Source organism: Aegilops tauschii, chromosome 6, assembly GCF_002575655.3.
Source record: "Aegilops tauschii subsp. strangulata cultivar AL8/78 chromosome 6, Aet v6.0, whole genome shotgun sequence".
Lineage (NCBI taxonomy): Eukaryota > Viridiplantae > Streptophyta > Magnoliopsida > Poales > Poaceae > Aegilops > Aegilops tauschii.
In genome coordinates, this window is record NC_053040.3 from 372,051,085 (window position 1) to 372,123,173 (window position 72,089).

The 72,089-nt window shown below is 44.6% G+C and overlaps 1 protein-coding gene, 1 long non-coding RNA gene and 1 other non-coding gene across 4 annotated transcripts; 2 read left to right on the forward strand and 1 right to left on the reverse strand.

The window, feature by feature from the left end:
- Positions 1-17,223: 17,223 nt before the first annotated feature.
- LOC120967639 (small nucleolar RNA Z247) lies at positions 17,224-17,362 on the forward strand. The gene has a single exon (XR_005761364.1). It is a non-coding gene; the product is annotated as a small nucleolar RNA Z247 (small nucleolar RNA).
- Positions 17,363-18,825: 1,463 nt separating this feature from the next.
- On the reverse strand, positions 18,826-21,452 carry LOC141025866 (uncharacterized). Its single transcript, XR_012187930.1, has 2 exons — positions 19,950-21,452; positions 18,826-19,579 (listed from the first exon to the last, which is right to left on the reverse strand). It is a non-coding gene; the product is annotated as an uncharacterized lncRNA (long non-coding RNA).
- Positions 21,453-28,384: 6,932 nt separating this feature from the next.
- Positions 28,385-31,935, forward strand: LOC109755361 (protein NRT1/ PTR FAMILY 7.2). 2 transcript variants are annotated; one of them, XM_020314273.4, is made up of 4 exons: positions 28,385-28,614; positions 28,778-28,958; positions 29,771-29,988; positions 30,136-31,935. In XM_020314273.4, exons 1-4 carry the CDS (start codon positions 28,612-28,614, stop codon positions 31,582-31,584), a joined length of 1,851 nt encoding a protein of 616 aa, XP_020169862.1. In that variant the 5' UTR covers positions 28,385-28,611; the 3' UTR covers positions 31,585-31,935. The 2 variants fall into 2 exon arrangements, with proteins under 2 accessions (XP_020169862.1, XP_040248595.1); XM_040392661.2 differs by having other exon boundaries at positions 29,771-31,935.
- Positions 31,936-72,089: the final 40,154 nt, after the last annotated feature.

Genomic DNA, 72,089 nt, shown 5'->3' on the forward strand with positions numbered 1-72,089 from the left:
GGAGATTATTTTTGGAAATAATAAAAAATACTGGCGAAAGAATCAAGGCCAGGGGGCCCACACCCTTTCCACGAGAGTGGGGGCGCGCCCCCTGCCTCGTGGGCCCCCTGGAGCTCCACCGACCTCAACTCCAACTCCATATATTCGTGTTCGGGGAGAAAAAAATCAGAGAGAAAGATTCATCGCGTTTTACGATACGGAGCCGCCGCCAAGCCCTAAACTCTCTCGGGAGGGCTGATCTGGAGTCCGTTTGGGGCTCCGAAGAGGGGAATCCGTCGCCATCGTCATCATCAACCATCCTCCATCACCAATTTCATGATGCTCATCGTCGTGCGTGAGTAATTCCATCGTAGGCTTGCTGGACGGTGATGGGTTGGATGAGATTTATCATGTAATCGAGTTAGTTTTGTTAGGGTTTGATCCCTAGTATCCACTATGTTCTGAGATTGATGTTGCTATGACTTTGCTATGCTTAATGCTTGTCGCTAGGGCCCGAGTGCCATGATTTCAGATCTGAACCTATTATGTTTTCATGAATATATGTAAGTTCTTGATCCTATCTTGCAAGTCTATAGTCACCTACTATGTGTTATGATCCGGCAACCCCGAAGTGACAATAATCGGGACCACTCCCGGTGATGACCGTAGTTTGAGGAGTCCATGTATTCACTATGTGTTAATGCTTTGGTCCGGTACTCTATTAAAAGGAGGCCTTAATATCCCTTAGTTTCTGCTAGGACCCCGCTGCCACGGGAGGGTAGGACAAAAGATGTCATGCAAGTTCTTTTCCATAAGCACGTATGACTATATTCGGAATACATGCCTACATTACATTGATGAATTGGAGCTAGTTCTGTGTCACCCTATGTTATGACTGTTACATGATGAACCGCATCCGGCATAATTCTCCATCACCGATCCAATGCCTACGGGCTTTTCACATATTGTTCTTCGCTTATTTACTTTTCCGTTGCTACTGTTACAATCACTACAAAACCCAAAAATATTACTTTTGCTACTGTTACCGTTACTTCCATATTACTTTGCTACTAAATACTCTGCTGCAGATACTAAGTTATCCAGGTGTGGTTGAATTGACAACTCAACTGCTAATACTTGAGAATATTCTTTGGCTCCCCTTGTGTCGAATCAATAAATTTGGGTTGAATACTCTACCCTCGAAAACTGTTGCGATCCCCTATACTTGTGGGTTATCAAAGGTGTACCCAACAGTCTCCTTTGGGTATCCTATGAAGACACATTTCTCTGATTTGGGTTCGAGCTTATCAGGTTGAAGCTTTTTCACATAAGCATCACATCCCCAAACTTTCAGAAACGACAACTTGGGTTTCTTGCCAAACCACAGTTCATAAGGTGTCTTCTCAACGGATTTAGATGGTGCCCTATTTAACGTGAATGCAGCTGTCTAAAGCATAACCCCAAAACGATAGCGGTAAATCAGTAAGAGACATCATAGATCGCACCATATCTAATAAAGTGCGGTTACGACGTTCGGACACACCATTACGCTGTGGTGTTCCAGGTGGCGTGAGTTGTGAAACTATTCCACATTGTTTCAAATGAAGACTAAACTCTTAACTCAAATATTCTCCTCCACGATCAGATCGTAGAAACTTTATTTTCTTGTTACGATGATTTTCCACTTCACTCTGAAATTCTTTGAACTTTTTAAATGTTTCAGACTTATGTTTCATCAAGTAGATATACCCATATCTGCTCAAATCATCTGTGAAGGCCAGAAAATAACGACACCCGCTGCGAGCATCAACACTCATCGGACCGCATACATCGGTATGTATTATTTCCAACAAGTCTGTAGTTCGCTCCATAGTTCTGGAGAACAGAGTCTTAGTCATCTTGCCCATGAGGCATGGTTCGCAAGTATCAAGTGATTCCAAAAGTCCATCAGCATGGAGTTTCTTCATGCGCTTTACACCAATATGACCTAAATGACAGTGCCACAAATAAGTTGCACTGTCGTTATTAAACTTATATCTTTTGGCTTCAATACTATGAATATGTGTATCACTACCATCAAGATTCAACAAAAATAGACCACTCATCAGGGGTGCATGACCATAAAAGATATTACTCATATAAGTAGAACAACCATTATTCTCTTCTTTAAATGAATAACCGTCTCGCATCAAAAAAGATCCAGATGTAATGTTCATGCTCAACGCTGGTACCAAATAACAATTATTCAGGTCTAAAACTAATCCCGAAGGTAGATGTAGAGGTAGCGTGCCGACCGCGATCACATCGACTTTGGAACCATTTCCCACGCGCATCGTCACCTCGTCCTTAGCCAATCTTCGCTTAATTTGTAGCCCCTGTTTCGAGTTGCAAATATGAGCAACAGAACCAGTATCAAATACCCAGGCGCTACTGCAAGCATTAGTTAAGTACACATCAATAACATGTATATCAAATATATCTTTCACTTTGCCTTCCTTCTTATCCGCCAAATACTTGGGGCAGTTCCGCTTCCAGTGACCAGTCCCTTTGCAGTAGAAGCACTCAGTCTCAGGCTTAGGTCCAGACTTGGGCTTCTTCACTTGAGCAGCAACTTGCTTGTCGTTCTTCTTGAATTTCCCCTTCTTCCCTTTGCCCTTCTTCTTGAAACTGGTGGTCTTGTTGACCATCAACACTTGATGCTCCTTCTTGATTTCTACCTCCGCAGCTTTTAGCATCGCGAAGAGCTCGGGAATTGTCTTATCCATCCCTTGCATATTATAGTTCATCACAAAGCTTTTGTAGCTTGGTGGCAGTGATTGAAGAACTCTGTCAATGACACTATCATCAGGAAGATTAACTCCCAGTTGAGTCAAGTGGTTGTGGTACCTAGACATTCTGAGTATATGTACACTCACAGAACTATTCTCCTCCATCTTGCAGCTATAGAACTTATTGGAGACTTCATATCTCTCAATACGGGCATTTGCTTGAAATATTAACTTCAACTCCTGGAACATCTCATATGCTCCATGACGTACAAAACGTCGTTGAAGTCCCGGTTCTAAGCCATAAAGCATGGCACACTGAACTATCGAGTAGTCATCAGCTTTGCTCTGCCAGACGTTCTTAACGTCATCAGTAGCATCTGCAGCAGGCCTAGCACCTAGCGGTGCTTCCAATACGTAATTCTTCTGTGCAGCAATGAGGATAATCCTCAAGTTATGTACCCAGTCCGTGTAGCTGCTACCATCATCTTTCAACTTAGCTTTCTCTAGGAACGCGTTAAAATTCAACAGAACAGTAGCACGAGCCATTTATCTACAACAACATAGACATGCAAAATACTATCAGGTACTAAGTTCATGATAAATTAAAGTTCAATTAATCATATTACTTAAGAACTCCCACTTAGATAGACATCCCTCTAATCATCTAAGTGATCACGTGATCCATATCAACTAAACCATGTCCGATCATCACGTGAGATGGAGTAGTTTTCAATGGTGAACATCAGTATGTTGATCATATCTACTCTATGATTCACGCTCGACCTTTCAGTCTCAGTGTTCCGAGGCCATATCTGCATATGCTAGGCTCGTCAAGTTTAACCCGAGTATTCTGCGTGTGCAAAACTGGCTTGCACCCATTGTATGTGAACGTATTGCTTATCACACCCGATCATCACGTGGTGTCTCGGCACGACGAACTGTTGCAACGGTGCATACTCAGGGAGAACACTTATACCTTGAAATTTAGTGAGAGATCATCTTATAATGCTACCGCCAAACTAAGCAAAATAAGATGCATAAAGGATAAACATCACATGCAATCAATATAAGTGATATGATATGGCCATCATCATCTTGTGCCTTTGATCTCCATCTCCAAAGCACCGTCATGATCACCATCGTCACCGGCGCGACACCTTGATTTCCATCGCAGCATCGTTGCCGTCTCGCCAACTATTGCTTCTACGACTATCGCTACCGCTTAGTGATAAAGTAAAGACAATTACATGGCGATTGCATTGCATACAATAAAGCGACAACCATATGGCTCCTGCCAATTGCCGATAACTCTGTTACAAAACATGATCATCTCATACAATAAAATATAGCATCATGTCTTGACCATATCACATCACAACATGCCCTGCAAAAACAAATTAGATGTCCTCTACTTTGTTGTTGCAAGTTTTACGTGGCTGCTACGGGCTTAGCAAGAACCATTCTTACCTACGCATCAAAACCACAACGATTTTTCGTCAAGTGTGTTGTTTTAACCTTCAACAAGGACCGGGCGTAGTCACACTCGATTCAACTAAAGTTGGAGAAACAGACACCCACTAGCCACCTGTGTGCAAAGCACGTCGGTAGAACCAGTCTCGCGTAAGCGTACGCGTAATGTCGGTCTGAGCCGCTTCATCCAACAATACCGCTGAATCAAAGTATGACATGCTGGTAAGCAGTATGACTATTATCGCCCACAACTCTTTGTGTTCTACTCGTGCATATAACATCTATGCATAGACCTGGCTCGGATGCCACTGTTGGGGAATGCAGTATTTCACAAATTTTACCTACGATCACGCAAGATCTATCTATGTGATGCATAGCAACAAGCGGGAGAGTGTGTCCATGTACCCTCGTAGACCGAAAGCGGAAGCGTTTTATCAACATGGTTGATGTAGTCGTACGTCTTCACGATCCTACCGATCCTAGCACCGAACGTACGGCACCTCCATGTTCAGCACACGTTCAGCTCGATGATGTCCCTCGTACTCTTGATCAGTTGAGGCCGAGGGAGAGTTCCTCAGCACGACGGCGTGGCGATGGTGATGATGAAGTTACCGGCGCAGGGCTTCGCCTAAGCACTACAACGATATGACCGAGGTGTGTAACTGTGGAGGCGGGCACCGCACACGGCTAAAACAACTATTGACTTGTGTGTTCTAGGGTGCCCCCTGCCCCCGTATATAAAGGAGCAAGGGGGAGGCCGGCCGGCCCTCATGGGGCGCGCCCCAAGTAGGATTCCTACTAGGAATCCTATTCCTAGTAGGTTTCCAACAAGGGAAGAGAGGGGGAAGGAAGGAGAGGGAGAGAGGGAGAAGGAAAGGGGGGCGCCGCCCCGCCTTCAAGGGGGGGGGCCTGCCCTGGTTGCCCTCCTCTCTCTCCACTAAGGCCCGTGATGGCCCATTAGTTCCCTCTGGGGTTCCGATAACCTCCCGGCACTCCGATATTTATCCGGTGACCCCCGGAACTCATCCGGTGACCCCCGGAACTCATCCGGTGTCCGAATAACATCGTCCAATATATCAATCTTTATGTCTCGACCATTTTGGGACTCCTCGTCATGTCCGTGATCACATCCGGGACTCCGAATCACCTTCGGTACATCAAAACACATAAACTCATAATACCGATCGTTATCGAACGTTAAGCGTCCGGACCCTACGGGTTCGAGAACTATGTAGACATGATCGAGACTCATCTCCGGTCAATAACCAATAGCGGAACCTGGATGCTCATATTGGTTCCTACATATTCTACGAAGATCTTTATCGGTCAAACCGCATAACAACATATGTTGTTCCCTTTGTCATCAGTATGTTACTGGCCCGAGATTCGATCGTCGGTATCTCAATACCTAGTTCAATCTCATTACCGGCAAGTCTCTTTACTCGTTCCGTAATGCATCATCCCGCAACTAACTCATTAGTCACATTGCTTGCAAGTCTTATAGTGATGTGCATTACCGAGAGGGCCCAGAGATACCTCTCCGAAACACGGAGTGACAAATCCTATTCTTGATCTATGCCAACCCAACAAACACCATCGGAGACACCTGTAGAGCATCTTTATAATCACCCAGTTACGTTGTGTCATTTGATAGCACACTAAGTGTTCCTCCGGTATTCTGGAGTTGCATAATCTCATAGTCATAGGAACATGTATAAGTCATGAAGAAAGCAATAGCAATAAACTAAACGATCATAGTGCTATGCTAACGGATAGGTCAAGTCAATCACATCATTCTCTAATGATGTAATCCCGTTCATCAAATGGCAACATATGTCTATGGCTAGGAAACTTAACCATCTTTGATTCACGAGCTAGTCAAAGTAGAGGCATACTAGTGACACTCTGTTTGTCTATGTATTCACACATGTATTAAGTTTCCAGTTAATACAATTCTAACATGAATAATAAACATTTATCATGATATAAGGAAATATAAATAACAACTTTATTATTGCCTCTAGGCATATTTCCTTCCGTTTGAGCATTTTAAAATACCCAACAAACATTTTTAAGACACTGTAAACATGCTTTAATAATCATGTACATTTATTAATGCATGAGGAAGATTTTATTGATTATAAACATTTTTAAAAAAATCAATGAATATTTTTGTACATCATAAAATTTAATACATGATGAACATTTTCCAATACACTATCAAAGTTTACAATTCATGGCAAACCATTTAAATACACAAAAGAAATTTAGATATGCACGAAGAAAAAACAAATTAGGAGGAAAGAAAAGAAAAAGGAAACACAAAAATAGAACCAAAAAAGAAAATGAAAAATAAAAAAAGGGAGAAGAAAACCTAAAAGGAAATGGAAAGAAGTAGAAATTATAAAAATGAAAAAAGAAATGGAAAAAGAAGCAAAACAAGAAATGGCGAAAACAGAGACAAAAACCAAACCACAAACCCTAAAAAACTGGCCAAAACAATCAACCGGTGCTAGGCATAGCCCAGGAAGAGCCACACTGCAGGCGATCGCATACTGCATCTCTGAACATGAAAAATTTAGTCGTTGCAACAAAGAGCTATCGCACGGTTGGGTCAGCTCACTGCACTCCTTGTTGCATGTCATTCCCACGCTCTGTTATGCTCGCCATTTTTCATCTGTATGTAGTCTGTGGAGAGCGCTCCGTGTACTTGTGCTCACACGTTATCAATTCACCAAAAGTAGGAGTAGAGTATTACACCTCAAAGCTGGCCCAAACCTGGGTAAAATCCTTGTGTCTTCTGTTGTACCCGCTCTTTGCGTTTTGTGCAGTCCCTTCGCCGAACCACAAAGGGGCCAAACCACCCCATAGATATTCGATCCACACTGACAACTACCCTAGTGGTGGATTTGGGGGTGTGCTGGTGTACGGAACACCTGCTTCTGGTTCCTTAAGAGTCGAATAGGGTTTTCCTAAGGTTGTGTGTTTTCTAGGAAATTTAGGCCATGTAGTGATATACAAATTGTTGATGCATTGGCCTTGTTTGGCACATATCTATTGGTGACGATGGTCCATTGAAACTACCCAAATCCCATCTACAGGGCCGACCCGCTAAGGCGAAGCTTCCTTCCTCTCGCGGTAAGTAAGATGTAGCATCAGCACACCTCCTATGTGTAGCTTATTGTACACATTTTGGAGTTGTGGCACATGCGCCCTCACTATACCGACCCACTTCGGGCTATAGCAAGAGTACGAGTGATTTTTTTTTCCCGTTTCATTGGTTTTCTAGTGTTTTCTCCCGTTTCGCAAGTTTTCAATTGAGTTTTATTTTAGCTTTAAAAAAGAATACTTACCTATTAAAAAATGAATATTTTTAAAGAAAAATGAACAATATTTTTCAATGTGTAAAATTTTCAATTATTTCAGAACATTTTAAACAAATACGTAGAAAAAATTATGAATTTTAATTTTTAAATGGATTCTGTACATTTTTTTATAAAAAATTATAGACATAGTTTAGAACTTCTTAATGCTTTTTCGAAATACCGTCAGCATTTTCTAAAATTTGAGAACATTAATTGAAAGAAAAAGTTGGAAAGAAACATAAAAGGAAAATGGAAAATTCACACGATTGTGCACTTTGCTCTACAATACGTGATAAAAATAGAAATGAAAAACGGTTTAAAGAAATTCCTCACTATTTTTATATATCCATTTTAAATTACATGAAAAAAATGTCCATGAATTTTGCCATAGTGTTCACTTCTTTGTAAATGTTCCATATAACTATAAAGTGTTTCTCAAACTTTTTCAATTGTTCATGTAGTTTTTGAAATTGTTCATGCATTTACAAAATATGTATGCATAGTTTTTGAAATATGATAAACATTATATAAATACACGCTCTAACATTTTTAATATGCGATGGACATTCTCTTATACATGATGACCATTTTTTACATGATGGAAATTTTCTAATACGGTTTGACCATTTTAAAATACCCAATAAACATTTTTAAGACACCATAAACATGCTTTAATAATCATGTACATTTTTTTTAAATCAATGAATATTTTTGTACATCATAAAATTTAATACATGATGAACATTTTCCAATACACTATCAAAGTTTATAAGTCATGGCAACCCATTTAAATACACAAAAGAAATTTAGATATGCACGAAGAAAAAACGAATTAGGAGGAAAGAAAAGAAAAAGGAAACACAAAAGTAGAACCAAAAAAGAAAATGAAAAAGAAAAAAAGAGAGAAGAAAACCTAAAAAGGAAATGGAAAGAAGTAGAAATTATAAAAATGTAAAATGAAATGAACAAAGAAGCAAAACTAGAAATGGCGAAAAAAGAGACAAAAACCAAACCACAAACCCTAAAAAACTGGCCAAAACAATCAACCGGTGCTAGGCATAGCCCAGGAAGAGCCACACTGCAGGCGATCGCATACTGCATCTCTTAACAAGAAAAATTTAGTCGTTGCAACAAAGAGCTATCGCACGGTTGGGTCAGCTCACTGCACTCCTTGTTGCATGTCATTCCCACGCTCCGTTATGCTCGCCATTGTTCATCCGTATGTAGTCTGTATTCAAAACTTTGAAATGTCTTATACTTTGAAACGGAGGGAGTAGTATATAAATTCTATATTCCAAATAATACAGTAAAAAGGAATATAAATGCATGTCAAAATGGCAGAAAATATGAATAGGTCAAAATAAAAAAGTAAAGTGAATATGGGAAAGAAGGATATTTTTTAGGCCAAAAATAAGAATATAACATATAAAAAAGAAATCTTATTTGGGCCAGCCCAACTGCCCCAATTCTCTGTGACATTAATGCACGCACACCATTCAAAATCGGGACACCCTATTTTGTATCATATAGACGCGCGACGCATGCAACGAGCGGACAACTGGGCCGGTCTAGAAACGCACATGCCTAGCCACAAGTTCCAACGAACCTTGGTGACCGATAAGCAACGCAGAATATTCAGAACTATGAACAACGACATATTTGAATGTTATTTGAAATTTCAACGCATTTTTCTAAAACTAAATATTTTTTGAAACTCAAACATTTTTTTGAAAACATAAACAATCTTTAAAAAACCAGAACACATTTTGACATTTTATGTTTAAATTGAGAAACAAAATTGACATTCTGGATAGTTTTTGAACATTTGAGCAAAATTTGAAAACACAAACATATTTCAAAACTCCAAACTTTGGAAACTTGAACAAATTTTGAAATTGCAGACATTTTTAACTTGCGCACAATCTTTAAAAAGATGAAGAAAATTTTGAAACTCGGAACTTTTTTCAGAACATGAAGAAATTTCAAAATTCAGATCAGTTTCAAACACAAATATTTTTTTAAATCATATATTTCTGTAAATTCAACAATTTTTTCATATATATTGAATATTTTTGGAAATTTCGGATTTAATGACAAGAAAATAAAAAGAGAGAGGAAAGAAACGGTAAACAAAAAAAGAAACAGTAAAATGAATCATGAACCTCCTAGAAGGTTCCCAAACTGTTTAAAACCAGTCTGGAACCTTCTAGAAGGTTCCCAAAACAAGGATCTGTAGAGTCAACTAACAGATTTAAATGGGCTGGCCGTATTCATTCTTGTCGTTCGGGTCTGTGCGATTCATTGACAGTTTGATGCAGCAAGCGTCAAATAGAGTTTTCCTTTAAAAGCTGGGCCCAGTCTGGATACATGCAGTTATTGTGGAGCGGTAAAATTGTCCACGACTAGTTCCGATAAGCTCCTGAAGCCCTCCTTGGTATGCTTATATAGTTTATCTAAAACTCAACATAATCTTGAACGGAGAGAGTATGTTATCCTAACAAAAAATTGGCTGGCTTGAACAACGAAAATAAAATTATTTGGTTCTCAAAAAAAAATTTAGGCAGAACATATCACTAGAAATATTAGTCACAGAAAACCATCATAGTTTTCTCAGATGGACATTGATTTTGGACCTTGATAAGTGCTACACGTGTGGCACGAATACATGGCAACTCTAATTTTTTAGGACAACTTTACTGACGCGAGGATGACAACTTTAAATGTCAGACAAGTATGACAACTTTCTTTTCGGATGGTAAGTTTAGATTTTTGGATTTGTTTTTCTTTTGGATGGCAACTTTAGTTTAAAAAACGCCTGGGTCGGAGTGCTTCGTTCTATACGTGTGACATTTGTCATTTAGGTTGAATTTCAACATTTTAGCAACTTTTCTTAAGTACTACCACCTTCGTTTCATAATTTTTATCGTAGTTTTAGTTTTTTTTTAGAAAAGGAGAAGGACCCCCGGCCTCTGTATCTGGACAATGCATGCAGCCACTTTATTAATTATTCTCACAAGACCTTACAAAGTCATACAATAGTAAGACTAAAGCCACCGTCTAGGCAACATCTGTTGCTACTCCTATCCAGTTGATGAAGGGATGCTGATAGTCTGGGGCTAATACCAAACAGACCTCGCAGCCAAACCTAACATCTAAGACCTGAGGTCCCAACCAGGACGCTTGCCGGGTATGGGACAACCACCAGTCCGGCGCACTCCTCAACCAGGACGCCTGCCGGGTATGAGGCCGCCGCAGCCACCTGCCACCAATCCATCTTCAGTGTTGTACTGATGCATCTACCTTGCCCGGTCTAGCTGCCGTCGACGCCACCACGACGCCAGACAACGCCACCATTCTCCGCTCGTCCATCATCACACGCCCACCAGCAAGACCCCGCTGCTCCATGGCGCTGAGACCTGCCGTTGTCGACGTGCCAGATGCCACGCCGCTCCTCCGTTGCGAGCACCACCTGCTGCCACTGGTCCCATCCCCTCCGCCCGCAGTTCCCCTAACCGAGCACCAAAACGGCCCAGGCGGCGCCTCCAAGAAGGGTACGACACACGCAGTGCCGCCGCCGCCCAATCTAAGGAGATTTTGGGTTTTCACCTGGGCATGGGGTCGGGGTGGAGGACAGGGACCTCGACGGCGCCTGCAAGTAGAAGAACGGCGACCCTGGTCGTCGCCATCGTCGGGATGAACGAGTCATCCAGAGTTTCCTCCGGTCCGATGTCACCTCTACCAGCCCCCGCGAACGCACCGGGGGCGACGACCGCGATTGTAAGCCACCAAGTGCAGCGTGAGAGAGCCTGCAGCGCGGAGGAGATCCACCAGCAACTCACCGCCCACGCGGTCAAGATGCCGTCCATCCACCCCCCGCGAATGTCGCCAGTCGAGAGCGCCGTCGCCATGCCTAACGGGGCCGCCGCCCCAGGTCCAGGTTCCTCCACAAAGGTCGGAGTGACGAGATCCGGCACCGCGCGGCCGACGCCATCGCCCAAGCCCGCCGCCGGGAGCCCGCACGCTGCCGGGAGTCCCACACCCATGGATCTGGGCGCCCGTGCACCGCCGCGAGCCCACACCCATGGATCGTAGTTTTAGTTAGACGAGATTTATGAAATGAAGAGAGTACATTTGACCGTTTCACTGTGTCTACAGAGTAACACGGTACACATCTCACTGGATGATATTATCCCAGCGGTTAGTGTGCTCCACTGTATTTTACCACCTTCATGCTTCTTTTTTCCGACAGCGATTCTAGTGCTTGCGTGTCTTACATGGATCCACCAGCGTGTGACATGAAAAGACGTACACGGCATCTGATGGCCCAGGGACAATCAGCACAGTTGGCACCGAAAAAGCATTACAGGCTTGAAGGATCACGTTTTGTGCAGGACAAAAACAGCATTCCAGGTCACACGCTCTCCAAAAGGGTAGTAGAGCTTATGCTCCTAGAGGATACTGGAAATCATGAAATGTACTGTTTCTCTACCCCACAAAGCTCAACGCTAAAACATGTTTTATATTCGTGGCATGTTTTGTCAAGCTCAATCATGATGTTAATCATTATATATTGGATAAATATCAGTAGTATATACTTTCTCTGTTCCGAATTACTTGTCGCAGGTATGGATGTATCTAGATACATCCATTTCTACGACGAGTAATTTGGAACGGAGGGAGTAGTACGTACTCCCTCTTTCCGAAAAAACTTGTCATCAAAATGGATAAAAAGTCATGTATCTAGAACTAATATACATTTAGATACATCTCCTTTTATTCATTTTAATGACAAGTATTTCCGGAGGGAGTATAAGCTAAACTGTGTATATGTGCTGTTACTGTCATGATGTGATAAATAGGTAAAAGGCTATCTACGATAAAGAAAAGCAGGGAACAGACCTAACCTTCACATCGCTGATATCCTGGGCTCCATTTCTCAAAGAGATTTCAGGCCAAGGAACCAACCTGGTGCCAGGAGGTCAACTTTTTTGACTTATCCTCTTTTGGTTTACAAGGTGGCGAGCACAGTGAAACCCGGAATATGTGGCGGGCAAAAATCGGGAGATATATACGCTGCTCAAGTTGTAGGTGCACTTTGGAGCATGCATTGGATAAATTTGACAAATTTAACCTATAGACGAAATCAAATCACAGAATGAACTTCCCGTGAAACTATTTCACGTGGCTGACCTTTTTGTGTGACGCCCGACACGAAGGCGCCACACTACACTGTGTAACGCCTCACAGATAGGCGCTACACGGCCAGCGTCGCTAGTGCAGCGCCTAGCTCCCAGGCGTTGCACTAGTGGAGCGCCTAGCTCCCAGGCGTTGCACTGGTGCAGCGCCTGAGAGCTAGGCGCAACGGGTCAGCCGCGTGAAATAGTTTCACGGATAGTTCATTCTGTGATTTGATTTCGTCTATAGGTCAAATTTGTCAAATTTACCCATGCATTGACGTGTTATTTTAACCGTCAGAATCCTTGGGATGTTCAGTCACGACTAACAATCACGTCATATTCCGAGCACAGGGGGAAGCTATCACCCATCAGTCAATCGCCGGAAAGAAAAGCAAAGAATCAAGCAGACCTACCATGGCACACATACATGGATCACTCGCCACTTATCCGGAGCAAGCCTACCTGATCTCTCCACCTGAAACGCATGGCAGCCACTGAAGCCCTAAAGCAAAGATCAAGGCCGGCCATAGGAGGACTAGCTCGAGCCATCAGTTAGTAGTTGCCTGTAGCAATCCATCGGAGTTGAGAGGGATGCATGTCTGCCGCTTTTCAGCGAGCTATGCCGAAACCACGACGGCTCAGCTCATCGTACTCGTCCCACTACAGTGCCGCCGTAGACGAAACTAGCCACTCCTCTCCCGATCGTCCGCCGTCCGGCCGGCCGCCGGCTGCATCTCCTGAAGTGACAACTCGCGCACTCAGCTGACACGCAGCTCCGGTGGTCATCGTCGTCGTCGCCCGCTCGCGAGCTCATGGTGGGGGATCGAGAAAGCGCGGGGACGCAGCCAGGCCAGGGTGGTGGTGCTGGTGCGTGGTGGTAGCTAGTGGTGCGTGGTCGGAGAGCGACGGGCCCAAACGCCGTGAATGCAAATGATAGGAACGTCGCGGTCACGCTGGTCTCAGGTGAGAGCACCTCACCTCACTTCACTAGCTAACCTAAGCTGAGAGGTAAGTCATGTCATATTGTCATCTACCCAGACACGTAAAAGTGCCCCGTGACGAGAAATTAGGTAGTATCATCCGGTTAAGTGTACGTTCCCATCAAGAAACCGGTATGCCTAGCCCGCCACCAGCTGCCCGCATGCGTAGCTCCGGTGGCGAATCGGCGGCAGCTGATCTCTCGGCGAGCCGAAGTGACACAATGGGGCCGATCGAGAAGACGTATAAGTGCTGTGCATTTCATTCGTCATTAGGGCAAGATAAAGCGAAAGGGTTGGCCAAGATCATTTCGTTCGCGGGGATCAGAAAAGCATAGAGGCAGCCACTGTCAGACAAATCTAGACTGCACTTAGCTAGCCCACCCTTGGTTTCCCGGAGACGAATGAAGCGGCGTGTCATGCATGTCTTCATGCTATAATAAGGGGTGCGCATGAGTGCAATTCACCAAAAGCGGAGGAACCGGGCGAAAGCAACGACCGAAAAGAGCGGGCCTGCAATTGTTAAGACGATCCGTAATCACTATCGACCATTTTAATTCACTCGTCCGCGCGCACTGAAACAGACAAAACATGGGTTTACCTGAAAAACGTTGCGTGCTATCTGGAAAATGAAGGTATGTTTGGTAATACCTCTCCCTTTGTGCCAAATCATGCATGGCATTACCTGTGAGAAAGTGGATTTTTTGTGCGCGAAAGAAAAAGGATAAGAGGATTTGCGATGATTTGAATGGCCTAATTTTTATGCAGTACTTTAGGATGATCTTTTCTGCACTGGAAAGCACGATGCGGTTACACAGTCCTTGCTTTGGCAAATATCTTAGGCCCTCTTTGATTTGCTGGACCTTAGAGAATGTTGGAATGGAAAGCATAGGCATTCGGCAAAAATGCATGTGTAGTTTTGATGATTGAAAAATATAGGGATTTACAGACTTGAGTATATGAAATTTCGTGACAAGAAATGCTGAAAAGGTTAGGTGCCGACCTTAGGTGAAAACCCTAAAATGAGTATTTGTCGATACACCTATGGGTGTCACTCACTTTTCTTTTTTATAAAGGTGGATACAAACATAATGAGCGCACATCCACCTCTCCATTACTAGGATGCGCATAGTCAACACCAGCGCATGCACGTAAGGGATCATGCCTGCAAAAAAGCAAAGTCATACAAGACCGAAACTATGCCTAGGCGGAAGAAGAGGAAAAACCGAGGCAATCAAAACAAAGATCGACGAACTACATCAACCACATCGGCACCAACCATCTGTTGACAACACAAGGGCAATAAGAAAGCTTCTCTAGCAGCAACCCCTCCAAGAATGGAATGATACTCAAATGTCATTGTCACCATATTCAACCACTCAAGGTCATATCCTGGGTTTTCACCCTAAAGATCAAGTCTGAGCAACTATGAGCAATGCCTTAAACAAGTAACAGTGCAAAGACACCACCATTGTTAGGTATAACCAACTAGAGTCTGACCTAGGGCTTTCACCCATGAGATTGTGACTGGGTACTCAAAAAGCACCACCAAATTGAAGTAATCCTAACAACTAGCCACATTCATGGTTTTAACGTAAGAGCCACGCAAGTGATGCCCATGCCCGCACAAGCACGCAATCGAACCCTAATAAGAATCAGTCGTCACCAAAGGACCCGAACAGTGAAGGTTGTTCTCACATAAGCAACATCGATTGATGAAGGAGTAATGTCTGTAAGGTCACCGAACCGCCATATCCCAATTTCGAACATTTAGGCAGTCCCCCACTATCCTCACGAGTGACAGTCGGTGCCAGATCTGCATCTGACACCACATTGTGCCATCACTTGCTCTGCCATCTTCGCTTGTGGCGGAAGAATTGTACAACTAACATACCAATGAGAATAGTCGTTGCCGCCACATCTGAAGGTTCAAGGCCCTCCATCCTGTCGGCGATCGCCGTCCTGCCGTTGTCATGCCAAAAGCTGGTTGTTCCGGCTAGCCAAAGCGGCTGTCACTGGCGCCATCGACATGTCCAAGCGTAGGACCACCTCGTAGGGATGCAGATGGCCGCCAAAGATGGCCAACCTCTAGACGGGATCATGTCCAACAATGCACAATCGGTCTCCTATAATGGCGTAGACCACGCCACCAGTGGTCACTGGCCAAGCTCGGGACAACATTGTCATCGCTACATAGCCATGCACACTTCCTATTGCAACCGCCCATAGACCACGTCGCAGCACGAAAAACTAACGGGACGGCCACCTCCCCACCGTTGCCTTCACCGGCCAGTTCGGGCTTTTCCCGACCCCAGTCTATAGTTGCGACGAGGGTATGGGAGGAGGGTGACAGAGGATTTTGGGTTAGGGAGGCGGCGGTAAGGGAGGAAGGGGACGAATGGAGCAACCCTTATTTTCCAGCCCAATCATTCACACCCGTCACTAACCATCTTGGAGTTGCCGTACTATAGTTCTGGTATCGTCTCCGTATCTAGCAACTTTTCATGGTGAAAACGTGTGAACCGCCTTTACTGGTTCATGCAATGACCTTAGAGGCACCGCTTCAGAGTTTTTGACCTACGCCTCTTTGTTGGCGGCGAGTGATGGTTCGGGGTGTGGGCTGTTAGAATACAAGTTGTATAGGGATAGGAAAGTGGTTTAACTTGTATCCCTATCTATCTCTTCTTCTCTCCCGTATCTCCTGTAACCTCTCGAGAGGATCACGATCGATCCCGATCGATCCCTCAAACATGTACATCAAGGCATTGGCCATATATATACATTGCGGCCTGAGACAAAGGGTTCTACGCTTCCTCATATGGTCATCAGAGCCCTTCCTCTCATACGTCTAGCCCTCGAGAAGGAATCAATCTAGTTGATCGAGAAAAAGAGAGGAACCGAGATCGAGAGAGAGGTAATCATGTCAGGCACCGCGCCGTCCACCGCTGCATCCACCACGCCCGCATCCACCATGAGCGCTCTGTCCACCTTGTCCGCATCTTCCACCTTTGCATCATCCTCTACCCATAGCAGCTCGCCCTCTCTCGGTCCGCCTCCATCAGAGAAGCTCACGAGGACGAATTTCCTCCTCTGGAAGGCTGTCGTGCTACCCCAGATCAAGGGGGCACAGATGGAGCACTTCCTCGATGCCGCAAGTCCGGCGCCCCCTGCCACCATCACCGTCACCAACGATGGGAAGGAAGAGCAGGTCTTCAACTACGCCAGGTCGATCTGGTTTGCGCAGCAGCAACAAGTCCAAGGGTACCTTATGGGGTCTCTGTCTCGAGAGGTCCTCGCTCAAGTTGCAATGCTCCAGACGCCGGCCGAGGTATGGAATTCCATCCATGCAATGTTCGCTGCGCAAACACAGGCCCAGAAGATCAACACAAGGATGGCGCTCACCAATCTGCAGAAAGGTAATCTAACCATGGCAGAATATCTTGGGAAAATTAAAACCCTTACAGATGAAGTTGCCTGCGCCGGTGCACCGCTCGGAGACGCCGAGATCATCTCCCACGTCATAGCCGGCCTCGACATCGACTACAACCCCGTGATCTCGGCTCTGGCTGCGCGCGTCGAACCTGTTACGGTTCAGGAGCTGTATAGTCAGCTCCTGAGCTTTGACACCCGCCTCAGCATGCTTCAAGGAGTAAACTTGCGCCAGTCTTCTGTCAACGCTGTCTCCCGCGGACGTGGCCGTGGGCGTGGACAGCAAGGGCGTGGACGCGGGAACAGCAACGGCGGCGGGCGCGGTGGTAACCAGGGCCAGGCCCGCTCTGGTGGTGGTGACCGCGGCGGCGGCTACAATGGTGGTGACCGCGGCGGCGGCTACCACATCGGCTACAACGGTGGCTACAACAACAACAACAACAGTCGCCGCCCTAGATGTCAGCTGTGCAAGAAACCGGGCCATGAAGTCATGGACTGCTGGCACCGGTATGATGAGGACTTCGTGCCTGATATACGACAAGCTGCTGCAGCCATACGGGAGCACGGCGGAGCTGATGGTGACACGGTATGGTACGTTGATTCTAGAGCTACTGATCATGTCACAAACGAGCTAGAGAAGCTTGCTTTCCGAGAGAGGTATCATGGCAATGATCAGATTCACACCGCAAGCGGTGGAGGTATGGGCATTCTTCACATTGGTCAATCTTCTATTAATTCCCCTAGTCTCAAACGTGATCTTGTCCTCAGAGATGTCCTTCATGTTCCACAAGCCGATAAAAATCTAGCTTCCATGTCTCGCTTAACCTCCGACAATAATGTTTTCTTTGAAACTCATCCTAACTATTTTTTCATAAAGGATCGGGCAACGAGGGAGCTCATCCATCACGGTAAATGCATTGGAGGATTATACCCCATCACATCAAGAGTCTTTGATCGAAAGCGTCATCGTCAAGTTCATTCTGCTATCAAGCCCTCCTTAGCCAAGTGGCACCAAAGATTAGGGCATCCTTCTCTAAATATAGTCAAGCAAGTAGTCAATAAAGGCAATCTTTCATTGTCACATAGTTCGGAAAGTGAGTCAGTTTGGGAAGCTTGTCAATGTGCAAAGAGTCACCAACTTCCTTATCCTTTGTCAAATAGTGTGTCTCATGCTCCTTTAGAGCTTATTTTCAGTGATGTATGGGGTCATGCAAGAGATTCTTTTGGTAGAAAGAAATACTATGTCAGTTTTATTGATGATTATAGCAAATTCACATGGATATACTTGCTTAAATTCAAATCTGAAGTCTTTTCTGTTTTTCAAGAGTTCCAAAAACTTGTTGAAAGACAATTTGATAGAAAAATTCTTGCAGTCCAAAGTGACTGGGGAGGAGAGTATGAGAAACTCAACTCTTTCTTTCGTAGCATTGGCATTATTCATCATGTTTCTTGCCCCCATGCCCATCAACAGAACGGTTCTGCCGAACGAAAACATCGTCATATTGTGGAAGTTGGTTTGTCTCTTTTAGCTCATGCATCAATGCCACTCAAATATTGGGATGAGGCTTTTATCACGGCTACTTATCTTATCAATCGTCTGCCTAGTCGAGTCATTGGCAACACCACTCCTTTGGAACGTTTGTTTCATCAAAAACCAGACTATAGTTCTCTCAAAAATTTTGGGTGTGCTTGCTACCCAAATTTGCGTCCCTACAATCGTCATAAGCTTGAGTTCAGGTCCACACAATGTGTGTTTCTTGGCTATAGTAATCTTCATAAAGGATACAAATGTCTAGAAATCTCATCAGGCCGTATCTATATTTCTCGTGATGTTATTTTTGATGAAACATTGTTTCCATTTGCTAAACTTCATCCTAATGCCGGAGCTCTTTTGCGTGCTGAAATCTCCCTTCTTTCCGATCCTCTGTCTTCTTCTGATCATGGGGGTGAATTAATTAGAACTGATCATGTGAAAAATTCCATGGACAATTTTGAATCTGGTGTTGATTGTGCAGCAACTGGGCGTGATTTTATGTGTCCAGGTACAGCCAAGACAGGATCCGGCGCGGGATCCCAGGCCGATTCGCCTGCAGCCGTGCGATCCGAGGCGGATTTGCGCCGCAGACTAACAGACGCGGGATCCCAGGCGGATCACCTCGCATCTCCCGCGGCAACCGATCGGGTGGCCGACCACTCCCCAGGCGCGGAGCCCGCGGCAACCGACCGGGTGGCCGACAGCTCCCCAGGCGCGGACCCCGCCAATTTGCATGGGAGCGATTCGCCCCGTGCCACGAATCCCGATGCTGCTGGCGAGGGGGAGAGCGCGCCTGCCTCTGATGAGGATCCGGCCGGATTTTCTGTGGACGACACTTCTGCTGCAGAACCAGAATTTTCGGGATCTTCTGCGGCTAGACCTGCAGCAACACCAGTTCCCCTCCGTCATACACGGTCTCGGTCAGGTATTGTCAAGGAAAAGAAATATTCAGATGGTACAATCAGGTATGATAAACTTAAGCGTGTTTTTTTCACAAGTATTGGTGAACCAACAAATTTGCATGATGCTCTTGCACACAAGGATTGGAAGAAGGCTATGGATGTTGAATATGATGCACTCATTCAAAATAAAACCTGGCGGTTAGTTCCACCAAAGAGAGATGCCAATGTGATTGATTGCAAATGGATATATAGAATTAAGAAAAAAGCTGATGGAAGCATAGACAGATACAAAGCTAGACTAGTTGCAAAAGGGTTTAAACAAAGGTATGGTATAGATTATGAGGATACCTTTAGCCCTGTTATTAAGTCAGCTACTATTCGACTTGTGTTGTCTATTGCTATTTCCAGAGGTTGGAGCCTACGACAGCTAGACGTTCAGAACGCGTTTCTTCATGGTGTTCTTGAGGAAGAAGTGTTCATGCGGCAACCACCAGGATATGAAAACAAAAATACACCACATTATGTCTGTAAGTTGGACAAAGCATTGTATGGGTTAAAACAGGCCCCAAGAGCCTGGTACTCAAGGCTAAGTACACAGTTACAAAAGCTTGGGTTTACGCCATCGAAGGCAGATACCTCATTATTCTTTTTATCATAAGAACAATATTACTATATTTGTTCTTGTCTATGTTGATGATATAATTGTTGCCAGTTCAAGCCCAGATGCCACAACTTGTCTGCTTAAGGATTTAAAGCTGGAGTTTGCTCTTAAAGACTTAGGAGATCTACATTACTTTCTTGGAATTGAGGTCAAGAAAATAAAGGATGGCATACTTCTTACACAACAAAAATATACCACTGATATTCTCAGAAGGGTAGGTATGGAAAAGTGTAAGCCAGTCAGTACACCTATCTCTACTTCAGAAAAGCTTACTGTTGAAAGTGGAGAAGCACTTGGGTCAGATGATGCAACAAATTATAGAAGCATTGTAGGTGCATTACAGTACTTGACTCTTACACGTCCTGATATTTCATATTCTGTTAACAAAGTATGTCAATATTTGCATGCTCCTACTACTTCTCATTGGACAGCAGTCAAAAGGATTTTGAGGTATCTCAAGTTTACAGAGGGACTTGGTCTTCAGATTGTCAAGTCTTCATCTATGCTTGTGTCAGCTTACTCTGATGCAGATTGGGCAGGGTGTGCTGATGATAGAAGGTCAACATGTGGTTTTGCTGTATTTCTGGGAACAAACCTTGTGTCATGGAGTGCAAGAAAACAGGCAACAGTCTCAAGGTCAAGCACTGAGGCTGAGTATAAAGCTTTGGCTAATGCAACAACTGAAGTAATGTGGATTCAGACATTGTTACATGAACTTGGAATTAAAGTTCCACAGGCTGCAAGATTATGGTGTGATAACATTGGTGCAACCTATCTTTCAGCTAATCCTGTTTTTCATGCACGAACAAAACATATTGAAGTTGATTTTCACTTTGTCAGAGAAAGAGTAACACGCAAACTGCTTGATATAAGGTTCATTCCAACAGGTGATCAAATTGCTGATGGATTCACAAAGCCTCTGACGATGAGAAGGTTAGATGATTTCAAGTACAATCTCAACCTTGGCAAATAGGGTTTAGATTGAGGGGGGGTGTTAGAATACAAGTTGTATAGGGATAGGAAAGTGGTTTAACTTGTATCCCTATCTATCTCTTCTTCTCTCCCGTATCTCCTGTAACCTCTCGAGAGGATCACGATCGATCCCGATCGATCCCTCAAACGTGTACATCAAGGCATTGGCCATATATATACATTGCGGCCCGAGACAAAGGGTTCTACGCTTCCTCATATGGGCATCTTTGTTCCCCTAGACCGGATGACTGATATTCATTCTTCCTTCAGAGGGAACGCCTGTGTGGTCGTTGTGACCTTCCAAAGGGCATGTGTGGTCGTTGTTCTTGTCTTTTTTTTCTTGAAGGTTTTCGTCGAGTAATGGCTGCATGCATCCTCAATGTTTTATCATCGTGCTGTTATAGGTTTGCCACCGTATTTAGACAATCACTTCTCCTGCAGCATTGCCGCCATTTACTTTTGTAGCGTGCATGTATCATGTAGCACATTAACAAATAAAAAATCCAATATATAGGACACTTTTGCGTGAACTAGCCTTATCTATATTTTTTGCGTGGTAGTCCTGAGTATATGTCGGCAGTTCTCCATCTCTCCCTGGTTAAGAAGATTCTTTCAAGTTAGTAGCCATGATCAGCTAGAAGAATCATTCGTGGTACCTATCCAGAGATATAAATGAACGGTATATATGTGCCGGAAGGAGCGACTCCATCATGCTACAGAAGATTCCTAGTGAAGGAAATCACGTCGTCGTAACTCCACCGCTGCAATAAAGGTAGTTCTCGTCGTCCACTTCCCATATAAATCAAAGAAACCCGTGTCTCTTTCTCTGTCCCGATCGATCCATCGACGCTCGCATATACCCCCTATGTCTCAGACGTTTAACAACTTGCAAAAACGTTTTATATTGTGAGATAAAGGGAGTACATACGAGTCTTCTGTGCTCACTGAGCACAAACCAATCCGAGTCGCTCGTTGGTTCTTCCATATGTTATATATACGTAGCTCATGCATGTAGTAGCACAGTAGTAATATTAGACATATATGTCCTCCTGCTGATAAAGCGGGCAACTAACTACTGATGCCCGTACGCGCGCACACACATCTGACATCCTTGTCGTGTGGCATATATTCCCCCATCATCATATCCGGCCCGGCCTGCCGACAAGAGCGTTTGGGTACATTCATTCAACGGAACCCTCGCAAAAAGCTCGGACGAATGACGAGGAACACACTGTCTTCGTCTGTCACACACTAAATTACTAAAGCGACTCGTGCGAGGAACGGTAGGTCAGAATTCCTCCAACTATGCGAGCGTCTTCCAGAGCAGGACCAGCAGGACAAAAGCCCGGATGAAATGCAGCCGGTCGTTTCTCCGAAAGAAAGAGGAGCCGATGATCCACTGCGCACCGCGATTTACCACGGACCTGACGAGACGCACACCTGCTCCCATCCCATGCACATCGTCCGTTCGGCGAGCAAGTTGCTCGGGCAGCACACCGATCGACACAGATTTAGCACCTAGCTAGCTACTCGCTGGTGCCCACTAGCCACTATACTACCCAAAGCGTCGAGACACTGGCTATAGCTAGCCGTGTGCGTGCGTGTTTGTGGTGTGTAGCTGTGCGCGCGGGGCACGGTTTCATGGTGTTGTCATGAGATGACCAGAACCTGAAATAGTTCGCCCAACGTCTTCGTGTCGGGCCACGGCTCCCGGCCCGCGCTGTCGCGGTCGATCGCGCGCGGGGAGAGGTGCGTGGGAGCACGGCTCGATCTGTGCACTGCTGGCTCGCCACTACGTGCTGCCATGGCTGGAGTCGTAGGGGTGGACGCATGACCGGTCGTGGGGATTGGATGGTCGACGGCGGGCGGTGTCCTCGTCGGAACGGAGCGGTCACGCTCGACGGGGCCGCACGAGCGAGTGGACCGTGACAGCGCGCCGGACGGCGGCCACGCGTGCCAGCGATAAGCCAAACAGGGAGGGAGGACGGGGCGCGCCGGGGAGAGAGACAGAGAAGGAGACCCACCAGCTGACCTACGTACGCGCGCGCGCGCTGATATTCCGCCCCACTTATACGATCCACCCGGCGGAGAAAAGCGGGAGAAAACCCCCCAAAAATCGCCCCGGCAGCGAGATCGCGCGGGATTCTCGTTCTCGGTGGCCGATCGACGTGGGCCGCGGCAGTACTTGCCATACTACACCACTTCTCAGTTGCTCTACCAGTTTTGGTTGTCTCTTACTGTGGATCAGTCGAGTGAGCTAGCTATAGGTGGTGCGTCTTTCTGCCTAACCCCATCAGCATGCATGTCGCAAAAGGCAACCCCCTCAGTTGATGTTCGATCATCTCGGCAGCGTTTCGGCATGATTTGCCGGTCGACTACGGTTTGCATTGGGCGATCCTCCTCAGAACAGCTACGTATTTGGTTTTAAAATGCCCCTAAAGCTTCGATCAGGGTGCTCGATCGCTTTGTGGTCTTTGCTCCATGTAGTATACCCCCTGCCGTCGATCTATAAGCGCCCTTTAGGGATCCAAATGGCCGCCGACTACGAGCTTTTGTCACTGCCAATGTTCTGCGACCGGATGGTAGGATCCAAACGTGCCATTCGCCGGAGGCGCCCGGCAATTAACAGCATATGTTATTCGATGCTGCTAGTGGCTAAATGCCTAATCACTATAGCTTTTCAGGAGGGGCAAAACGGGAATCACACAAGACGGACCTTTTATTGGAAGCTTGCACAAGGGTAACTTTTTTTTTGAAAGATCCAGCAAAGTGCTGACATTTTCATTATGGGTATGAGTAGGTCTCGGTCGACTGAGATTTAACCAAGTATCAGTCAAGTGACATTACATGCAAGAGAGAAAAAGAAAAACTGAAAAGAAATTTTGCATGAATCTTATTGTAAGATCTCACAGATATAGCGCCGACTGAGACTTAACGAAGTTTTAATTGAGACTTAGCAAAACTGTTTCATTATAGGTAGGGAGCAATATGTACACATGCGTGGACAGAGCCACTAAGAAGGGAAAAAGAGAGTAAACTAGAAAGAAAGCGGGGAAAAACTCCCCCAAGCTATGAACTATCTCTCATGACGGATCCCGAAGGGCTACAACAAGCCTTTGGTGCCGGGGGTTCTCCAGGCTTCCATGGATGATCTGATGGATCCAATGAACATGGGACAACCAATGATCTGTTCTTGAATATTCTGTTGTTTCTCTCCGTCCAAAGCTCCCAAACAGTCAGCAACAACATGAATTTGATGCCCTTCTCTTGTTAACATCAGCAAGGCTGATGATTTTGCTCCCGGCTACCATCGCGGCCGTCTCACCCCCTCCCCCCAGCCCCAAGTGCCAGAGCCTGGTAGCCTCTACAGGACGCAATTGTGTCCCACACTTGGCGAGCCACGGGGCACTCCCAAAGAAGGTGAAAGGATGTTTTCAGATTGCCGATGCAGAGGAGGCAGAAGTAGCAGTTACCCTAGCCACGTCGTTGAAGGCGATCAACGCACCAAATTTTGTTTTGCAACATCAACCAGGCAAAGGATTTGCAGCGCGGCGGCGCCCATACCTTCTAGATCATGTCCGGGAGAGAGGAGTCAGTTTGCCGTAGGAACTGCAGACGGCAGGCTGACATCGTGCTGTAATTTCCAGAAGCAGACACTTTCCATATTATCTCATCACTTGCAGCAGGCTGCAGGGTTATATCCGAGGCTCTGATCATGTTCCATATGGCCAAGAATTCCTCAATCACTTGGTGGGGAAGATCGCGATGACCAATGTCCCTAATCCAAGCATCATTTGCCAGTGCATCCTTGACCGTTCTGCCCTTTCGCATTGATCTGTTAAAACAGATTGGGGCGATCAATCGGAGTGGCCAAGTAAAATTTGCAATTTTGTCATTGCTAATGGTGACAGATGTCGCTACCGCAAAGAGGTCCCAGTCATGCTTGTCGCATAGTAGCTCCGTCCCACCCATGGGCGATCAATCGGAGTGGCCAAGTAAAATTTGCAATTTTGTCATTGCTAATGGTGACAGATGTCGCTACCGCAAAGAGGTCCCAGTCATGCTTGTCGCATAGTAGCTCCGTCCCACCCATGGGCGATCCGGCAACTTCCAAGCTTGCCATAGCCAATGCAGCCGTAAAGCTCTTGAGAATTTGGCCAAGTCGAGAATTCTCAGACCCCCCCCCCCCCCCCTGTCATTTGGCTTGCATACCGTGCTCCACTTCACTTTGCATTTACCCGCGGTGAGCTGCTCGTCTTGGCACCATAGGAAGCGCCTGCATGTAAATGTCGGCAAGAAAGCCCTTTGGCACTTGAATGGTGGTCATGGCAAACACCGGTATCACCACTAGAACGGATCTCACCAGAGCCCTCCTACCCACCTGATTCATCAACTTGGCGAGCCACGGGGCACTCCCAAAGAAGGTGAAATTATGTTTCCAGGTTGCGGATGCAGAGGGGGCGGAAGTAGCAGTTATCCAGCCACGCCATTTAAGGCAATCAGCGCACCAAATTATCTCATCACTTTGCAACATCAACCAGGCAAAGGATTTGCAGCGCGGCAGCGCCCACACCTTCCAAATCATGTCCGAGAGAGAGGAGTCAGTTTGCCCTAGGAACTGCAGACTACCGGTTGAAGCTATGCTTTAATTTTCAGAAGCAGACACTTTCCAGATTATCTCATCACTTGCAGCAGCTAGCAGGGTTATATTCGAGGCTTTGATCATGTTCCAGATGGCCAAGAATTCCTCAATCACTTGGTGGGGAAGATTGCGGTGACCAATGCCCCTAATCCAAGCATCATTTGCCAATGCATCCTTGACCTTTCCGCCCTTCTGCCTTGATCTGTTAAAACAGTTTGGGGTGATCAATCGGAGCAGCGACGTGCATAGCCAAGTAGATTCCTAGAATTTTCCGGTTTCACTGTTGCCAATGGTGACAGATGTTGTTGCCGCAAAGAGGTAAACTCAGAAATAGCCAAGTGGGAAAACCCAAGTAAGTCTAATCCTAGATCGGGTGAATTCCGCCACTAAGATGAATTAATGAAGATCTTTACCTTCTTCATAGTTGATGGGTACTCCCTGTTTCCTCCAAACTTCGGCCGTAAAGTCTTGGCCGTTGTCGAAATTGAGATCTGCGAGCGCCATGGTCGGACCTAAATAGGTGTCCGCCGTGTCCGGAGCGGAACACGACGCAGATTTGCGGTGGATTGCCACGGTCGGGTGGCCGGCGCGGGGGGGGGGGGGGGGGGGGGGGGAGGGGGGGCTAGGCGGAAATCCGGTTAAAAAAGGGTAATATGTATATCATTATAGAGGAATGCCAAACTCTCAACTAAAAAAAATGCTAAACTCAGGAATACCCATGTGAGGTCCAAAATCCTGCACCTACGGACCCTTACGCATGTTTTATGTAACCTTCCAACTAATCTAAACGTCCCCCCGAATTTCGTCGGGGCCCCCCTCCCTCCCCTCAACTCCAGTCCCAACCTCCCACATTAATAAACACGTAAATTTCATAATAAAATTTACGTAGGTGCAGCAAAGCTCCGTGTAGGGTCGACAGGTGGCCATCATCCCATGAAGTACCACCTCTTCCCACCCACCTGATCGACCAGTCAACTTAGCGTTGACTAGGCTCCCCTCCCCGGCTGGTTCTTTTACTAGTACAGTTTTTGTACGTCCCCTGTCGTGTACGCATCATATCATGAACAGTGAGTACTCAAGTTCGAAATGCGGTAATGACGAGACTAGTATCGGTCTTTAGCCGCAGCTTTGCTATCAAGCAGATGGCTGGAGCGGAGCAGCGGCCACCACGAGTCCACGAGAAGAGACGGGACATAGATTTTTGACGACACATGCATCCATCCATGACGCCTACGGATCAGAGCAGGGAGGACACCGAACACCGATCAAACTGGCGCGCGCCTGTTCTCGGATGGCGGCCTCAGCCCGCCCGCGATGAGCTGTAACACACGCCAACACTGTGGTTGACTGTTCTTCTCCGTTTAGAATCGTAGGGAGAAGTACTGTGCGCCGAGCACTGTTCTCTGACGGCGAGGCAGCCGGCCGGCATCCGATGCACCGCGGATAACGAACGGTAAAGAGCCGCCGGTCCACGGCTGTCGATGCAACCTCCGACACGGAGCGGCCGAGCAGGGGACGCTCGCGCTCCCGTCCACACAGACACAGGCACTCAGCTGAGCTCGCCCTAGTAGATCTCATGCCAGTATATCTCAAGCACGCTAAACGCTTCATCTGCATTTGGGAGGCCTCGGCACGGACGACGTCCGGTCTGACCTTATTCTCTGCTTCTGCTTCCAGAGCCTCTGGTATATGCGCTGACGCACCATCCATGTTTGATAAGGATATCCGATGCATAAGGACAAGCACCTCCCAAATCGGCACCCGAAACTTACATAGCATATGGTTGTTACCATCTACTCCAACCAGAAAGGTGTACGCACTTAATTATTGCAGGAATATTGACTGCGGTGAGCCGTTCCGATCTCTCCATGAAACACGACGGATAACACCAAGAATCGGGTGACCTCATTCTTATTCACCTCGGAAGCTTTTATTTGAAATATAGGAAGTGCATTGTTGTTTCGTATGGAAATCACGGCGGCGACGCACACGATTCAGGAGCAAGCAACCAGCGGTCTCAGGCTTGGCGTCCATTTACTCAAGAAGCAGACGCTGATGTGATTACATGCTGGAATGCTGGTTTGATCACGGCTAAGCATTCCTAAGCATACACGGTACCTACTACGTGTACCTACTAATGTGGAATGCCAATCATATTATGAGGAGATTTGCAGAGAAAGGGAAAGATTGGGGGCACGCCTCCCACGCGCACTTCTTGCCCCGTTTCGCGGACCAAATGGACCGGGAGTAATCGCTCACTTTTACTGGTACCACCAACTACTGAAGCCACCGCTTGCAGGAGTTACTGAAGCAGAGCGTGCTGAATTTCTTCCGTGCGATGATGGGCTCTGGCCTGTGGCCTGGAGACGGGTCAGGTCAGAAGAACAAAAAGAGGAGCTAGGGGGTAAAAAACCCAAAGAAATAGGGCGAGCGTCGCCGTCGGCCGTGACGTCCATCTACCTAAGATACATGAACCAGTGACCTCATGCGAGCGGAGCAGGCCACGCACACTGCCTTCCTCGCTAGCTTTTCCATTCTGCACACCCTACCAAAGCCCGGCCGCGGGCTCTATAAAGCGCACCGCAGAAGCCAAGCAGCTACCTCATCGCCTCGCCTCGTCTCTTGTTCTCTCTCTTTGCCTTCTTGCTCGGCCTCCTCCTCGCAGCAGCAGCAGCCTCTCGTTGCATTACTCGACGGAGGCCGGCTGCTGAGGAGATCCAGCGAGGAAGTGAGAAATGGTTAGAACCCATGCTCCACCTCCACCTCGTTCCTAGTTATTTTCTCTACGTGGCTGTAGCTAGCCAGCAGGGTTCAGTTTCGTCCTGCCTTGTACTCTCTGTTAGATAAGAAATCTGCTGCCAAGTCTAACAGTATGTGTCTCGATGTGATGTATGGCTGCAGTCTGCGAACGAGGGAGAGCTGAAGATGAGGGTGATCGCCATGGGCGGCGACGCCGCCGCGGAGAGGAGGGCCGCCGAGGAGAAGCTCTGCGAGTACACCCTCGACGGGTCCGTGGACATCAAGGGGCGGCCGGCGGTGAAGGGCAAGTCGGGAGGATGGCTCGCCGGAGGCCTTATTCTCGGTAATTAATTTCATCATCTTTTCTCTAGGCGAAAAACAGCAAGGATTTCTCCCTACCAGCTGCATATATATTATCTGCTGATCACCATCTCCTTCCTTCCGTCCTTCCACTAGAAAAGCACTAGCAGATTGATAACCAGGCTTTTTCCCGGTGAACTTTACGCTGCCATTTCTCGCCCAAAAAAAAAAACTTTACGCTGCCATGATACGTAGGAGTAGTGCAGTGTAGTGGCACACATGTAGCGCAAGTCGATCGATCTGAGGTGACGTTTTGCCTCAAAGCAGCCGGTAGACACCAGGCCCTTTTGCGGCATTCTGCATGCTGAGGTGACATCGGCCATGCAGCGCCCGGAACTGGGGATTCCCCGCCACGGGGGAGGCGCCTCGGGCGCACTACGAATGCTAATTCAGGGCAGCAGCACCATTACGAGACAGCAGACGTATCATCCATACGATCCAACACTAGCCATCGGCCGATCCATCTGTAGCGCTGGCTGGCTGGCGGGCTATGTGGTTGGTCGGACGACAGTGTTATCGCTAGCTGCCACAACTGTAAGTTATTATTGGCACTGAAGTGACGCGCTTCGGTTGATCAGTCGGCGCTCCACGTTGCCGTCAGGGGGAAGCGTCGAAAGGCGACTTCGTTTTCGTTGCACAGTTTACGCTTTTGTTGGCACTGTGCCGGTTTGCGTGCGTGTCGTCGCGTGGTTAGCCGGCCAGCATCCGTCAGCTTTTGTATGTATGAACTGGACGTGCTCTTGGCGGTTGGCGGTGGTGATTTGATTCGATCTGATAGGTATTTTGATTTTGCAGTGAACCAGGGCCTGGCGACGATGGCCTTCTTCGGCGTGAACGTGAACCTGGTGCTGTTCCTGACGAGGGTGGTGCAGCAGAGCAACGGCGACGCGGCCAACAACGTGAGCAAGTGGACCGGCACCGTCTACATGTTCTCCCTCATCGGCGCCTTCCTCAGCGACTCCTACTGGGGCCGCTACAAGACCTGCGCCATCTTCCAGGCCATCTTCGTCCTCGTAAGCACTCTAGTTTTTGTAGCTTTGTACACGCGAGCGATCGATCGATGGGCGATCACTGTCGCGGTGCACATCAGGGACGTACGTACGAACGTAGGTGGTACCGCGCGGCCGTGGGCTGATGATGGGCTGTGCGCCTTTCTGCAGGGGCTCGGGCTGCTGTCGCTCTCCTCGCGGCTATACCTCATCAGGCCGGTCGGGTGCGGCACGGAGCACACGCCCTGCGCCTCGCACTCCGGCACGGAGATGGGGATCTTCTACATCGCGCTCTACATGATCGCCTTCGGCAACGGCGGCTACCAGCCCAACATCGCCACCTTCGGGGCCGACCAGTTCGACGAGGAGGACCCCGCCGAGGCGCACTCCAAGGTCTCCTTCTTCAGCTACTTCTACCTGGCGCTCAACCTCGGCTCGCTCTTCTCCAACACCTTCCTCAGCTACCTCCAGGACCACGGCAAGTGGGTGCTCGGCTTCTGGGCCTCCACCGCCGCCGCCGCCACCGCCCTGCTGCTCTTCCTCAGCGGGACGCCACAGTACCGCCACGCGCAGCCCTGCGGCAACCCCATGGCCAGCATCTGCCAGGTCGCCTCCGCCGCCTGCAGGAACTGGAAGGCCGGCGGCGTGTCCTGCTCCTCCGACGTGGAGATCCTGTACGAGGGCGACGACAAGACGGACGCCGGCTCAAGGAAGCTTCTGCACACCAAAGGCTTCAGGTTCTTGGACCGCGCGGCGCTCACGACCGAAGACACCAGCTCCAAGCTCGCCACCTGCAGCAAAACGCGCGATCAGTGGAAGCTGTGCACGGTGACGCAGGTGGAGCAAGTGAAGAGCATCCTCCGGATCCTCCCTATCTGGGTCTGCACCATCCTCTACTCCGTCGTCTTCACCCAGATGGCGTCGCTCTTCGTCGTGCAGGGTGCCGCGATGCGCCGGACCACACCTTTGGGCGCCTTCTCGATCCCGGCCTCCAGCATGTCGGCCTTCGACATCCTCACCGTCGCGACCACCATCTTCCTGTACCGGCGGGCCATCTGCCCGTTCCTCGCACGGTTCACTGGACGCTCGACCGGACCCACGGAGCTGCAGAGGATGGGACTTGGCCTGGTCCTCGGCGCAATGGCCATGGCCACCGCCGGAACGGTGGAGCACTTCAGGAAGGCCAGCGCGACCACGGCGAACAGCAGCGAGCTGCACATCCTATGGCAGGTGCCGCAGTACGCGCTGATCGGAGTGTCGGAAGTGATGATGTACGTGGGCCAGCTCGAGTTCTTCAACGGCGAGATGCCCGACGGGTTCAAGAGCTTCGGCAGCGCGCTGTGCATGATGTCCATGTCCCTCGGCAACTACTTCAGCGACATCATCGTCAGCGCGGTGACCAAGGCCACCGCCGTGGACGGGCGGCCGGGCTGGATCCCGGCGGACCTGAACGAGGGCCACCTCAACAAGTTCTACTTCCTGCTAGCCATACTCTCCGTCGCCGACTTCGCGGTGTACCTCGTCTTCGCCGGCCGCTACAGGAAGACCTGCAAGGTGGACGGGCGGAGCGACGAGGAGGAGGAAGGGAGCGTGGACGACGAGGAGGCATGCCACGAGTGACTCGGCGGCCTCTCTCGACGGCCGCCTGGCTGCGGTGGTTCTTGAGATCGGAGACTTCATGCACGAGCATTGGTACGTACGTTCAGCGCGCGCGACGGGTCTCTCGTTGATGATAGGACATGCATGGGATCGGCGGTGGCTGGCTGCTGCCACGACTAAAGAATAAGCATGCCAGTGTGTCATGTGCAACTACGATGGCATGTACGCCTATGTCTTAGCTATGTGTTCGTTCTTGGCATTTTTTGGCCAGTTTCACGCTGTAACTGACCACTTATGTTCACTGTACCGCTGACTAGTCTGCTACCACTTCCTTTGTATGCATGCATGGACAGTGCACTTCATTTGTATGCATGACTTTCTTTCTTCCTGTTGGTTCCGGTTTGCAACAGACCATGCACACTATAGCCCTGTTCGGTAGTCCGCCGGCTCCAAAAAATACGAGGATCTACGGAGCGGGTGTTTTCCCGCTTCTTTATTTTCAGTTGAAGCTACCTCCGCTCCGGGAGTGGAGTTCTGGAGTGGCGAGACTCCGAACAGGCCCTATATATATATATATATATATATATATATATATATATAACTTTAAATCGATTTCTTCGCTACAAGTACAGCACAATGAAATAGAAAATAACATGTATGGTTCGAACCCAGAGAGAGAATTTCATGCGAAGTGTCATTTCTGCCTTTTCTGAAGTGAAATGGCTACTTTGTACACTATACCGTCTCAAATTATGGAGCCTGAGAAAAAGAAGAAGAAAAAAACATGCATCCATATGAGTGAAGAAAAATTCTCACCACTTTGATGAATAATGCATAGTGAAAGGAACACATGACCGAAACCAAACATTGCATTGCATAGAGCATGCTCAGTATCTACTAGTTAAAAAGTTTGGCCACACATATGACCATTGTATTCAAACAGCCAACGAGCAACTCCCCGTCAAAAAAAAACTTATAGGAGCAACTCCAGCCGATCTCTAAAAATTTAGAGTAGACGACCGAATATCCTTTAGAGGAGTACATTTGCTTCTCGAAAAAAATGTCTTCCTTACCAATCCCATAAACTTAGCGGGGTAAAACTTACAATTGGCTTATGCATTTCGTCGAGCACTTGCTATGCGTCTCAACAGCAAGCTGCGACGATGGTGACCACACCGGCGACTGAACACCGAGCGCACATGAGAAAAGACAAAAGTGGTTCTACGATCAACACAACCGCCTCGGGTTCGACCAGCCCAACAAGGTCATCAAGTGGCTCATCAACGCCGCCTCCGCCACCATCGACGACCTCCCATCCCTTGACTCATCCGCCTTAGCCGACATATTGGCTGACCACTAGGCCGCGCCCTGCACCGGCAACCAGGAGCAGCAAGTCCCTATGCAGCAACACGTCAGAGACCAGCAAGGCTACTTCAGGCGTAGGTGGGGACCAGCTCTCACCATCCGACGGAGCTTTATTGCCCCAGAAAGAAAGTGGTGATGAGAGGGCACAAGCTCACAAGTTCGCGAAGCGGCGGTCGGGGAGGAGGATGCCGGGGGCGGGCGGGCAGGGAACAGGCCGCCATGGCCGGGGCTGGGGGCGGTCGTATGGCTGCTAGCGTCGACGGGGACCATCTCGTGCTTTGGCGGGCGCGTCGGCAAGCAGCGGTAGCAGCAAGGGAACAAGGAGGCCACGGTCGCCAGCAACCCCTTCGCGAAGGCCGGGTCAAATTTCATCGAGCTCCTCACCGGGGCAAGGCCGACCGGCACGTCCATTGCCTCTGATGCTTAACACAGGCATTCCTGGCAGCAGCAGCAGCCCGTTTCCGCGGTTGCGCACTCCTTCTCACTCGTCCAGGTTGGGCGGGCGGCAACTCCGAAGAACCTTGCGTTAGAGTGCCATCTCACGGCGACCACGGCATTGCAGCTGTGGAACGGGATCCGACGGTGCTCTCCGGTGACCCGAGGAGAGGATATGGAAGAGGGAGTGGGTTACAATGGCGACAGTCATGTCAGTGACCGGGGCGACGCGAAGGGGAGCGACGGGAGCCACGAGATTTATTCTTTATACCTGCTCGGTCGAGTACATTTAGTCCTCAGTGAGACTATGGAGGAAAAAGTTTACTCTAAAGATTATAAGAGATCACTAGGTGCCGGTTAGAGGGAGTAAACCGGAATTTTTACTCCTCTAACTGGTTATAGGGGACCGGTTAGAGTTGCTAATAGGAGAATATCCACTTCATGCAGGACTACAAGTACAAAATGCAAACCCCAAAATGAGTTGTAACATAATGAAAGACGATGGTCTAATAGAGACATCAAGAAAGACGGTTTTACACGATGAATTTAGAGGATGAATAGTCCAATTCTTGCCTTCATTTGATTATCTCGAGCATATGTTATCCAGAAACAATGTTTCATTGTAGAATTGCAACAGTTGGAGGCTTACCCAGATTTTTTGACGGAATATTGTGCGGCGGTGGAACAAGAGCCCTCCCTTCTCCCCAATGGGCTGGTCTTTTGTTGGATCTGTCATCCCCCCCCCCCCCCCGGGGGCGACTAGGGTGGATGTATGGTCATAACTATCACCAACATCAATGCAAAGCAAGGAGCATCCTCTCCACCAGCATCTTCATCCACAACAGTGTCTTCATCTCCATCTTCGACATCATCCATATGAAGTTGTAGTTCAAAACATGTAAATTTCCCAATGTTCATTGCTCATTGTTGATTGATCATGTATGATTTTTTTAAGGGAATGCGATACGGGAAGCCCTGCACTTTCTTTTAGTAATAAGAACTAGTATTCATGTTCCTTAGGACTTCAACCCTACAAAGCTTAAAATGGGTTGATCCATAATCTCGCAGAGTGCCTTTGGCCTTTGAGTTCTGTCTAGGAGCTCAGTGAATCCTTAGGAATTCCAACACTTATCTTCTATATCAAAATAGCTAGCCCCGTTAACCTATGTGTTTCAACATGCGCGTGCGCACGCACGCACACACACACCACCACCTTACTATGTAAACATGCATGAAAAAGACGTACCTCAACATGCAAACATGTATGGAACAAAGATCACCTCAAAAGCTAAATACAATAAATCATACGTATTTTTATTTCTAGTTCTTGTATTCATCCTAATATTCATGTTCAAAATAATCGAAAATAATGAAAGTATATAGAAACCGATTCCTGATGCAACGGGCGGGGTATCATCTAGTTGTGTCAAGTTGACCTGGGTCAACCCATTTACACGAGCTTCGTATCCTTATGCATGCGACAAGTGCGCTTGTTTTCGTTTTTTTAGGAGTGGTTTTCCTTTCTTTTGTGTAGGTTCTAGCTGCGTTTTTATTTTGGTTTTGTACCATTTTTCTTTGAATTCAGCTATTCTTTTCCATTTTCCTTTTATGTTTTCTATCCTTTTCGCATTTTGTTTCTTTTAAAAATTCCTTTTCTTTTTCATGCTTTCTATTTTATTTTATTTTAACATTTCAAATTTATGAACATATTTAAATCTTAAGAATATTTTTTAGAAATAAATCATGAATAATTTATGAAATAAGAACTTTTTTAAATAACTCAAACATTAAAAAAATGATTTAAAAAACAATGAACATATTTAAAATACATGAAGATTTGTCAAAATTCAATAATTTTGTTAACTTCATGAAGACTATTTAGATCACAAACATTTTTAGATTCATGATTTTCTTTTCAAGTTGTGAGATATACTTTGCAACTTATGAACAATTGTAAAATACTAGATTTTTTTAAAATTTGAGGATGCATTTTATATTTTATATCAAATAGTGTTAAAAGGAAAAAAGGAAAAGAAAATAATAAAAATGGTGAATGCAGACTAAAAAAGCAAAGAAGAAACCAATGAAATTGGAGATTCAGAAAGAAAACAGAAAGAAACTACAAAAGGAAACAAGTGGAAAAGAAATGAAGAAACCCAGAAAAAAATTCATATTTAAGAAAATTAGTCAAATGTTAAATGGGGCCCAGCCAATTATGCCATTCTTCGTGATTTGTCCCTATGGTCCCGAATGCTTATGAAAAGTTTACATTTTTTGAAAAGTTGTTAATGTTTTTCAACAGAAATTGTTCATGTTGGACTTTTTTGTAAAAAAAAGGGGATTGTTTTTCAAAAATATGTTCACGCTGTTTTAGAAAAAAATATTCACAAGCTTGTAACAAAAGTCCAGGTTGTATACAAGAAATGCTCACATTGTTTTAAAAGGTGCTCACGTGCTTGAAGCATAAAGTTCACGCTATTCATTAAATGTCCACGTTATTGAAAAAAGTTTCAATGCATTTTGAAATATTCATGTGATTTAATTTTTTATAACGTAATTTAAGAAAATTCATTTTGAAAACGTTCAAATAATTTTGGAAGTGCAAAAAGTTAGAAACCTTAGTTTTTTGGAAAAATACTTACGTATTTAAAAAAACATATGTTGATGTTCAAGAATCAATTTTTTATTAGAGGTATCCTTAGCAACGTGGTTAGAGATTAGTAGGCGTGGTTTGATGCCCTATTAGTGAAGGTTGTCCAGTACACTCGACAACGTCACACAACGATGTTTTTTAAATACGTCTAGTCGCCTGGGAGCATGACCTATGAAAGACTTAGAGTGTCACCGCTTCCGGGAGTCCCATGGCTCCTGAATAGTTCGGGCTTTTAAAGGTTCCGCGGATTTCAACCTAAACGAGGGCTACCTCAACCAATTCTACTTCCTGCTCCTCCATACTCTCCGTGACTAAGTGGTAGGGATAGACCCAAAAAAAACTCGAGAGGTGGTACTTTTAGATCTAGGGGGGCTCTGCCCCCATCCTGGTTCCATCCAGCGGCTGACCCAAGGAAAAACTTAAGACGAGCAAGAATGCATGACCATATTCGTGAACCAACAAGCCAAGCATCCATATAAACTAAAATAGGGGCATAATCCCTTCATTCTATTAGATCATTAGGGCACAGAGCCCCCCACCCCTCCTCTGTTCCATAATCAAAGGAAACCAAAGTTCACAACCCAATTTAATTATAAAATAGAACTACAGAAGAGTAAAAGTCAAAAGCTTGGGCAATACACAACACGGCTTGCTCGCAAGTCGCAACATATTACAAGAAAAAATAATGCAAAGCACGGCAGTGCACCAGAAAGTAAAAAGCCAAAATGTAGCATATTATGGCTATTGTCGGCGTTTGTGCGAAAGGGCCTTGGCCTGGTCCTCGGTGCAATGGCAATGGCCACTGCTGGAACGGTCAAGCACTTCAGGAAGGCTAGCGCGACCACCACAAACAACTGTGACCTGCACATCATATGGCAGGTGTCGCAGTACGCGCTAATTGGAGTATCTAATGTGATGTTGTATGTGGGCCTGCTCGAGTTATTCAATGGGAAGATGCTCGACGTGTTCAAAAGCTTCGAACTAACAAGCCAATCATCCATACAAACTTAAATATTGGTATAATCATTCTTTTAGGTCATTGGGGGAGGGGGGGGGGGACAAAGCCCCCCACCCCTTGCTTGATGTAACACCCCTCATGATTAGCTAAAGCGAACCCATGCTAATGATGCCATGTAATCATTTTTACTAAGCCGAATTGCCACTAGATAAAAATCAAAGTCAACTTCAAATTTAAATTGCAAGTCAAATTACTATTTCTTCAAACAGTGAAATACAAATATATACAATATGTCAAAAAATCCCCAAGTATTGGTAAAAATAATATCAACTTCATTTGGATGCCCAAATTGTCCCTGGCAATTATTTTAGTGGGCCAGCAGCATTAAATTGAACCTTTTTAGATTAAATATATATTTAAAATATTCAAAATAAACTGAGACTTGTTGTGCTAGCTCAAAACATTGACTAGTATTTATGTGCTAAGTTGGACATGCAAATAAATTCATTTGGTATTTTATTAATTTGCAAAACGGAGAGAAATAAATAAAACAGAAATGTAAAAGAAAAAGTATGTGACTGTGCAAATGGGCTTGAGTTGCACAGTACCCAGCCCAACCCACCTACCCCCTTCCTGTTCCTCCTGTTCACGAGGGGCCGTGTGCGCGCCCTGACCGTCTGTGCGCGATAGCGCCGCGGGACCACGAGGTCATCCAATTCGAGCTCCATAGAGTGAGTTTGTCGCGACCGAGTTGTTGCCGCCTCGGGACCTCGTCGGGACGATGTCTCCGTCCACCCCCTGTGCCTCCTACCTGCCCAGGTCGACTTGTGTCATCGCCCTCGTCCAGAAGCGACTCCTCGTAGACCAAATGGTCGTCGGGAGACCAACCTAAGCCGCCCTTGCCGTGGCATATGGTCGTCGGCGTGCCCAACGCGTCGCCGCCGGTCATGCTGGCATGAGGAACTTGCACACGCTCGTGAAGAAGAAGCATGTCATTGGCATTGAGAATGTCAAATTCCTCAAGGATCACTTGTGCGGAGCCTGTGAAGCTGGAAAGATGACCAAGGCCAAGCATCCAGTGAAGACTATCATGACTACCACTCGACCATTTGAATTGCTTCACATGGATCTCTTTGGTCCTAACCATTATTCTGCATTCACCAATGAAGCATCTCTATATGGCTTTGTTATTGTTGATGATTACTCTAGTTACACATGGGTGCATATCATCACTTACAAACGTGAAGTGCAGGAAGTCTTCAAACGATTTTCCTCAAGGGCTTCAACCAACTTTGGTGTGAAGATCAAGCACATCAGAAGTGACAATGGAACTGAGTTCAAGAATACTGGTCTTGACGATTATCTTGCTAAACTTGGTACTACTCATGAGTTATCTGCTCCTTATACTCCTCAGCAGAATGGCGTCGTGGAGCGCAAGAACAGGACTCTTGTTGAGATGGCTCGCACTATGCTTGATGAATACAAGACGCCTAGACATTTCTGGATTGAGGCAATTGATACTGCGTGCCACATCATCAACAGGGTATATCTTCACAAATTCTTCAAAAAGACTGCATATGAACTCCTCACTGACAAGAAACCCAATGTGAGTTATTTCAAAGTCTTCGGTGCTAAATGTTGGATTAGAGATCCTCATCACAATTCTAAATTTGCACCGAAAGCACATGCAGGTTTTATGCTTGGTTACGGAAAGGACTCGCTCGCACACCTACAGAGTCTTCAACAACGTTCACCACAAGGTTGTTGAAACTGTAGATGTGCGGTTCGATGAAACTAATGGCTCGCAAAGAGAGCACCTACCTCTTGTGATAGATGAACAGTCTCCTGAGGAAACCATCAAGTTCAAGGCAACTGAGGATGTCATTCCTACCAAAGAATCTGTTGAAGAAGTCGTTCCAGACCGTGAAGAACATCATACTGGTGCACCTGAGGAAAATGGATCTGAAGAAAATGCTGATCCAATTCCTCGTCGTCAACCCGCTCATCCTCGCGTTGCAAATGAAGTGCAGATTGAGAAAATCATCAGCGACATCAACTTACCAGGTCCTCTCACACGCTCAAAAGCTTCGCATTTATCTAACTTTTGTGCGCACTTTACTTTCGTCTCTATCACAGGGCCCACTAAGGTAGATGAAGCATTTCTGAAGCCTGAGTGGATTCAAGCTTTGCAAGAGGAATTACATCAGTTCGAGCTCAACAACGTCTGGGAACTTGCAAGCGACCAGACCCTCGCAAGCACAATATCATCGGCACAAAGTGGATCTACCGCAACAAGCAAGATGAAAATGGCCTTGTGGTGAGGAATAAGGCACGGCTTGTAGCCCAAGGCTACACACAGGTTGAAGGAATTGATTTCGATGAAACTTTTGCACCTGTTGCTACACTTGAGGCTATTCGCATATTACTTGCTTATGCTAAGCATCATGACATCATCTTATATCAAATGGATGTGAAAAGTGCATTCCTCAATGGTAAGCTTGAGGAAGAAGTATATGTTGCTCAACCCCCAGGTTTTGAAGATCCAAAGCATCCTGACCAAGTCTACAGACTCAATAAGGCCCTCTATGGCCTCAAGCAGGCCCCTCGGCCGTGGTATGATACTTTGAAGGAATTCCTCATGAAGAAAGGCTTCAAACCCGGTTCACTTGACCCAACTCTTTTCACTAAAACCTATGATGGTGAATTGTTTGTGTGCCAAATATATGTTGATGATATTATTTTTGGCTGTACTGACCAACGTTACACTGACGAATTTGGTTATATGATGCGGGAGGAATATGAAATGTCTATGATGGGAGAATTGAAATTCTTCTTAGGTCTTCAAATTCATCAATAGAGCAATGGCATATTCATATCTCAGGAGAAATACCTCAAGGATGTGTTGAGGAAATTCGGCATGCAAGATTGCAAAGGCGTCAAAATCCCTATGCCCACAAATGGCCATCTTTGCACTGATGAAAATGGTATAGACTTCGATCAAAAGGTATACCGCTCCATGATTGGTTCTTTATTGTATTTATGTGCATCTAGGCCAGATATTATGCTTAGTGTTTGCATGTGTGCCCGCTTTCAAGCTACACCGAAGGAATCACACCATAAGGCTGTGAAGCATATTCTTCGATATCTAGCTCACACTCCAACACTTGGATTATGGTATCCCAAGGGCTCGGCTTTTGACCTCATTGGATATTCAGACTGACAATGTTGGTGATCGTGTGGACCACAAGTCAACATCAGGCACATGTCATTTCCTCGGACGATCCTTGGTCTGTTGGTGCTTGAAGAAACAGAACTGCGTATCACTGTCTACTGCTGAAGCTGAGTACATTGCTGTTGGTTCGTGCTGTGCTCAATTGCTATGGATGAAGCAAACCCTCGAGGACTACGGCATCAACATGAAGAATGTGCCTCTCTACTGTGACAATGAGAGTGCCATCAAGATTGCTCATAACCCAGTTCAGCATTTGAAGACAAAGCACATTCAGATTCGTCATCATTTTCTTCGTGATCATGTGTTGAAGGGCGACATCTCCATCGAGCACGTGAAGACTGAAGAGCAACTACCGATATCTTCACAAAGCCCTTGGATGAGAAAAGATTTAGCAAGTTGCGGTGTGAGCTAAATATCTTAGAATCTTCGAATGTCCTCTGAAAAGGACACACATCCTAACACTTATGCAAAATTGATGACTTAGATGTGCAACACACGAAGTAACTGTTCTTCTTCAACCAATGAAGACTAATGCTCTAAGTGTGAAGAAATTAACGAAGAATTTGATTCTCAGAGCCCTATGACAATTGTACACGGCGTCTGAAATCATCATTCTTATACGGTGGGTCACGCCACCAACAAAAGTTGAAAATCTTCAATTTGAGTTTTTCCTCATTTTCGATATTCCTCAGTTGTTCAATTTCTTCAACTCTGCATTATCTTCACTGTTTCCGTCGTTGTTCTTCATTGACTATATATATGTGAGTTTATGTCCTCTACAACATTCACTTAGTGCTAATTCTTCAAGTTGATTTTTTCTGCTAAGTGAATGTGATCGGACCCTTCCCCCTCTATGCTAAACTCAACCCAGTCTATTCGCAAATTCTTCATGTGCGTTCTATTTGAAACCCATTCAAAATCTCAATGTGTCCTTGTCAGCTGAAGAATTTGCGAACGAAATTTTAAAATATTCTAATCTGAATTTTCGGCTTTTTGCCGCTCAAACCGTTCCACATCCCGCGATATGATTATCTATTCACCCACGATCACACACGATCTCCACCTCTCTGTACGTGGGTGACACATGTTGCACGAATGAGAAGGGTCAGGGGCACGTTCGTCCATTTTCCTCGGGTGAGCGGTTTTTCACCTCGGCTATAAATACCCCTCACCCTCCTCAGACTGTTTTTTACTCCGCTCGACCTCACTCCCTCACTCGAGCTCTCAAAACCTAGCGCCACCGCTACTTCCATCGTCGCCGGTGTGGAAGAGCTTCGCTTCCTCGACCTCGTCGCCGTCGTACTCGCACCGGCCGCGGATTTCTTCACTCCGCCGCCGCCGTAGCTGTCTTCCTCTGCCAAGTTAGGGCGTGGAAGATCTGAACCGACGAGCTTCAAATCTACTATTTACAGTTCGCCGTGTTCTTCGTCAAGCGTAATTAAAAGTTATTTTTACCGCCCTTGTTGATTCCATTGATCTCTACAAATCTTCAAAAAGGTGTTTATTCTTCAATCTTCACACTCTAAACACCTCACATACACATCTGTTCTTGATCTGTTTCCTTAAGCAACATTTTTCTTCAAGATTCCTCAATTGTGTGGATTTCCAATCTATACAACTCTGGAACCTAAGTCAAAGAACGCTTAGTGAAATTCCTCAAGAAACATCCGATCAAATTCCTCAAACTTGTTCTTTATTTGCAAAACTTCTGAGAACGCATATGACCTCTCCAAATTCTTTGCACCTATACTCTGTTCACAGGTACACATGTCCGCTGCTGAATCATTAGGTTCTCATCAACTTAACTCATTTGCAGCGTTCCTCGAAGAAAAGTTGCATACCTCCTCAAAAACCCGATTGTTCAAAATCCTCAGCTGAAGAAAATGGCTGACAGCAAGAAACCTCAGAAGGGAGGGAAGAAATTGGAAGTCAACAATGCTTTTGAGATACCAGAAGACATCTATGCAGGGTACTGCACTCCTCATGAAACAAAGAATGAGCGCAAAGTGCGCATTCAGAGGATTGAGAGGAGATGGGCCAGAGAATGGAGGGAGTACAGATATGTGACTCCCAAGTACATGAAGAAATTTGCCGTACACCCTCCATGCCCAAGACCTCCACTGGCACCTGGCCAAGTTGCTGATTCCTCTAGCATCAGAAGAGGTGAGGATTTCCCCAAGGAGTGGGCCAAGCGTCAAGCTAAGCTGGCCAAAATGGCAAAAGAGGTAGTGAAGAAATTCAATGAAGATTCTGCTGCTGCCACTACTGAGGCCTCTGCTAGCAAGCCTAAGAAGGCCATGCCCAAGAAGCCCGCACCCAAGCCCAGTGCTTCTGCCTCAATGCCCTCACGGCCAAGCACCTCAGCAATGCCCTCACGGCCCAGCTCTGCAAAACCCTCACAGCAAATTCCTCGTGCTGCCCCAGCTCCTCCAATTCCCTCAGTTCCTCCAGCAAAGTCCTCAGCACCTGTGCATCTCGCCTCGCGTCAAAGGACTACAGGCAAATCAATTGCCTCAGGAGCCTCAGCAAGTTCTTCAGCTCCTCCGCATTCCTCAACTGGCCCCACTCTGCTGAAGACCAAGGCCACTACTGGACGAGGCTCTAGACGAAGTCCTCACAAGAAGCAGGTTGCCTTTCATGTACCGTCAAGTGATGACGAAGCTGATGATGAGGAACTCGCCGAAATCATCAGAGATAGACAACAGAGGGCCGCTAGAGCCAAAGGAAGTGAAGTTCCTCTCCTGTTGGATCCCAAGCTGATCCTTGAGTACATTGATCTCTGGCACAAGGACCCCAACACACCTGTGCCTGACTTCAAGCTCACTCCTGGACAAAGTCACATGCTGACCGCATTCATCGGAGAAGAAAAATGGAAGTTTGAGAAGGCCACGCAGCTGAAGAAGGCTCAATACAAGAAAGAGCGCTTTCTGAAGAAGAATGTTGTCAACATGACAACTGATGAACTTGTTGCTATCCAAACTGAGATCAAAGGACTCAGTGATGAATTCAACGTCTACTGCACTGATTGGCTAGAGCCAAAGTCAGATTTGTGAAATTGGCAGAGAAATTCACTTCAAATGTTGTTGCATCATCGCAACCCGAAACTCCTCAGGGTGAAGCATCTGCTCAGCCCACTAAAGAACATGCCAGCACCGCTGATTAAAATCAGGCTGCTGATGAAACTGCTAGTACCAGGGCTGATGAAGCTATTCCAGCCGCTGATGAAATTGCCAGGGCAACCACTAGTGTTGCGCTTAAAGAACCTGTCAGGCCAGCTGAAGCATCTGTCGTTGAGCCTAAAGAAACTGAACCAACCAGGCCAACTGCATCAGTTAAGCCTGAGGAAAATGAACCAATTTCCTCTGCTCCTCCTGCACCAACACCAAGTCCAGTTCTTCCTTCTGCATCAGAAGCGAAGAAAACTAAGGCTGCAGAACGAGCAGCTGTAAAGAAGAGGAAAGCATCTGCTTCATCAACTTCTTTAGCACCAAAGAAGATGAAGATATTGATAAGCTCTTTCGAGAATCCCATTGATGTTGTTCCCGTCTCAAGCATGCCATCAAAGGAAATCATTCCTTTGGTAAAGATTATGAGATCCCAAGTGGATCTGATGAAGACGTTCCTTCTGCTACTTCTTTAGAGCAGTTGGACGAAGAAATTGAAGTGGATAATATCCCTTCAACCCCAGTTGTCTCATCGCCTATGCTTCAGTTCACAGCTGAAGAGGCGGGCGTTGAAGAATTGAATGAAGAAGATGAGACGTGGACATTTGGAGCATTACTCTAGTGATGAATGATGACTTTTGGGAAAGTTACCACCCCAACTCTCCTTTGTTCACGCCACTGCAACAGATTCCTCAGTCCCCAGTGCACATTGAAGTTCAAATGGGCTCTGACGAACCTCAAACCACTCCTTCCATTCCTGAAGAAATTCCAGCCACTAGTGCTGATGTAAATGCTGATGAAGAATTGAAGACCCAGGCTGCAACTGAAGCAGAAACTGAAATTCCTCAGCCTGTGGTGCCTGAGAATGTGATTCCTGAGCCTCTGATGACTTTGACTAATACTCCTCAGCCCAAACCGAAGCATCCCTTCTCTAAGAAGCAAAACTTCAAGCCTGATGACTTCTTCCACGAGCATGTGTTCTTCACAGACTTCAACCCATATGACTCTGCTCGTCCACGAAGGAAGCGTTTCTGGACAGCAAGCCAAGCCAACTTCTATTCTTCACTGCTTTTTGATAAGGACAAAGTCTTTGACCATGAGCATATTCCTCATGTGGACATGGAATCGGTGCCTTGCTTCACACCAGTCCTCAGTGTTCTTCATGACGCTGGACTGCTCAACTTCTGCACTGACATATGGGATTGGAATGAAGAGCTAATTCTTCAGTTCTATGCAATGCTACACATCACAGGAAATGCTGCAGATGTGAACTCTTGGGTGTTAGACTGGATGACAGAAAACACTCACTTCAAAGCACCGGCCTTTGAATTGCTTCATGCACTGCCTGTCAGTCCTCCCCTTGAAGGTGCACGGTGTATCTATCATGAACCTGAGCTCACTTATCACTATATGCAAGTGTTGATGAAGCCGCTGAAGCCCGGTCAAGCCCCAAGAACCAAATTCCTCGTGAAGGAATTGTTGTATGTGCCACGGACTGTCTATCGCATTCTGACCAAGACATTGAGTCCAATCAAAGGCCACGACTCAAATGAAGAAGAGGTCGTTGGCATCATGAAGAATATGCTTTTCAATATCATCCATGGTGTTCCTGTCAACTACCATGATTTCTTCATGAGGACTCTGGCCAATGTTGCATTGTCACCTTTTAAATTCAAGCCTTACGCTCCCTGGATTATGAGATTCCTCATATCAAGGTCTTCAATCAATTACAAGGCTGACACACTCAACTATGGTAGCTACTTGCCCCCCATTGAAGTCCTCAAGCGGACATTTTCCTCAGCTGATGAAAAGGGCAAGGCTACTGCTGTTATTGATGAAGGCATTCGTCCATTGGATGGTCAATTCCGCAAAGCTGCATCTTACTCCGCCAATGATGACTCTGCCACCCATGACTCTGCCGCCAATGCCACAAAGCAAAATCCTCAAGGCACAGCTCCAAGGGTGATGACTGATCGTGAACTTCTCCTCAGTCTTCACCAGAAGGTCGATCGCAACCACAAATGGGTCAAGCGTCAGTTTGGTTCAATTCTCACAACATGACTACTACACACAATTCAGTGAAGAAGAACCACTACTACCTCCATCAAGTATTCAATCGCACCTGGGCTGTTCTGTCTCACCTTTATGGCAAAGAACATCTCAATCAGATGGGCTTCAAGCAGGACTTTGACTGGTCTCAGCCACCGTCTAAGAAATTCAAGAACGTCAAAGTTCCTTCCTTGGTAGCCAGCTCATATTCTTCATCGCGTGAGACTGATGAGCATGAAGATTTGGACGACACTGCGGCAGGCCCTACTTCAACAACCGACCCCAACAACGCTGGCGCTCCTCCATCGACTTTGTGATATTCTTTAGGGGCGTTAGTCCTCATTTTTCGTCCCTTTTGGTCATTGGATGACAAAGGGGGAGAAATTTGAGTTAGTCTTCAAGTGGGTCTCTATATATGGGCATTTTTTTGCTAAGTTACAACTCCCGTTCTTCTGAAGACTTTATTGGATTGAGTTGTAATCTTAAACCCGATGGTGGTCTGATAGTTTTGTTGTGTTTCTCTGCATGCTATTTCCTCATGTATGTTAATGCACGCATGCTGAATTACATCAGTCACCATATTTCATCATGCATTTCAAATTCTTCATATTATATGTCAAATGCGTGCATGAATTACAAGATATAGGGGGAGATCTCCATGATTCTACTCTTCAAGTGTGCATTGCCTCAAAAGCAAATACCTCACTATGCACATCTTCAGGGGGAGTTCTTCTATATCTTGCAATCAAATTCCTCAATATCAGTATTTACACTTCACATGTTTATCCCCGTTGAAAACTTAACCTATATTGTCATCAATCACCAAAAAGGGGGAGATTGTAAGTGCATCTAATGCCCCTTAGTGATTTTGGTGTATTGAAGACTTATAGGTTAAGGGACTGATGCGTTTGTGAGTGTACACAGGTCTATAAGTCTATGAGGAGTTTGATATTTACAGAGATAGTCGACCCCTAAAAATGAATGTCTTCAACTGAAGACTTTGGATTTCTGAGGACTTTCTGAAGACTTTGAAAGTGAAGAAATTGGTGTGACCATGAAGACTTGATATTCATGCGAGGAACATGAAGCGTGAAGACTTTTGTTTTCGTAGTTTGATTTTCTCTTTCTTGAGTCATAAGAAACACCGTACTGTTAAAGGGGGTCGAGGAAAAACTAAGGAAAAGTTTCCAAGTGATGCTCATCTCAAAATCATACACCTACCAATCCTTTCGAGTGAAGCCATAGGAAATCTCATGCATTTCAGTCAATTTCTTTAGTGACAGAGACGAAGATCTTCTGGTCTCTGAGGAATTTGTTCTAACTAAGGAGTTAGGAATTCGCCAGTGCGGATTGCCTACAAGTGAGGAACATGATAGCCCTGAGGAATTTGAGCCTCAAATTTCCGACCGTTGCTATACTACGCGCCAGCTGTCCCAAAATATCTACCCACTTAACGGTCATATCATTGAAGGGCATTTATGTCTTATCATGTCGGGCTGCTCCCTAGGCTATAAATAGCCGCCCCCTACAACCACTAGCTGGTTGGCTGCTCCGAGAGAAACTGACACTTGTCACTGAGAGCATCCCGTCCTCCGAGGACTTTGAGCGAAAATCATCAAGTGAGGAAAACCCAAACCCAAACACCTACAAACCCAAAGTGATTGAGCATCACCGAAGAAATTGTTCCTGTGTGGATCCGACGCTTGTTACCTTTGAAGACTGTACATCTTCCAGATGGTTAGGCGTCATGGTCTAGAGCATCCAAGAGGAAATTGTGGATCGTCGAGTGACCGAGTTTGTGAAGGTTTGGAAGTCACCTGAAGACTTACCACAAGTGATTGGGCGAGGTTTGTGTGACCTTAGCTCAAGGAGAATACGGTGATGACTGTGTGTCCTCAGGTTTAAATACCTAGCCGCTCCAACTAGACGTACAACTGTCACAACAGTTGGAACTGGTCTACCAAATCACTGTCTTCACCGTGCCTACTGGTTCTATTTCCTCAACCCTTCCATTTCCTCATTACTGTGTTGTGTGCTTGTTCATATCTATTCGAAGGCTTTGACTGAAGACTTTCTCAATTTACTCAGTTCAATTTCTTCAGTCTGTTTGTCTTCATCCTGTTTATCCTGTGTTACGCTTTTTGTACTCTGTGTTTGTTTTCATTTCATCATGATGACTGTGCTTATGTTCTGTTATGCCTGCATCTGAGTACTTATTCCGCTGCTAGTAGTTCTTTGCTTAGGAATTTCCTCACCCTGAAATTCCTTAGTGAAGAATTCATAAAAATCGCCTATTCACCCCCCTCTAGTCAACTTAACACACTTTCACCTACCCCCTGGGCGCGCCCCCTGTCTTGTGGGCCCCACGTGGCCCCCCTCCACTTATTCCAGCACCTACCCACTTCGTCTTCCTCTAGAAAAAAATCATCCCATAGCTCAAACTCGTGTTCTAGCTCATTTCGCTGCCATTTTCGATCTCCTTTCTCAAAGCTCCATTCACAAAACTGCTTGGGGGGATTGTTTTTCGGTATGTGACTCCTCCAATGGTCCAATTAGTTTTTGTTCTAGTGCTTTATTCATTGCAAATTTTTACTGCTATGGTGACCTTGTTCTTAAGCTTGCATGTCAAATTTATATGGTCCAAAGTAATTTTGATGCATGATATAGCCTCTGGGCACTTGTGGGAGTAGTTGCTATCAATTTTGTTGAGTTTGTTTCACTTTTATTCTGAGTTACTAAAAATTTCAGAAATTTTTCAGAGGAAGAAAAATGTTTAGGAAAATGCACCAAGGTGGTTCTTCGAGGAAGCAAGCACCGAGGCTCGCGATACATGAGCCGGACCTTGAACCACCAAGGGAAGCTCAAGTGCGGCCTTGTGAATGGCCGTTGGATGAATTTATGGTTCGTGCAGGTTTCAAGGATGAGTTTGATGGATACGTACAAAATGCCGGCCTTGAGGACTTCGTGTCAGATAAGCACCGACAATACTACTACCTCACTGATTCCTTTGTGCGGAGGTAAAAGGGAGATATTTTATAACTAGAGAGGAGGCAAACGAGTATGAGAGAACAGCGGAGGCAGCTCGCTAAGCGGTAGCTGCCGCAGCGGAATACGACCCCAACTATGATTTCGGATATCATCCGGGCCGGTGGTGGCCTTAGACCAACTTAGGCCAAAAGCCTAAGCTTGGGGGAATACGTATTTCTCACCGACATTACATTCATGTTCACACACTCATTCTAGTTGTCGGTGTTCATACTTTTTCATTGTATTATCCATGTTAGTTTATTTCTTTTTCCCGCTTTCTTCTTGTGTGTTTGAAAAAACCTTAAGAAAACAAAAACCAAGAAAAAAATTAGTTGTAGTTAGTTTACTTTCCATGCATGCTTAGTTGTAGTACTAAAGAAAACCCAAAAAGATTTTTTGTTCTTCTTTTGCTTGTTGGGAGTTTTCCCTTGTAAATAGTTTTTCTCGTTCTTGTTTTACTTTCTTCAGAAAAACAAAAACTCCAAAAACATTTCAGTGTGTTTCTTTGAAATTATTTTCTTTTCTTTGGGGGTCGAGAGGAGAATACCATGATGAAATTGTTGAGTGGCTCTCTTATGCAGTAATGTTCTAACAAAGAGCCCATATTACCGTGTCTTCTCCTTTGAATAAATGTTTGCAGATTCCAACTTAGTCCAATACACGTGCACTATTATTATTATCCACACCGTTCGGTCGTGCGAGTCACTACTAGGGAAAAGCCTAGCAGTAGCGCGGGTTTTAGGCCTATCAGTAGCGCGGGCAGGAGCGCTACTGGTACGGCGCTACAGCTAAAGGTTAGCAGTAGCGTGCGTTAACCCACGCTATTGCTATATCGACTTAGTAGTAGCGCTTTCTCAGAAGAGCGCTACTGGTAATTACTAGTAGCGCTTCTCCCTGCCCGCGCTACTACTATTATTTCGTATTTTATTTCTTTTTTATTTCATGTTGTATTCATACACCTTTATACAAGTTTTCATACAACATGAATTTAGAGATTGTTTTTACATCATAATGAGTTATTACATCACGGGGTGAAAGAACCGTGGACTAGTTTCCAGTGGATGGACATCCACTTGAAACTAATCCGCGGTTCTTTCACCCAATGATATAACAAATATCATCATCATCATTATATCATTAACAACTTATCATCATAATACATCATTGTCATATAACACCTCCTCATGATCATCGTTTTCATCAATGAGACATCACATAGCAAATTGGTCACTAGTCATAATCACAACTACTCCTCATCATCAACTCTAACACATTGTACCACATAATAAACATATTGTACCTCATAGGACCTACCACATTCTCTTAGGACCTACTATATTCTCTAAGGTAAAATAGCAAAAAACAAGATAGCCCCTGACTCTCCATTATGGAGAATGGAGATTATCCTGTCTCCAATTCTTGCCTTTCGCTTAATGTTGCTTCCAAGAACCTCCTTACGAATGTCCAAACATTTTTTCCATTCTTTGATTAGCATGTGTTCACCGGTTTTAGAAATCCGATATGCACAGGTGAGATCCGTAGGATGACCTGGCTGTATGTTCAGAACTTCAAGGCGACCATTCTGATATATCAGATGAGGCACACAATCCATCGGGATTTTCTGTTGAAAAACATAGTAATAACTTCGTAGTTAGCAATGGTGTACTAGTTTTAGAAGTATGCAAAAGATGCACGAATGTCGTAATAGTAAAAAATCTTACCAGGGTATCTCCATAGAAGTTACCGTGGTTCAACACGTGCACTAGTGGCACGTATTCACCATAATTTGGAGTTCGATAATAGGTATTGTAATTCTCAAGATAAGTACAAAATGCGATCAGATGATTTTTCTCCTTATAAGTTAATTCGGAGCCATCGGTGTAGTGGGTTTTGTCTACCATCTTCCGCACATTCTTTGAAGAATGAAAATAAGCTGTCAACTATTTTGAAATAAACAATATAAATTAGTTAATAACTATGTTTAAGAAACTCACATAGCGGTAGAATCGGAAGAGTATCAACAAGGACTCAAATGTCCATATTGTCTTGCTCGATGTCAGGATCACCAAGATCCATGGTGACAATCATACCCTCATAAAACCCATACATTTTGCAAAGTGCTTCCCAATTTTGGCAACCAAAATGGGTTACGCTCTGAGAATTGTACAGATTTACTTCAAAATCCATATCATGATGGGTCCTTAGGTGTATTTTCTTTGTTTCAAAATTTTCATGGTCTTCAAAACTCATCCTCTCCAAGACATAGCGTCTTGCATGGCATGGGATAAGCTAGTCGAATTGTAAAAGATGAAAATTAGACGTTGAAATAGTTGAAGTCGTGCTTAATTACGAAAAAAACACTTGTCGTCGTTGCGTACCGTTTCAACATCGAAGGTCTCCTCGAGCTTAATGCTGAAGCGCCGATCTTCGTCCAGGTGAGGGCACCTGTCACACAGACCTCGATCATCGTGGCACCAGCTGCACTCCTCCGGGAGACTTTCGTCGTCTGAGTACGACATTTCCTACGTTCATAATTCAAAGATTAAACTTGTACAATTAAATATATGTACTAAAAAACCTAAATTAGATCATTATTTTTTGAGAAAATCCAGGCCACTCGATATTTCCTACATATTCTAGCACAAGTCATGCCAGAATTCACGGAAAAATTGGGCATGACCTTTGCTAAAAAAAGGACATATCGAGCGCCTGAAATTTGCCGGAACGGAAATTAATCAACACTCCGGCAAAACATAAGCCACTCGGAGGTGTAACCTGAACATGACCGGCCACTTGGGTAACCACATATCCTATTTGAGCAGCACAAGATATACATGTTTTTATCTACATCATATATATCTTATAGGACTCATATTGACATGGAGATTTGGCTGGTCTCACCTCGAGGTCGGAGGGGGTCGGTGACGGGGACGACGGCGGGGATGATGGAGGGGCTCCTTGATTTCTGCAAAAGCAAAAACCCTATAAGTTATGACTAATACATCCCGAATAATTGCTTAAACTAAAAAATAACAACAAATATGACATGTTCAACTAGTTCTATTAATTCAACTAGTTCTTACTAAATATAAACTTACTATAAATAGAAAAAAACTAGTTCTTTCTAAAAATAAAGTAGTTCAACTAGTTATATTAATTTTCTTACTAAAAATACATTAGTTCTATTAATTCAACTAGTTCAACTAGTTTATTAATTTACTTACTAAACTAGTTCAACTAAAACTAAACTAGTTCGACTAGTTTATTAATTTACTTACTAATTATTTTGAACACTTACTAAAAACAGTAAAAAAAACTACATTATACAATAGTAAAAACATCTACTATTAACCATACTGCCCTAGTTAACTAGTACCATCACTACTACTAAAAATCATTATCTATGAACCCTAAATTAACATCTACTACTACTAAAAAACATCTACTAACTAAGCAGAGAGAGAGGGGTGGGGGGTTTACAGAGAGGGGAGAGACGGTGGCGGGGAGGTGCTCGGCGACGGAGAGGTAGGTGCAGCGAGGGCGGGCTCGGGATCGGGAGGCGGCGGTCCTGGGTGAGCTCGGGCAGCGGCGGTTAGGTCGATGGCGGCGACGATGAGGTCGAGAGCGGCGGCGGGCGGCGGCGGTGAGGTTGAGGGTGGCCTCGGGCGGCGGCGGTGAGGGCAGGCTCGGGCTCTGGCGGCGGCGACAGAGGAGTTAGGGGAACAGGGGGGAGAGAGGGGGGAAGGAGGACTTAGTGAAATTTTGAGCCCGCGGGTGGTTAAGTCGAACTAGCAGTAGCGCACTTTAGGAAACGCGCTATAGCTAATTTAGCTATAGCGCGTTTTAGAGAAAAATGCTACTGCTAGGTCTAAGCACGCATCAAAAATATACATTGGTCATCATTGATCTTTTTGTGTAGAATCTAAATAGTCAACATGAATCCTCACAGTACCTGTATAGGTACTAGTGAAGATTCATATTGCAGCCACAAATCCTACACATATAGTTCAATGAAGACCAAGTGCTCGAGATAGTTTGAGAAGTAACATATTTAAGGTGGTAAACACCTTGTTCGCTTAGCAGTATGGGACTAAACTTAATTAGGTGCAATACTTAGCAGCAGCGAGTTTTGAAGAAAAACGTTGCTACTAAGTACTTTAGCAGTGGCGCATCCAGGAAAGGGCGCTACTACTATATCTAGCCTGGAGGCAACGCCGTGGCAATTATAGTAGTAGCGCTTGTTTCACCTAGAGCGCTACTGCTACCGGGTTATTAGTAGCGCGGTTTCCTCAAGCACGCTACTGCTAATTAGTAGTAGCGTTTGTTTTTAAACCGCGCTGCTGCTAAGATTCTGTGTATAAGGTTTTCCCTAGTAGTGAGTGAAAGGCAATAATGAAGATATAATTAAGATGAAATGATTGAGATGAGGAAAAGCTGGTATGAACTCGACCTATCTTGTTTTTGTAAATATGATTAGTTCATCGTTCCTGATTCAGCCTATTATGAATGAAACATGTTTGCAATGACAATTAGAGATTATAGTCACTCATGCCATGCTTAATTAGCTAGGAGTTTATAATGGTTTACGTTGCGTGCCAACATGGAAATTAAAATGGTTGTGATGTAGTATGATATGATGGTATCCTCCTTTGAATGATTCGAGTCGCTTGACATGGCACATGTTCACGCATGTAGTTGAAACAAAATCAATATAGCCTCTACGATATTTATGTTCATGGTGATTTATATCCTACTCATGCTTGCACTCAATGTTGGTTACTCTCAATGCATATTTATGACTGTTGTCGCTCTCTAGTTGGTCGCTTTCCAGTCTTTTTCTAGTCTTCACTTGTACTAAGCGAGAATACTGCTTGTGCATCCACTTCCATAAACCCCAAAGTTGTTCCATATGAGTCCACCATACCTTCCCATATGTGGTATTTACCTGCCGTTCCAAGTAAATTTGTAAGTGCCAAACTCTAAACCTTCAAATGATAATATATTTTGTATGCTCGAATCGCTCATGTACCAACTAGGGCTGTCTTTATCTTCCATACTAGGTGGATTACTCCCACGATGAGTGGACTCTGCTCATCATTCACGAGAAAATGGCTGGTAACCGGGATGCCCAGTCCCATGCTCAAATCAAATCAATATATAATCGCAAACAAAACTCCCCCAGGATTGTTGCTAGTTGGACGGTATCCATTGTTTCGGACCAGCCATGGAGTGTGCTTGTTGGTGAAGGGGGAGTAAAAACTTTACCATTCTGTTTGGGAACCGCCTATAATGTATTAGTATGGAAGATACCGAGATCTCTTGGTTGTTATGTTGACAATGAAAGCATACCGCTCAAAATATTATTTATCTTTATTTTAAAAATCGAGCTCTGGCACCTCTGCAAATCCCTGTTTCGCTCTGCAAAGGGCCTATCTATTTACTTTTATTGTCGAGTCATCATCCTCTTATAAAAAGCACCAGTTAGAGAGCACCACTGTCATTTGTATGCATAGTTATTAATTGATATTGAGTTTGACTGTGACTGGATCTCTTTTACCACGAATTACAATGTCTAGTCAGTCCTTGATCTTCAGGGGCTAGCGAGATACCATCTTATTATATCATATCATGATTGTTTTGAGAAAGTGTTGTCATCCGAGATTTATTATTGTTGCTCGCTAGTTGACTATGCCATTGATATGAGTGAATGTGAGACCTAAATGTTATTGTGAATATGGTTAGTTCATAGTCTATGCTGAAAACTTGAATGTTGGCTTTACATATTTGCAACAACAAGATCAAACAAAGTTTGTAAAAGTTTTTCTTTATCACTTTCAGTTTGTCAACTGAATTGCTTGAGGACAAGCAATGAGTTAAGCTTGGGGGAGTTGATACGTCTCCATCGTATCTACTTTTCCAAACTCTTTTGCCCTTGTTTGGACTCTAACTTCCATGATTTGAATGGAACTAACCCGGCTGACACTGTTTTCAGCAGAATTGCCATGGTGTTGTTTTTGTGCAAAATAAAAAGTTCTCGGATTGACCTGAAACTTCACGGAGATGATTTTTGGAATTAATAAAAAATATTGGCGAAAGAATCAACCGGAGGGGGCCCACACCCTGGCCACAAGGGTGGGGGGCGCACCCTCCTACCTTGTGGGCCCCCTGGACCTCCACCGACCTTGACTCCAACTCCATATGTTCACATTCGGGGAGAAAAAAAATCAAAGATAAGGATTCATCGCGTTTTACGATACAGAGCCGCCGCCACCTCCTGTTCTTCCTCGGGAGACAAGATCTGGAGTCCGTTCGAGGCTTCGGAGAGGGGAAATCGTCGCCGTCGTCATCATCAACCATCCTCCATCACCAATTTCATGATGCTCACCGTGCGTGAGTAATTCCATCGTAGGCTTACTGGACGGTGATGGGTTGGATGAGATTTACCATATAATCGAGTTAGTTTTGTTAGGGTTTGATCCCTAGTATCCACTATGTTCTAAGATTGATGTTGCTATGACTTTGCTATGCTTAATGCTTGTCAGTAGGGCCCGAGTGTCATGATTTTAGATCTGAACCTATTTGTGTTTTCATGAATATATTTGTGTTCTTGATCCTATCTTGCAAGTTAGTCACCTACTACGTGTTATGATCCGGCAACCCCGGAGTGATAATAGTCGGGACACTTCCCAGTGATGACCGTAGCTTGAGGAGTTCATGTATTCACTGAGTGCTAATGCTTTGGTCCGGTTCTCTATTAAAAGGAGGCATTAATATCCCTTAGTTTCCAATAGGACCCCGCTGCCACAAGAGGGTAGGACAAAAGATGTCATGCAAGTTCTTTTCCATAAGCACGTATGACTATATTCGGAATTCATGCCTACATTATATTGATGAATTGGAGCTAGTTCTGTGTCACCCTATGTTATGACTATTGCATGATGAATGACATCCGACATAATTATCCATCATTGATCCATTGCCTGCGAGCTCGTTTCATATTAATCTTTGCTCTGTTACTTTTCCGTTGCCATTGTTACGATTGCTACAAAACTGCTACTGTTACTTTTATCACTGTTACCGTTACTTCCATACTACTTTGCTACTAAATACTTTGCCGCAGATATTAAGTCTTTTAGGTGTGGTTGAATTGACAACTCAGCTGCTAATACTTGAGAATATTCTTTGGCTCCCATTGTGTCGAATCAATAAATTTAGGGTGAATACTCTATCCTCGAAAACTGTTGTGATCCCCTATACTTGTGGGTTATCAGACCCCACTACCAGCCTCACACAGCCACTGGCTGGGTACACTTCTTGGTGTATCTAGCATTTATCCATTTAATATGTTTGAATTAAAATAAATTTAGAAAATCCAGAAATTCAGTTTAACTTTGAAAAATAATATAAAATAAACTGTAAGTTAGATGAAAATAATACATATGAAAGTTGATCAAAAAAATGAAGAATCTGAATATGCCATCCACACACCTATCACAACCCTCATAATGACCATCCACATTTTGCCCCAAAATCAATTTACCGAAAAATACCTGTAGTTGGGAAAATATTTGGTAGTGATGCATTAGAGCATATCATCAACACAAATTGCCATGACATGCATCTGTGTTGCATTTGTATGCCCGTTATTTACTTGTTTCCTCCTCTCCTCTATTCTTTCGGTAGACTTCGAGACCGTCGTTGCCTCCGAGTACGACTACGTCGTCGACGACCCGTCCTTCTCACCAGAGCTTCCAAGTAAGCAAACCCCCTTGATCATTTCGATGTCGTCTATTCCTTCTCTCTATTGCTTGCATTAGAGTTGTGATACAGTTACTGCTTTATCAATAGATCCTATACTGCAGCATAGCCTGTCTTTGCCACTACTGTTGATACCATACCTCTTATCCTATATTCTTAGTATAGATATGCTAGAGTCTCATCAGTGCCCCTACATCCTTGTCCATCTGCCATGCTATACTACCGGGCCATGATCCCTTCGGGCAATGATCACGAATATGCCTTATACTACAACTATACATGTTACTTCAGTGGACCCCAGACTTCGGTGGCCTACGACATGGTGCGACATGGAATGCAATGGGATGCCGACGAAGACAAAGACTATTATGTCATGTTGGGCTGAAGGGACAGGTGGTTCCATCTAGGTAGTGATGGGCCTAGGTTCCCCACAGTCCCGAGTGATTCTTTGTGGCGGAACGACAAGGCAAGTAGATACCACCTAGGAGAGAGGTGGACCTGGGACATGGTCGGTGTCCGCGGTTATTTCATAATAACACGCTTAACGAGATTGGGTATTTGATCTGAGACTGCCACTGCCATATACGCACTAACTGCCGCATGAGATAATGGTTTATGGGGCCCTCGGCGTCGTACGATTCTACCGAAAACTCTGTTAGAAGTCACAGTTGAGCGGCACGCCCCGGTGAGCCGGTTATGCCTGCATACAGAGGTGGGTTTGGTCCCGACCCTCCTCGCAAAGCGCGGGAGTGCTTAAGGTGATTGACCCATGGCGTGCTGACCTCTCTAGAGAGCCTAGGTGGGACTACGACGTGTCAATTAGCCGAGGCCGGGCATTACCGAGAACGTGTGTCCGGCCAGAGGTAAAAGAGCGTATCGGGTTATGTGGTGGAAGTAGTCTATTCGAATAGCCGTGTCCACGTTGACAGGGCGACTTGGAGTTGTCTGCCGACCTCTTACAACTAAAACCGAATACTTGTTAAACACACCCAGATAAGACATAGATAATCCCGGAGATCGCTTTCTCACAGGGCTACGAGGGAAGGATCTCTGGGCAGGTTTATTGTTATATGTATGTGCAAGACGATACCATATACGCTCCTCTCTTCTACTGCTGAAAGTTGTAGTCTTCGATAGAATGAACTTCTCCCCTTATTCTGGCATTTCTGCAGTTTGATCTACATATACCAGCCCATTTCTTTGATACCGGTGCATATCTAGTATAGATCTGATGTAAGTCTTGCAAGTATTTCGGATGAGTACTCATGGTTGCTTGGATACTCTTTTCATTCGACCCGGTTGCTGTGACAGCTGGTAGCACCCCGGATGCAGGTTGCCCTGATGGTGTGTACTACGTGAAGACCGACGACCAGGACTAGTCCGGAGGTCCTAGGCAGGAGGCCTCGCCTTTCGATCTAGTGTCGTTATTTTGCTCAGCCTTCTTAAGGCAAAACTTGTCTAACTATGTCTGTATTCAGATAATATTTTTTTTGAGGGAGTATTCAGATAATATTTGCTTTCATGATTTGATGTATTATGGGTCCTCGTGGCCCTGGTTTGTAATATAAAGATTTATGTTTATCTTTGTATCGTAGAGTTGTGTTGTGATATTAACGTGAGTCACAGTTCGTGATCGCGCATGATGCGTGATTATAATCGGGGGCATCACACTCGGTTCTGTTATCAAATGAAACAAAGGTTCGCAACAGGGGCTGAGCTGGAGCTAATGTTACCTTGATGTACCACTTAACCATGGAATGAAATAAGCAACGATGTACAGCACAAAATGCAAATTTTTTTGAATATATAAATAAAATGCAGAACTTGCCTGACAAGGTCCATTAACCAAGCACTTTCTTCTTACCAAATCTTTCAAGTTATTTCCAAGTTATGATGATAAAGTTCTATCAATTTCCTTTTGTCTGGATCATACTGAATCTCCTCCCTATGTATATCTTTAGGAGCATCTTGTAATGGTGACTTTCTTGTGAGAAGAAACTTGTTCATATTATCTGCGTTGAAAAAAATAAAATCACAAATAAGTCATCATAAATAGTGAAGCGAATGAAGAAATGAAGTATACATGATCACGGGTTCAAACACTAGCTAATTCCCCATGTTTTGCTACATATATGTAAATATATTTAAATAGGATTTAATCTACTACTCTCTCTGTTCCATAATATAAGATCGTTTTGCAAGGTGAAACAAATTGCAAAACATAATATAAGATCATTTTACAAGCTAAAACAACTTGCAAAACAATCTTACTTTATGGAACGGAGGGAGTAGCTATAAGTTTACACATACAAATATTGCAACTTGTACATTTTTCACAAGAAACAACACATAAAAGCGCATATCGAATTAGATTTGGAATCAAGTAGCGATGATTGTAATCCAGAAGAAAAACATGTTGCTAGTTTGCTAAGAGAGAGAGAGGGGGGGAACAAAAAATGACAGGAGACTCGCTTCCTGGCCGGACGCTGCTGCCGCGGGTAGCCGCGTGGGCGTGTGCCGACCGCCCGGCCGCCCTGCCTGAGAATGGATCGACAGATCAAATATCAATCCATGCGGACATGTTGGCTGTAAATCAAATATCGATCAGGGCTAGTAGATCAATCGCCGGCGGCGGCCGCTGGGCGGCTGTTCTCGCCTGCTCGGCTCTTTTGGGATCGGGAGTTGGGACAGGACATAGCAGAGGAGGAGATGGATAAGAGGATCGAGAAGACGGATCGATTGCTCGTGGGTGCGTCCGTTCGTCGCGTGGTCAGCGAACGTATGCGATGTGAGCTGCAGTGAACGTACGTGACGAGGAGACCGATCGAATCAATCAGCCTGAAGTTTTTTTTAGGGGTATCAATCAGCCTGAAGTTGAGCGTGAGAGCCTTTTGTGGGCTGATTCTATGGGCCCTATGGCACTGCTGCTGGCCTACCCTGATGCGTTGGGCTTTATAGATGGTAAAGTACTAAGAATCACCCTGTGCCTGTGCCACAGGGTGGGCCTATTGGGCTCCACCGACTTCACAACCCAAATCAGGTACAAAGTAGAATTACATTACAACAAAGTAAAAGGTCAAAGCTTTGGAGTCAGAGCTAGATCCGCTATCCTATCTAGGCGAGTGTGGACGATGGTAACAGCAGGGAATGTTTACCCAAGTTCGGGCTCTCACGGAGGAGATAATACTCTATGTCCTGCTTGTGTCTATTGTGTTGTGGTGTGTGTACATGTAAAGTAGAGATTTTATATGTTCTATTGACGAGCCTGGACCCCGGACTATATATCACACTTGGGGTCCTAGGTTTACAGAACTAGTCAATCTATGTCGGCCGAGGTAGAGTCCTCCACGGCTCGAGTACACTTGTGTGATATTATTAACAATAAGAGAAGCATGAATTTTAAAAAAAACATGTGGTGATGATAACAAAGCACCCCTTTAAAGATAAGATACCAACAAAGCTTGGAGATCCAGGTATACCGACAACATCTTATCTATAGGTAATATTGATATGCATATTGCTCTTTGTGATATTGTAGCAGGGGTAAGCGTTATGCCTTTTGCACTTTATAGAGGTTGAGTTTATGAGAGTGTATCCTGACAGGTATAACTTTTGATATGGATGACAAGTCTACACATTAAACCATGGGCTCTGGGACATATCAAATGTCCTCATCAACTAGCCAACCATCGCTCGAGCTTCGCTTCCTTGCAGCCCTTCCCGGCTACCATGTCCACACCGCATGATATCAGCCCTGAGAGGGGTTTGGAAAGCCTGGTAACCAAGCGAGTATGGTAGCGAAGCTTAATAGGCCATGGCCCGGTGTGCGTTGTAGAGACAACTCGACGCTTATGGCGCAGAAGGCAATTCCTATTTGGCGCATGGGTCGCTGGATAGTGACCTAGCGCATGCCCTCCCCATGTGCCACGTCCTCCTCAGTATGGCCCGGCCCATACTGGGTTTTTTGCCACCTTTTTTGGAAGGTTCTAGAATCTTCCTTGAACCATTTTTTCTTTTGTTTTTTTGCCAGGTTTTTTCTTTAACTATTTTATTTTCCTCTTTTTTTTTAATTTCATGAAGATTATTTCTAATTTATGAACATTTTTTGAACACTCGCACATTTTTAAAATTCATGAACATTTTTTGAATTCATGAACATAATTTTCCAAGTTTGTGACATTTTTTGAATTCACAATTTTTTTAATTCATAGATATTTTATGGATTCATGAACATTTTTCCGAACTCGAAGATTTTGATTGAAATTTGTGATTTTTTTCCACAAACTCGCAAACATTTTTTGAAATTCATGAACATTTATTAAAATCATGGAAAAAATTGGCATCTTGTACATGTCTTGAATTCATGAATATTGTTAATATGTAAACATTTTACCACAAACATTTTTTGTATCTCAAATATTTTTCAAAATCATGAACATTTTTTAAAATTCACGTCCATTTGTTCAATACACGATATTTTTTTAAAATTCGAACTATATTTTGAAATTTGGATCTTTTTTGAAATTCTGAAATATTTCAATATTAAAGAATAAGAAACAAAAACAGAAAGCAAAAAAGAATAAACCCAGGATGTCTCGCACAACACATGCGCTGGCCAAGAAGTGCGCGCTGGGGGCCGGGGGTGGGGGACTGGGTTTGCGTGTTTGTGCGTCACCCAACGCGCTGTGCACCAAATAGTAGCTCCCGGCGCCGAACAGAAGCACTCCAGATTCCCCTAAAAGAAAGCTCTCCGGATATTTGTTCTTTTGAGAGAGAGGAAGTTCCGTTGCCCTTTTGGTATTTGCCAGTCCAGCCGCGGCCTTCATATACAGTACACAGATCCAGTTTTCCTCAAAAAAAAAATTTGTCCCAAAAAATAAAGTTTTTCTTGAAAAAAAGGTACACAGATCCAGTCCAAGATACGCCCAATCCGCGCCACAAAACGGGCGGGAACTAAGAGTAGACTAGCCCAATCGATCACATCCCGTCAGTATAACATGACCCGGTCACCCGGCGGCCGGAGATGGCGTTCGCGGCACGCCACTCGTCGGAGGCGGAGTTGAAGCGTTGCATTGGCAGAAGCAGCCCGAGATCGACGGTGCAACCTCTGAGGGAACCGACGATGTTGAAATGGGGGAAAACGAAGAAGCAGCTCGAGATCGCCATCATCCACCAGCACCTGGATCTCTGAATCGGTAACCAGTCTCGCTCCACACCTCGTTGTTGTGCCGGTTCGGTCGGTTCCATACTTCGATCTGCCGGCCGGGAAGTTTGCAGTTAGAGGGCGTATTTAGCCTTGAGCTATTGCTTCCGCGTGATGATTCAGCATGACTGAATAGATGTGATGTATGCCGCAACTCCCTCTGTTTGTGATATTCTTCTCAAATCCAATGGTTGCACCCATTAAACTTTTGGGACAGAATGAAGTAGTGATGAACTGCCATGAGCTATTTCATGACTCATTTTAATGAGCAGTCTGCAGAAGGAAGAAAGAATGAGGCAATCCCGTGTTATGCATTTCTTTTCATTCATATCGAGATTGAGCTATTTCCTGTGAAATTCCTGGGCTCCAAACAGGTTAGTAGCTTTCGTAATTTAGGAATTCGTCCTCTTGTTTGTGCTTACTGCTTAGTCTTCCCCAGCTCTAAGATTTTAAACTTGAAAGGTTCTTGAAGTCACTAGCCATGGGTCTACTTTTGGAGTTATTTCAGACAGTATCCTGGAGGAGTTCTAGCATGCTCACATCTGCAGTGGACTAGTTTCTACTTGAACTCTTGAATTCGGTACTTCCCGAGGACTCCATAATTTTTATCTGCTTGGAGGCAGATCATGGAGTGTTTTATAGAAAGAAGTTGAATTGCCTAAACCAGGATGTAGTTAGATGTCTTCTTGGATGAATTTTACCATGCTCAGATATTCATTGATATTCACTTTAGATGTCTGCTTTGACTTCTGAAATGTATCTACATTGGATGCATAGGATGATGGATGGAGTGATTCTAGCCACGCCACATTGTTCGATGAGTGCCTCAGCTTGTCATTTTGTTCCTACGAGTGCCTCAGCTTGTCATTTTGTCCGATGTAAGCAGATATCAATCTTCATATAGAGCGGATGTGCAGAAATATGATTTTCTTTTCATGGCGGGTCCAACAGATTAAGTTTGATAGCATAAAGTGCAGATTTGACAGTTGCTATCAGTGAGCATAGACATAGCCCTTAGACGTGCCTGACACTGAAGCTTCCTGCAAGGCCTTGCTCTGGACCTTCACTACATTTAATGTGGCAAATAATTCAAGTATAACTAGACCATAGTGAGGTTAAGTTCTATGTCTACATCTTGGTGTATGTGCTACATTCTGCTCCCTTTGTATTTGATCTTTTTCTTGATGCATTTGTAGTAGCTGCTGACATTTTGTTGAAGTGTAGTTCCATATTTTTATTTTTAAGTTAATATGAATAAAAATCTAAATCCGTTGGCACCAAACTTTTCGGGTCGTTTGATGGTTTCTGGCAGAATATGCATAAACAACAAACAAACCTAAATTTGAACAATTAATGATCCAACCCACATAAGGCGTTATTTATTCCAATTTTAGTTACAAGAAATTATCGTCATCTCTTGGTTAATGTATTGTAGCATGGTTTTCAATGCTTATAGTATCTCAGTATGCAATTTGAGTTTTCTATGGGTCAACTGGTTTGAACTAAAAAAGAACATTTATGTCGGCAATATTCAGTAATTTACTCTTTGACGATTACAATCTAATTCAATGTCTTCACTTTTTTTATTAGAGGACTAATGCTATTATTAATCATGAGTTATATACTTCGAAATATCTACCATTTTCTACTTTTCTTATAACTTGGTGCTTAAGGCGGATACGATGAATGCCTGAAAAAAGTGTCGATTTTCTCAAGGAGCCAAGAAGATTGCCAGGGAGCAGGACTGAAGGGGTGTCTTATCAAGTTACGTTTATCACATGATGCTCGAACAGACGGACTTCTTTCTAATTGGCTTTTATTTTGAGAAACCAGGCACGAGCGCTTCCAATTCATTAAGGAATCTGAAGCACTGTCCAAGAGGCCTTGCCCTGAAAGATGACAAAGCCAAAAATCTGTCATTACCACATGCGGACTATTATCATATACTACCCCCGTTCCGAATTATAAGATGTTTTGGATATTTTTATATGGACTACATACAGACTGAAATGAGTGAACAAACACACTAGAACGCGTCTGTATATGTTCAATACAGAAAAAAGTTGGAACATCTTATAATTCGGAACGGATGAGTACATTCCAAAGTTATTTGTCTAGTTTTTGTTGCCTTTTGCTTTCTAATGGGTACAACTGTTTTGGTCCAACAAGTTTTCACTAAATATTTTATACTTTCATTATGCACGACTTTAGTTTTGTTCCTCTAGAAGCTATGGAGAAACAGAAGCCTGTGACTTGATGCAACAGTGAGGGTTTTGTTAAGACAGTCACAAGGAACTCACAGGTTTTTCTGCTAACCCTCGTCAACTGAATTCTCAAAAGCAATGTCTAGGTTGGTGAATGATCATGGTCTTGCGGTTAGGATGGGTAAAGAAGCACGATGTGTGTTGCAAAATGTTTCTACGACGACATTTGGTGGTCTCCTCAACTGCTACATTCTTATTTTCTACCTTCAGAGGATTGCATAACATAGAATCTGACATTGACAGATGAGATTTCCTGGCCAATTAATCAGTTTTCTGATGTTGTTTCTCATCCTAGACTCCACTGTACTTAATGTGCCTTCGTGTTTAATCATTTCATTCGTCAATTCCTTTCCTCTACACGCCCCTTTTTATTTTGCTTTGCTTCTTTTGCTGACATCACCCATCCAGACCTTCAGATTCTCTTGTTCTTTTATTTTATTTTATATTTCACTGGCTAAGACACTAGTTGTGCACTGCTCTTATATGAATATCTTGACACTGACATTCCTTTCCCCATAATTTGTATTGCTACTGGGACCCTTGCTTCTCATTTAAGCCTCAGCAGTAGATACAGTTCACCTATTTGATTTTGTTCTGTGCCTGCAATTTGTTGCGCAGCCTTTTGTTTGAAGGCTCGACTGGACAGCATAAATTAGTGACATTTTCTTAATGGTGGTCGTCTAATAAAAAACATAATGAATAGGTGTCAAACCATAGACTTGTTGGTGCCTTTAATGTAAATGGTTTGAAGTGTGCAATAAGTACTTCATTTGATTTATTTGTCAATGTTTTTATTTTCTTGTTGGCAGTATAATCGACATTTATTTCCAAACAGGATTTGCTGAACCATCCCTATCAGGTGGGTTCCTTTGCTTTGACTAACATAGTTCAGCCATTTGATAGTATAGCAATATTCTGTTGAGCTACTTTGGTCCATACTTCTGTTGCACAATTTCCTGTCTACTGCAATTTGCACAGTCTACTGCAACTTGCAAAGTTCTATCATGTTCATGGGTGCATGATTAGTAGACAGTCATTCTCAACACTTCTGAGTGAACCGAATTGAGAACATCATATCGAATGATACCACCCTTTAGGTGACACGAACATTAACATAACTAGTGAGACCACCTCTTAGGTGACACCGTGATAATAAGTTACTCAACATTGAAATGGTGGTGTAGATGGACCTGAATAATCCTGAACAATAGTTTGTGACATTGATGCCAAATAAAACAGAGCATGTCCTACAATTTTAAATTTGGATCTGATCTAGATGTTCAGAAAAAGAAAAGAAAAACGATAATCAACTGAAAAATAGATTCAAAATAAAAGGAACTACTTTCATAGACCAGTTGGTTACCTATGTGCTGAATTTTGTTGTAGCTGATGTCTTGATTGCATGCTTTTTAATGGAAACTTGATAAATTGGCAACTTCTTGTTCTAATTCTGTGGTGTACTAACTTTACTGTTTATGTGTATCTTATTTCCGGTAGCTTTTGCAAATTATTTTTATGGTATATACTCCAATGCCCGTATAATTCTGAAGTTTCCATTGCTACTTTTGGTCCTGGATCTGAGACATCACACAACCCGCATGGCGAAGTGTTATAATTCGGTACGGCAGGCACTCGCTGTTGTGCAGTGTGAGACTAAATTTTGGGAGTCTACCACTATTACGCAAGATAAGGAACACTTTACAAGGATTAAGTTGGTGGCTTAGTGCACTGTTAATTGATTAAAGCAGTTCCTGTTTTGTGGATGCAGGCCACACAAGAGCATAGATTCCACATTTTTAGAACAAACATATCAAGTAGTGGTAGTAGTGTTACTACTGAATGGAGACAGCTTTTTTTGGTAGGGTTCATCCTCCAAGTCCAAGTTGGGCCTTTTTGCCACCCCTACGAAACCAATTATATTTCCCCAGAAGTGTGGATTTGGTCTCCTGGCTGCTGTTGCTTTGCTTGGGGTGCATCAAAGATCTGCTGGCTTTTGTCCGTCAAGAGGGCTTGCGTGGTCGTGGTACATCTAATGATCTTTGTCGATCTAAACAACAGGTCAATTGTGCAAAAGGCGTAGCGAACCTCTCTATCTTCTTTTGACAATGGTTCTCTATCCTCTTTAACAATGGTGTAGCTCTCCAAGCGATCCAGATTTCTACACATATTAATTTCTCGGTCCATCGGTGCTCAAGCAGTCCAGGTACAGTCCAAGCACTAGACTTGGGATAGGCCCTTAAACATTATTCTATATGCCTGCCTTGAACAGGAGAAAAAAAATGTATTTTTTGCAGACCTTTTGGCCCCTATACCCATGTTGCTCTATTATAATCTAATCTTTCATTATCTTAATGCAAGCAGACTAACAAAAGTCCAAGATTCCTTTCTCCGGGATGGATGGATGGTCCCAGTTGAGTTGGACCTCATGGTGGGAAGCGGACAAACCAAACCAGGTTCCATTGGTACGTTCCTCCAAAAATTACAAAATTAGTGGATTGCCAGTATATTTCCTACTTAAGACAAGATATATGAGCCTTGTATAAATCTAGACTGAGGGAGAAACAGCGGGGTGAATATTTGCCCAAGGGCACCTGTCCTAGAGTGTCTCATCGTTTCTTTGCAGACGACTCAGTTCTGTTGTTAAAGGCTATAAGCACGGAGGTCTTCGAAAAATGCATGCAGCTTCCGAGCTCCATGACTCTTGGTATTTGAATTTTTTGAAAAACACACTTCCGGTGCTCAAAAAAATATTAAAACAAATACATGAATACATACACATATTCCTAAGGTCCGGTAAAAATCTGATAAAAAAATACTTTGTATTTTGGGAAATACAAAAAAGAGAAATTTCTGACGGAAATGGCACAATTGTTCTTTTATACACCGTCAGAAATTTGTTTTTTTTTCTATAGCCCAAAACAAAACGATATTTCTACCGAAACTTGCCACGGTTATTCGGAATGTGTATGTGTATCCCCGGAAAAAAATTCACTTTTTTTTTGAAACTTCAAAAACATGAATTTCAAAATATTTAAATATAGAGAGCACCGGTGCTCGGGAGCTGCAAATCTGCACTCCGGAGGTCTTGTCTTACTAGATTACCCGTTGTGTTTTTGACGCGAAGGCCAACTACAACCACGAAACAAAGCTTTCTGTGAATACACATGTTTTATGAATGATCCGCGGGATGTTAACCTATGCGATGGGGGCCGTTTTTACATGTCAAGCAGAAAATGACCGAACGACCACAACCCCACCTAAGCGCGAGTCACTTAGGCAGTAAGGCCTTGTACAATGCTTGGTGCTTAGGGAGGTGCTTAGAAAAATAAACTGGGTTTTTCTGAAGCATCAGGGTCTATTTCTACATGAGAGACGCCTAATTAAGCATCTACCCTGTACAAGTAAGCACCGGTGCTTAAAAAAAGTCTGATTTATTTCTCTAAGCACCTCCTCTAAGCATCTTGCATTGTACATGAGCCAAAATAACACAAACGGTTACCCAGATCCAGATGTGTGCGATAGACGGCATACATGTCACTCGGCTGAACTGTTGGTGATGATTCAGAAGAAAACAAATGATTTGGCGTAACAAGATGTGTGTGATACCCGACAAATAGGTCAGCAACCAGAATTTTGTGGGAAAACCGATAATAACACAGACGATTCCCGCTAATAAGCTATGTGTGTTGTGGACAAACGCTTGCTGGTAAACAATTGTATGTGATTGTTGAAATCATCACCGACGTGTTCCTTAGTTTAATCGTATGCTATGTGATTTGCTTTGCCTGCACAACATCTATGATCTGTCTACAGAGTAACAACATATATTTATAAGAAGATGATTGTGTTAGAATTAATGGGCTAGGCCCATAGCAATTTCTGAAATCTCAAAGGCCATGTGTAAAATGGCAAGTGGTGGTGCTAAGTTTAGTCCCACCCCGGAAGTTGAAGAAGAGTTGGACCTCTTTATATAGTGGGTTCTCTCCACCACTCTAAGTGGTGTGTGAGAAGAGAAAGGGAAAACCACACGCGCGCTCGCTCGCCTCGCCACGCCGGGCCGGGCCGGGCCGTGGCGTGGCGTGGCGTGGCGTGGCGAGGCGAGGCGTACATGCGACATGCGCGTGAATGGTCCGCCGAAATCTGGTCCGTCTCCTTGCAGGAGCGCAGTTTGGGATTAGAAAACGAGTCGGTTTGGCATTGTAATCGCGACACAATACCGCCTCTGGTCCTAATATATATACAGCTACCGGCTGCGGCCAGAGACACACCGAAAAACACCTAGGGTTTTGCCTCGTCTCACAACTTGCGCCGCCGTCGTAGTCTACTCCATCCCAAACGCCGGCGTGCATCGGCGCGTGGGAGAGCAGGTCTCCGGAACCGTTCGTCTTTGCGATCCTGCACTGGGAGAGGGCGAATTAGGTTTTTGGGAAGCGTTGTGCGCAACTGCTCAAATTCGTCATCACGGGTCGTCTTCCGTCCAAGTCGGGCGGTGCTACTCATCGTCGTATTCATCGCCGTCAGCAGCAGATCGTCGCCAACATCGTCATCAACACCGTCGCACCCATAATAGCTAACGATCAGTACGTTCAACATCCTCTGTTCATGTCTGTCTCTACAGCTATTGTTACGTGTTTGCTGCTGTTATGCATGTCTTGTTGTTCTTCTAGTTTGCTAGATTATTGCATGCTAGTATCTCTTCTAGTCATGAATTATTTACTGGAATTAATCATGAACTTGCCTAATATTCCAACAAGAAAATTCCAGGAAGCCAATACTATGTTTGTGGGATGCATTCTGAGTGTTCTTGCTGACCGTCTGTGTGATGTGTACATGCACATAAATGACGGAAAGATTCTGTGGGATGCACTGAATGCAAAATTCGGTGCAACAGATGCAGGCAGTGAACTGTACATCATGGAGAGTTTTCATGACTACAAGATGGTGAATAACCGTTATGTGGTTGAACAAGCTCATGAGATACAGTGCATTGTGAAGGAACTTGAACTCCTTAAATGTGTTCTACCCGACAAATTCGTGGCTGGGTGCATGATTGCAAAGTTGCCTCCTTCATGGAGGAATTTCGCCACAACTCTAAGGCATAAGAGACAGGAGATATCAGTTGAAAATCTGATTGCATCTCTTGATGTTGAAGAAAAAGCTCAGGCTAAAGATACTACTGAAAAAGGAGGTGAGGTTCAGCCTACTGCTAACATGGTGTAGAGGTACCCACAGAACAAGAACAAAGGGAAGAACAAACCTGTTTTCAACAAGCCTACCAAGACTACTACCTTCAAGAAGAAGAAGTTCAACAAGGCTGAGCTAGAGTGCTACGCCTCTGGGAAGCCCGGACACTTTTCCAAGGAATGCCCTGAACGTGCAGACCGCAGAGGGAAAACAAGCTCCAAGACTGTCAACATGGTGACCGCTAGCAATACTGATGGGTATGGTAATTTACCTATTGTGCTTTCAGTATTTCAATCATCTTCGTGGTGGATTGATTCGGGTGCTAACGTTCATGTGTGTGCTGGCATCTCCCTGTTTACTTCTTATCAGGTCGCAAGGGATTCTTCCGTCCTAATGGGGAATGGGTCACATGCTTCTGTTCGTGGCATTGGCACGGTGGATCTGAAGTTTACTTCGGGAAAGATCGTGCAACTAAGGAACGTGCAGCATGTCCCTACTATGAAGAAGAATCTAGTTAGCGGCTCCCTTCTATGTCGAGATGGATTTAAGGTAGTTTTAGAGTCCAATAAAGTAATCGTGTCAAGATTTGGACAATTTATAGGAAAAGGCTGTGAGTGCGGAGGCTTGTTCCGCTTTTCCCTTTCAGATTTTTGCAATAAGTCAATAAACCAAATTTGTGCTAGTGTTAATGATGATGCAAGTATTTGGCACTCTCGTTTATGTCATATTAATTTTGGTTTATGTCTCGGCTATCCAGCATGAGTTTAATTCCGAACTTCACAGTTGCCAAAGGTTCTAAGTGCCATAGTTGTGTGCAATCGAAGCAACCTCGAAAGCCTCATAAGGCTGCCGAGGAGAGAAACTTGGCACCTCTAGAACTCGTACATTCTGATCTTTGTGAGATGAATGGTGTGTTGACAAAAGGTGGAAAGAGATATTTCATGACTTTGATTGATGATGCGACTAGATTTTGCTATGTTTATTTGTTGCAAACTAAAGATGAAGCATTAGACTACTTTAAAATCTATAAAGCTGAAGTTGAAAATCAACTAGAAAGAAAGATCAAGCGCCTTAGGTCCGATCGTGGTGGAGAGTATTTTCCCAAAGTTTTTGATGAATTTTGTGAGGAACATGGTATTATTCATGAGAGGACGCCTCCCTATTCACCTCAATCAAATGGAGTGCCCGAGAGGAAAAACCGCACATTGACTGACTTGGTGAATGCCATGTTAGATACTGCTGGTTTATCTAAGGCATGGTGGGGGAGGCTCTATTGACTTCATGTCATGTCCTGAATAGAGTTCCCAACAATAATAAGGAGAAAACCCCTTATGAGGAGTGGGTTGGGAGAAAACCATCACTTTCTTATTTGCGCACTTGGGGATGTTTGGCAAAGGTCAATATTCCTATTCCTAAGAAACGCAAACTTGGACCAAAGACAGTGGATTGTGTCTTTCTAGGGTATGCTCAACGGAGCATTGCTTATAGGTTTTTAGTGGTAAAATCTGAAGTACCTGATATGCATGTTGGTACTATAATGGAATCTCGTGATGCAACATTTTTTGAGAACATATTTCCTATGAAAGATATGCATAGCATTGCTAGATTTTCTTCTGAGATAATTCCTGAATCTAGTACAACTGATGAATATTTCGAACAATCACATGAGGAAGTCCTTGAGAAGGATAACAATGAAGTTCCTATAAGGAACAAGAGACAAAGGATTGCAAAATCCTTTGGTGATGATTTCATTGTATACCTTGTGGACGACACACCCAAGACGATTGCAGAAGCATATGCATCTCCGGATGTAGATGATTGGAAAGAAGCTGTTCATAATGAGATGGACTCAATTCTTTCTAATGGAACTTGGGAACTAACTGATAGACCATATGGTTGTAAACCTGTGGGCTGTAAGTGGGTGTTCAAAAAGAAGCTAAAGCCTGATGGTACTATTGATAAGTACAAGGCGCGGCTAGTGGCCAAGGGCTACACTCAGAAAGAAGGCGAAGATTACTTTGACACCTATTCACCCGTTGCTAGAATGACCACCATTCGAGTGTTACTTTCCTTGGCTGCCTCTTATGGTCTTATCATTCATCAAATGGATGTAAAGACAGCTTTTCTCAATGGAGAGTTGGAAGAGGAGATCTATATGGATCAGCCTGACGGGTTTGTGGTAAAGGGTGAAGAGAGAAAGGTGTGCAAGTTGTTAAAATCTTTGTATGATCTGAAACAGGCACCTAAGCAATGGCATGAGAAGTTTGAAAGAACTCTGACTTCTGCAGGATTTGTCATTAACGAGGCTGATAGGTGTGTTTACTATCGCCATGGTGGGGGCAATAGTGTCATATTATGTTTGTATGTGGACGACATACTGATCTTTGGTACAAACATTAATGCAATTAATGAGGTCAAGTCTTTTCTATCAAAGAGTTTTGACATGAAAGATCTGGGAGAAGCCGATGTAATTCTAAACATCAAACTTATTAAGGATGAGAGTGGGATTACATTAACGCAATCTCACTATGTTGAGAAGGTCTTGAACCGATTCGGTTTTATGGATAGCAAGCCTTGTCCAACACCTTATGATCCCAGCGTGACACTCAGAAAGAACAAGAAAGAAACGAGAGATCAATTAAGATACTCTGAAATTGTCGGTTCACTCATGTACTTAGCTAGCGCTACAAGACCAGATATCTCTTTTGCTGTGAGCAAACTGAGTAGGTTCATGTCCAACCCGGGTGATGATCATTAGCATGCACTAGAAAGGGTCTTGCGCTATCTGAGAGGTACTATGAGTTACGGAATTACTTATTCAGGGCATCCTGCTGTGCTAGAAGGATATAGTGATTCAAATTGGATCTCCGATGTTGATGTACTCTACGCAACAAGTGGGTATGTATTTACTCATGGTGGTGGCACAGTGTCATGGAGGTCTTGCAAGCAAACCATATTGACGAGGTCAACTATGGAAGCAGAATTAACTGCTTTGGACACAGCTACTGTTGAGGCAGAATGGCTGCGTGAGCTCTTGATGGACTTGCCGGTTGTTGGAAAACCTGTACCGGCTATTCTTATGAATTGTGATAACCAAACGGTTATCGCTAAAGTGAACAATTCTAACGATAATGCAAATTCATCAAGACACGTGAAGAGACGTTTGAAGTCTGTCAGGAAGTTGAGAAACTCCAGAGTAATAACTGTTACGTATATACAAACAGACAAAAACCT

Bases quoted from the DNA above. Each gene is read 5' to 3' on its own strand.
- LOC109755361 (XM_040392661.2), top strand. The intron at 28,959-29,770 runs GTAATTAATTTC...TTGATTTTGCAG, and splicing joins CGCCGGAGGCCTTATTCTCG to TGAACCAGGGCCTGGCGACG.